The 56,933-nt window shown below is 42.1% G+C and overlaps 6 protein-coding genes across 7 annotated transcripts; 1 reads left to right on the forward strand and 5 right to left on the reverse strand.

Annotated features, from left to right (window-relative positions):
• Nucleotides 1-1,954: 1,954 nt before the first annotated feature.
• On the reverse strand, nucleotides 1,955-9,089 carry LOC112572463 (prostaglandin reductase 1-like). 2 transcript variants are annotated; one of them, XM_025252160.1, is made up of 12 exons: nucleotides 8,789-9,089; nucleotides 8,405-8,472; nucleotides 7,421-7,570; nucleotides 6,909-7,018; nucleotides 6,228-6,273; nucleotides 5,890-5,940; nucleotides 5,385-5,570; nucleotides 4,483-4,600; nucleotides 3,756-3,908; nucleotides 3,149-3,251; nucleotides 2,695-2,813; nucleotides 1,955-2,485 (listed from the first exon to the last, which is right to left on the reverse strand). In XM_025252160.1, the coding sequence occupies exons 3-12, from the start codon at nucleotides 7,519-7,521 to the stop codon at nucleotides 2,321-2,323; spliced, it is 1,152 nt and encodes a 383-aa protein (XP_025107945.1). In that variant the 5' UTR covers nucleotides 7,522-7,570; nucleotides 8,405-8,472; nucleotides 8,789-9,089; the 3' UTR covers nucleotides 1,955-2,320. The 2 variants fall into 2 exon arrangements, with proteins under 2 accessions (XP_025107945.1, XP_025107944.1); XM_025252159.1 differs by having other exon boundaries at nucleotides 7,421-7,578; nucleotides 8,789-9,088.
• A 5,531-nt stretch (nucleotides 9,090-14,620) lies between these two features.
• Nucleotides 14,621-19,429, reverse strand: LOC112572099 (prostaglandin reductase 1-like). The gene is made up of 9 exons (XM_025251630.1): nucleotides 19,011-19,429; nucleotides 18,651-18,696; nucleotides 18,274-18,324; nucleotides 17,820-18,005; nucleotides 17,241-17,358; nucleotides 16,620-16,772; nucleotides 15,886-15,984; nucleotides 15,480-15,608; nucleotides 14,621-15,079 (listed from the first exon to the last, which is right to left on the reverse strand). Exons 1-9 carry the CDS (start codon nucleotides 19,120-19,122, stop codon nucleotides 14,969-14,971), a joined length of 1,005 nt encoding a protein of 334 aa, XP_025107415.1. The 5' UTR covers nucleotides 19,123-19,429; the 3' UTR covers nucleotides 14,621-14,968.
• A 548-nt stretch (nucleotides 19,430-19,977) lies between these two features.
• LOC112572769 (prostaglandin reductase 1-like) lies at nucleotides 19,978-25,154 on the reverse strand. Its single transcript, XM_025252639.1, has 9 exons — nucleotides 24,713-25,154; nucleotides 24,063-24,108; nucleotides 23,293-23,343; nucleotides 22,567-22,752; nucleotides 21,992-22,109; nucleotides 21,566-21,718; nucleotides 21,217-21,322; nucleotides 20,874-20,992; nucleotides 19,978-20,414 (listed from the first exon to the last, which is right to left on the reverse strand). The coding sequence occupies exons 1-9, from the start codon at nucleotides 24,822-24,824 to the stop codon at nucleotides 20,304-20,306; spliced, it is 1,002 nt and encodes a 333-aa protein (XP_025108424.1). The 5' UTR covers nucleotides 24,825-25,154; the 3' UTR covers nucleotides 19,978-20,303.
• A 771-nt stretch (nucleotides 25,155-25,925) lies between these two features.
• On the reverse strand, nucleotides 25,926-31,281 carry LOC112572501 (prostaglandin reductase 1-like). Its single transcript, XM_025252214.1, has 9 exons — nucleotides 30,978-31,281; nucleotides 29,796-29,841; nucleotides 29,356-29,406; nucleotides 28,659-28,844; nucleotides 28,350-28,467; nucleotides 27,900-28,052; nucleotides 27,375-27,486; nucleotides 26,908-27,026; nucleotides 25,926-26,383 (listed from the first exon to the last, which is right to left on the reverse strand). The coding sequence occupies exons 1-9, from the start codon at nucleotides 31,087-31,089 to the stop codon at nucleotides 26,273-26,275; spliced, it is 1,008 nt and encodes a 335-aa protein (XP_025107999.1). The 5' UTR covers nucleotides 31,090-31,281; the 3' UTR covers nucleotides 25,926-26,272.
• Nucleotides 31,282-31,703: 422 nt separating this feature from the next.
• On the reverse strand, nucleotides 31,704-43,489 carry LOC112572100. Its single transcript, XM_025251631.1, has 19 exons — nucleotides 43,266-43,489; nucleotides 42,346-42,602; nucleotides 42,139-42,184; nucleotides 40,857-40,907; nucleotides 40,249-40,434; nucleotides 39,973-40,090; nucleotides 39,548-39,700; nucleotides 38,946-39,051; nucleotides 38,617-38,735; nucleotides 38,216-38,324; nucleotides 36,535-36,750; nucleotides 36,320-36,365; nucleotides 35,869-35,919; nucleotides 33,872-34,057; nucleotides 33,596-33,713; nucleotides 33,171-33,323; nucleotides 32,552-32,657; nucleotides 32,288-32,406; nucleotides 31,704-31,995 (listed from the first exon to the last, which is right to left on the reverse strand). The coding sequence occupies exons 2-19, from the start codon at nucleotides 42,455-42,457 to the stop codon at nucleotides 31,885-31,887; spliced, it is 2,106 nt and encodes a 701-aa protein (XP_025107416.1). The 5' UTR covers nucleotides 42,458-42,602; nucleotides 43,266-43,489; the 3' UTR covers nucleotides 31,704-31,884.
• A 4,747-nt stretch (nucleotides 43,490-48,236) lies between these two features.
• LOC112572406 lies at nucleotides 48,237-56,589 on the forward strand. Its single transcript, XM_025252078.1, has 9 exons — nucleotides 48,237-50,235; nucleotides 50,510-50,737; nucleotides 50,878-51,068; nucleotides 51,236-51,439; nucleotides 51,783-51,930; nucleotides 52,444-52,674; nucleotides 52,941-53,116; nucleotides 53,520-54,017; nucleotides 55,633-56,589. The coding sequence occupies exons 1-9, from the start codon at nucleotides 49,450-49,452 to the stop codon at nucleotides 56,075-56,077; spliced, it is 2,907 nt and encodes a 968-aa protein (XP_025107863.1). The 5' UTR covers nucleotides 48,237-49,449; the 3' UTR covers nucleotides 56,078-56,589.
• Nucleotides 56,590-56,933: the final 344 nt, after the last annotated feature.

Here is a 56,933-nt window from a genome sequence, read left to right on the forward strand (position 1 = left end):
GGAAGTTCGTAAATCTGTTCATGTTTCATGCTGGTCTGTGTGAGACTACGAGTGGCAAGATGGCTGCGTGGTGTCTTCAGTTCTGTTACAGAGCGCTGTGAGAGTCAGTTCAGTAGTTTTTTATCATTGAAATGCTGCCATGATCAGAGAACGAAGTAGTAACAGTACAATGGGGAGGGGTGTGGTGGTGAAGGAGTGAAGAAGCTGAGAGTGAAGAGGGTGTTGAGCACGTGGCATGGGTGCGGAAGAGGTGAGGCTGCAAACTATCAGCAGATCCTTCTCCATTCCATTTTTCTGCGACTATTTGCAGTGTGTGGTGTGTATGTGGGCGCGGCAACTTTATGCACGAGTGCAAATATTTGCACGTGGAATTATCTCTTAATGATTGTTGGCAAGAGATAACAATGGGATGGACGTTGCATTTCACCCTGAGTGTGCATGCGCATATCCTTGTGGCTATGTGCATTTTGTGTGTGTGACAGAGAGAGAAAGAGAGACTAAATTAGGAGGAGACAGGAGGCAAGAAGATGAAATCGGCTGCAGAATTTTTGCACTAATTAGTTCGGAAGCATATTACCTCACAGGTAATTACTAAAAGTGAAAGCTGCAGCCTACTCCAGCGCAACCTCAACAACAAATATGAAGATACGGAGTCCATGTCTGTAAACTGTACAGATTATCAGTGGGTGTTATTTTTATTATACAAACTGTCCAAAGTCTCCACCATCATGTGACATTTCTGAAAGCTATTTTTAGGTGAACATGTCCTTTTCCTGAGAATTAGCTGGACTTCAGTCTGTACAAGAATGTTATCGGGAGACATCGACTCTAGATGACCTACTCTTGGAGCGACCAGCCCATCACTGGGTTTTCCCACCATCGATTCTGTGGGAGGATACGTGTTGGGGGGGAGAGGTTTCTGACTTGATTACCTCAGTCTGGATCGCTGCGGCAGCAGACATTCAAGGGAAAAATCTTTTTTCAAGTCCACATTGCGGGACTGGACTTTTTAAATGATTGGACCGGAAGGGAGGTCTTCTAGTTCTAAGATTTCTTTGGCAGATTTCCGTGCATTTCTCTCAGTCGTCTGTCAATTTAAAAAAAATCTCAAGAGAAGTTTAACAGACATTTAAGCAAAAATGTGATGTGAGGGTCAGGACTGAAACAAACCACAGGCTGTATACAACTTCATGGCTTGCATGCGCACACACACAAACACACACACACACATGTGCAAACATACACAAGCACGCACGATGGTATAAATCATTCACCCAAGAACATACACGCGCGTGCATGAATACATGCTTTCGCTTATCGGCTGGTTTACACATTCACTCACAGACATATCGAAGTATTAGTTTTATTGTTACAGAGATACATCTTATATCTCATCTAAGCAACAGTGCTAATAAGATGTGAAATTTTATTATACAACTCCATCAGTGCCTGTGGATGAACTCCCAGGACGCATCTTGGCAGGTGAGTGGAGGCAAGTACAATAACATTTCTTGTTCAACAAAGGCTATGACTAAATGGTGCCACTAAATATTTATCTTCAGCAAACTTGAAGTTTAGCCGTTTCTGCTTATAAACCGTTACCGAGGGCTTGCACAATGCCGACTTCATTTGTCAACTAAAGAAACCCTTAAAAAAAGAAATCCTTGTGCCAAGCAGTCTCGCCCTCGAGTGACTCACGTGTCGTCGGCCGCCGGCAGGTCACATGGCAGATGAGAGAAAACAAAGGAGACGACAAAATAATACTTGTTTGCTTAATTAATATCGTCGATAAAGCTGCCACGCTCCGTGCTTTAATGAGACTTTTTCTCGCGAGCAAAAGGCAGGAAATGCTTGCACGATGGAGTGCATATCACACGTGCACAGCATTAACATGAAAGAGAGCTTTCATTCCTTCCTTCATACATTCAAAGAAGTACACTTGAGGATCCAGTGGGTGCAAGTTGGTTTTTACTAACCTTTGATGAGTGTATAAACTCTGAGTAAGATACCTTTCTATTTCCCAAAATCTGAGATGAACACCGCTCTTTCGATTTCAAGATACATGCTTTACATTCTATATAAAAACTGGAACAGCCAGTCTTTTGTACAATAAGTTAGTCTTTCTCTCTCTCTCACTCACTCGCACACGCGTACATACATATGTAAGCAAACAGGTTTTTGAATCATTTGAGTGAGAGATCGATAAAACAGAGAAAAACCAATCAACTAAACGCACATCGAAGATTTAGAATGAATTGTACTTTTCCAGCTTTACAGACTTTGGACGCCTGATGACTCACTACAATGATGAACTGGAAGATTAAACAAATGCCATCTGCGAGTTCAGTGTAGTTCTGAGAGTTCTAGTCGGGTTTGGTAACCCTGACAATAGCCTTCCCGATATTCGATCCTCGGAAAAGCGACACAAAAGCGTGCGGCATGTTCTCAAATCCATCGGTGATTGTTTCTTTGTACTTAGCTTCCCCTGCAATCAATCAATCAATAAAGATTACGATTATAAAGGTGTGTCATTAAAATTTTGATATTTAAGTACAAAGTATGAATGGGATTATAAGAATATATTATGAAAGACAGTGTAAGAATGCAGGTTACGACTTCCAATGCCCGGTGTGTGGAGCTGGTAGGATGTGAAAAGTTCACGAATGAATTACTGGTAATGCTTAAGCTTCTTACCTCTCGTATCCACTGCGACATCTGGGCAACAAACTCATAGTAACGATTGTTGTAGGCAGGAACATAAACACCTTTAATGTTTAGCTGCTTGTCAATGATAAACATCGTAGTGCTTCGCTCTGCGACATAAACACAACTCTTTGACTTTTTGTCTTGCAGTGCCAGCAAACTGTTATTTCTTACAAACAAATCGCACTACATGTGAAAACTTTCACATTGTCTCCCTTCTCGTAAACATCTTTTCTTTTATTTATTTTATGATTTATTTTTTATTTGCTTTTTTAAGTAAATTTCAGTTCGGCGGGTCATCGGCTTAGGGACAAGGTATGTACAAATAAACAAAGTCACGCTCTTCATTTAATAGCACCTAAGACCCACTCACAAAGACCAACTGAAGTATATTCTACTCTGTTCTAGAATATACTTCCGTACAAAGATTTGCTGGATTCCGCACCTCTTTCCCAGGCGTTGTACTGGGCAATGGCACCGCAGATGGCGATACGACCGTTAAACTTCATGTGACTCTTCATGACGTCATACGTAAAGTCGCCGCCCACCTGGATGATCCGTAAAGATCAGTGTTTCAAAAATCTATATATATAAATATTATATACATCTAAGTCTGATTGCCCACTGGGATTAATAAAGTTGGTCATTTGTCACTTTTTTCATTAGCCTTGAGTGAATAGAGATCAAGCCAATGAGACAGGGTTAGCTTAATAATAATAATAACTGTAATACAAAAACAAGATGAGAAAACAGTTTCATCAATGCTATTCAAATACAAACAAGCCTCATAACAACTTTGGACACAAAGTAGCCCAGGTTCCCTTTTCATCACATCTTTGCTTGTTTCAAATTTTAGGATAACTGAGTTTAATAAGAAGATAACCGATCATCATAAAAGGCATACACTTTAACGAACAAGTCGACAGTAATTAATCAAAAGTAAAACACTGTTAAAACATCATCAGCATGTAAAACATTGTTTCACAATTTATCGCTCCTCATCAGCTTATATCCTCTAAAGATAACTGCTAAGGGAAGATGTCTTTACTGACATTGTCAAAGTAGATATCAACTCCATCTGGCGCCATCTCTGTCAGCGCTTCGTCTACTGATTTCTCCTTGTAATTGAACACGTGATCAAACCCAAGCTCCTGTAGCCAATCACATTTTTCTTTTGATCCAGCTGATCCAATGACTGTACAGCCCTGAGAAAACGATTTCCTTCAATAAAAATGACCTGCTCAACAAAATCAGTCCTGCGAACTGATATTAAAATTGATTCCACTAACACTACCACTATATACCCACTATACCACTCACCTTAATGCTACTAACACCTCTACTCTTTCCCTAATTAATCTTCCTGTTGGCTCTCTCATGACTATCTCACTTATCTTCACTGATGTCGCAACTACCAGTATTTCTACAGCTACTACTAAAAACAACACTATCATTAATTAATAACTTGCAAAATAAAACTAATTAATAAATACACTTTTAATCATTTAGGACATTTAGCAAGTAATATTCACACTGAATTGCACCCAGGGACAGTGCGTCTGGTATTTAAACTGTTTCACTCAGTATGGACAGTGAGGGGGAAAGATGAGCCAGTCATCAGCTTTTATTCCACATCTTCCGGTGGTCCGCTGACCACCATGCACTAACTCTCCAGCTTTGGGAGTGAGAGACATTGTGTGTGTGAGGAGGTGTGTGTGTGCCAGAGAGAGACTATCGATGACTGGTGTCCATGGTAACCAGGGGGAAGCACACTCTAACCTGCACTTTGGCCACTTGTCCCACTATGCTGCCCACGGCTCCTGCTGCCCCGCTGACCAGCACCGTCTCCCCAGCTTGGGGCTGGCAACGGTCCAAAAGCCCAAAATAGCCTGTCATGCTGGTCCCACCAGCCAGGCGAGAAAACATAGTCGTAAGCCGACAACAACAACAACAACTGCCTTAAAACAGTTAGCTATCCATGTCACATGTCACGTGTCACATGTCCTGCTGTACACAAGGATCCTCGGTGAAATCCAAACCTTTTCTTTTCAAATAAATTGCGTGACAGTTGTGTGTACCATCCCCCATGATTTAGACAGCAAAAGATTACATACAAACAATTATTTTAAAAACGAAAGAAAGAAAGACAAAAGACCCTGCATTTTTGATCATCTTTTCTTTAGATGAGAATTCAGAACCGATTGAAGAAAAATTAAGACAAATATTTACTAAAGCTCGCACATCATTTTACAGGAAGCGGAGAATGAGGAGATAAGACATGTTAAGGTCTAATCACACGGGTTGAAAAGCCGACTGAAACAGGTGGGCAAGAAGGTTCTACAAAAAACGAACAATCATGGCTGCAGACAAGTTTTTGTCCCCTCCCCAATACTGCAGTTTGGAAAGCTTCGTGTGAAGAATCTCTTGAATGCACGTTACAAAGCCGTATCTGTCTAGACCAGATGTTTTGATACACTCCGATGGCGAGAGGCTGGATTTTTCGACTGTGACCTTTTGCAGATAAACATAAGTGTGCGTTTCTGTAACCTTTAACCCTGTAGTAATCTGACATTTCCTCCTAATTCACCCCGCGCGTGCATGAACTTTCGGGAGACTGAAACGCACTTTGATAGAAAGACTTCAGCCGCGAGTGGATAAAAGGAAGAAATGACGATTGTTACCCCGGCATCCCGAGGCAGCCTATGGCCAGCGATGGTGACAGTCCCCCAAAGTCCGGCAGAGGTCTGACCACTGGACCGAAGAGCTCCTCCTTGTCAGGGTCAGGCACCGCCGTGTGTGTCCGCCATCCGACATTCGCCAGCACCAGTCCGCCTGTGGGGAACCTCGGGGTGTTGCTGGCTTTTATCCTGTGGATGGAAGACACAGTGTTGATGGATTTTATTTAATTAGCCACAGCTTGATATAAATTTTTATTTTGGTGGGCTAAGCACGATGTGACAATGTTTTAAGTTAGGATTGTGCTGAAAATGGACAGGACATGTCAGAGTTTTTTTTTTATTTTAAACAACACGTGTAACTGTTGCATTGTGGGACTTAGCAGATCAAGCCAAGAGAATGGAAAAAAATAAGAGGTGGGCTACAAAAAGAAAAATTAAAAGTTTGCAAGCGTACACTAAAAGACAATTTTGAGGAAAATACTCAAGGGCAGAAAAGAGCACCACAAACCTTGCTACCTGTTCACCCATGATAGTTGCACCCATATCAATATTCTCTATTCTGAAATTTTAAAGAAAAATGACAAAGTATGCAACACCATTCAATGTTTAAGTGCGCTATACCGGTGTGCAAGCAGTGTGTTATGTGTATTATCGTTTAGTAGATATCAGGGGCAGATCAACTGGTAATTTGATATCATCCCATCAGTCCCAAAATGTTCAAATCACCTTCACATACTTTTTCAAATGTTGTTTAATAAGGTACAAGCTGATTTAGAGCCGTAAAACTAATCAAAGGAAATGTAAGTATCAGGACATAATTTTTAAAAAATTAAAATAATCTCTTACCTCATGTATGGGTCGACAGACAGGTAGATGGCTTCAATCAGTATCTCTAAGAACAGAATGTGAAATGCTCAGATGACTGCAGGCTCTTGCTTTCGCAAAGCGATTTGAGAAAGAACTTTTCTTAACTCTCTCTTTGGCTGGGACAATGTTGTCCAGCGTTTGGCCAGGTTTGTAAATAATGTTGTTCGAAGATGACATGAAAGCAACAGTTCTTGGGCAAACTGTCGGATCTTAAGTCAACATAAAATGAGCTAACACCATGCTGGACAGTAAGTACATGTCCAGTTCAGCTGGACTTGGCCTGATGTGGATGTTTGACCATTGGACGTTTTGCACGGTTAAAAAGAACGGGAAAATTATTTCATTGTGCATGACCAGATGATTACGGTAATGATGATGACGATGATGATGATGATGAGGATAAGGGTGATTCATGTGATATGTTGCTATAATTAGCCACAGAATATAATGATTATCCTCTAAAACCTGTTGAAGTTCTTTTTAATGACAAGTAGTCAAGGGACGTAACTCAGCAGGTTTTACCTAACTAACCATAGAGGCTACAATCTACAAGGTCGTCTACCCTTTCCTCAAGCCTGTAAAGGTACAGATGAGCGACAGATGAGTGGCCAGGTATACATACAGGTAATTTATTACTTATGCCGTGTCTACCCTGCGTACCCTTAGCATTGGAGGACAGGGTCACCGGCTCTTCAATGACCCGGAAGTCCGACAGTTGAGGTTCGCCCTCCCACTGCTTTGCCAGCGTCCATTTTCTGGCCACAGTTGTCCTATCAGTAAACAAAGAAAAAAGTGGAAGCTTCACATCCGCTGGTTAGAAAATTTATATGTAAGATGAGGCAGAGTTGTTATCTGTTTCAGCAAAATTGAAGTTTGAGTGTCAACTGATCTTTTATGCTATGTCATCAGTGTCAAAGATTGTGTCATGTCGCCATGATTTATCAGTGCCACGAGCCTTCCTTGTCAGCAAAAATATCAAAGACAAAATATAGATTATTGTTCGTGTTTCATTATTGGATTTTTGCCGTCCCATTCTAATTTCATGACATGAGGCTAGTCCTGCCACTGAAAGCTCTACTTGCATGCGCCCTGACTTCACAAGAATCACAGCTGATGGCAAAGGTCAATAATCTAATGATTACAGGAGATGACCATGTTGTCGAGGGACTTACTCGTAACGTCTGCCGCTTTCTCCAAACACACAAACTGAACTCCACCGAAATCCCACAAAGGCCTTGGAGCCCAGCAAACATAGAATAGGTCTCGCCGCCATTACTTCCCAGACCGTCTGCCTGCACTCATGGCGATTGAAGGCTCTCCACCTGCGTACCTGCCACAAGTTTTGGGTGATTATTTGGCATAAATTCTAGGTCCATGCGGCTCCAGGTATATTTCACACCTGCCATCTAACCCTTGACCTGAATTTAGATATTGCACAAGAGCAGTTGTAAGCTTTTTCATTCTAAAGTGGTGGTTGTTATAAAAGAATATATATTTAAACTGTGGGCTTTGAGTATCTACATAACTCAGTAAAGATTCACTATTCACATTCTCTTAGAATGTTTCTTTTAAGAACGAGCATTATTAAACGTAGGTTGAAGATCAATAAATAGGTAAACAGTTAAAGTTTTGAGAATCAATTGAAGAAAAAAATTCTCTGAGTGACACGGTATGTCGGGAAGCTGGTGCTGTCTGAGCGAGATTGAGAAATTGAAAAATACATCTTTATTGACTTAAATTATTATGAGATATGGTCTAAAATATAATGTATTTAAATGTGTGGCTCGAGTGGAAGGCGATCTTTTCTAATTAGTGTGTTTATTTTAGTAATTTCCGTTCCTTGAGTATTTTACCTGCACTTAACCAACTTTCATCGTCGCCGTCTATGATCACAGCACCACCGGACCAGACACCTTAAAAATTGTGTATTTATGTTGCTGGATTCGCATCCCGTAGTTCCAAGATTAAACCATTTTTACGTGCATTCTCTGGCTGTCTCCAGCAATCAACACACAACACTAATTTACTCATCAGTGCAAAAGTTCCAGTGAGGCGGACAGACATATAGAGAGATCCCTGCCTGCATGACAAGTAAAGTATGTCGCCAAAGTATAACAAACGTGGATCTTGGTGCTGGGAAAAGGTCGCGAACTCACCTGGGTTTGTGTCACCTGTCCACAGTTCCAAACTCCCACTGACCAGACTCCAGCAGCCTGCCTTCAACCTGTAGAGAGGAAGGTGCGAGACACAGTTTGGAGAATGTGAGATGTTCACTGTATAGAGATGGCTGTCAGTAATGATTTACACAATTCCGTGATGGCTGTTGAGGTGATAAATATAACCACTCCAAAAAGATTACTCTCGCTAAAAAAACATTAGAGAAATATTGAGAAATGAACGCACAAGAATGAGATTTCGAATCCACACACACACAAAAACACAAACAACATATAACTCCACGGACGTTTATAAATACGTGATACCTCTTATCCGATTGTTTACTCATACTCTCAAGAGACTCGAACCCGCGCCATACTCACTCTCTGTCTCTTGCCGCTGTCTGTTAGCAGACGACACCAACTTCATGCCAGTGCTCGACTTTGTGTTATTCTACAGAGACGTTTCCCTAGCAACAACCTAAACGTCTATTTCCACTTCTGGCTGCGAGGTCAAATAGCTGAGCTCAAGAAATTAGTCGCTCGCGCGAACTGACCTACATTGTCGCTGCACGGTCAAGGACGCCGCCGCGCGTGGCTGAGGTAAGTGCTCGTGACCTTTGGCGGCACCGCTTAAAGTACTAGAGTACCCATCTGCCTGCAAAGGTTCTTCGCGCAGATGCGTAAATACATCACTTCCGGTGTCACGAGCTCACGAATTGCCGAGCGCAGGCGCAGAGGGGTCAACAGGTCATGTTTACCACTGACGGGTCATTTCCGCCAATTGCCTTGAGCCCAGGAATTGCCATCTCATAGCGCGCACTGAACAGTGTTGGTTTATTCGGATGTTTGAACTTTGCGAATTACGATACTGATCTAAGAATTTTTTTTGTTGTTGTTGTTGTTGCTAACCATCGTTAAATTCTGGTTAACTATAATCTAGTTTTAGCGATGGACGAAGGTAAAATGGCTCAGTTGCGCACACAGATGGAAAGATTACGCACTTTAATTCATCGCTACAAAAAAATTCTGGGTTGGTGCGAATAGAAGTGAGAAGAATACCATAAGGCATCAAGCAAAGCACTATGTGCTGGAAGGCAAGTATTCTATTTATGATCTAATCTGTCACAATTATAGTATACGAAATATTATTACATGTCAGTTCTTAATGAACCAAGCATAGGAAGTCTAATATTTCATCATTGCTTTTTCATTGCATGACATCAAAATGATTACTGATCATTACCCATAATTTGTCACCAAGAGGCTAGCCGGGTGGGAGTACGGAAAAGAAGGTAATAAAAAAAAAAAAGGTGTGTTGGGGACGGGATCTGATCTCACGGCTACCGACAACTTATAACTTCAAAGAAAGTCCTTTCCTTGTTGTCCTAACGATGGCGCTGTCAAAGAGGTACTTGGTTTAGAAAAAATCCCGAGACTAAGCTAAACATTTGTGTTTGTCTCACCTACTGGTTGCTAAAGAAAGGAAAGGGTGCTGTACTTTGAAACATTGTCTGACGGGAAAACAGTTCCAGTCTTGACCCTGGCAGTTCCCCTTCTTCTCAGATTTTATCTCATCGAATGTCTCGCTTCAACAAAGGCTTCATGACCAATTTCCGGTAAGTGGATTATGACAGTGCTATCTTAGGAAATAACGATGATGATACATTGAGTGTGCTAACTGTGAGTGGTTTACTGGCTCTAGACTCCTAGAAGAGCTTTTTCTTGTCACTGGGCCAAGCGAACGTGGAACTGAGAGCTGCTATGAAGTAGTAACCACAAGACTTTATATCAGTTTCATAAGGCTTGATGCAATTTATATCAGCTGCAGTTAATTCTTTTCCGAACTGAAAAGGACAAAATGAATGTCTCTGCCCTGTGACTTATATGTCCTGCATGTCTCCTTTACAAACATTTCGGAACTTTTGACTGCAAAGGTTCGACAGCCACAAACAAATCGCAAACGTCTCACTTTCGAGGAGGCCAACCATCTGTGATATCATTTGTTTTAAATCGGAGAGGGAATCAACACCACGATGCCCAAACAATAAGAAAAGTGGAGAAGAGAATACCGAAGAAGAGGAAAGATACAGGGAGGAGGATACATGGAAAGTGTGGACAGCGCTGGTGTGATTAACTCCCCATGGGGCTTTGAGGAACCGTGAAAAATGGACAGAACTGGTGGCGAGGTCACCGTTGGTCAACGAGCATGAAAGCTGGGGGTCACATGACAGTGATTTGTCACTGGCCACCTTACAAACTCAGCTTCATCTCCATGTTCCGGTGAGATGGTCGAGGAACTCGGGAAAATGTGCTTCTGGGAAGAGATGGAGATGAGAAATGATGTTACAAAACCAGATGGTAGGTAGAAATAGTAGGTTGCCATGAGAACGCTGCGGTAGGTAGAAGTGGTATTCGAATATTAACGTCTCTGTGGTAGGCCTGTAAGTCCAGATGTAACTGTGCTTTCAACATGATCATAGACTTACAAAATGGTGGAAAGCAGCACACACACACACACACAAACCCACTTATCTTTTTAGTCTTCTTTGTCCTCCTAGTGCCGCAACCATACCACCCCAGCGGATCCGGTTCTGGGCCGAGGATCGATCTCCTGGTCTGTCTCCGAACCCTGCGTTTCATCTGTGGGTTGAAGTCCAGAACTTGTCTCGTTAAACTCGGTGTCAAATTGCAATAAAATCAAATTGTCAACCGTACACTGCAGTCTATGCAAAAACTTATGAAATACATTTTTTACTAAAACAAGGATATCGGCCGACAGCTCTTCCTTGCGATGTAAGTGTAGAAGCAGGACTGAAGTATCGTTGGAAGTCAGAGAAACATTGCAGTGTACTGCTGACGTCAACAATGTCTGTAAGACACAATAACAAACACGTTAATGCTTTGTACAAAGCCAGGATAGTGTGTTTTCACGAGCAAACCGTCGATGTCGCAGTTGAAGATGTGAAATATTTTCACGGGTGAGTCCCGTGCTGTGTCCTGGTGACCGTTAGCACGGACACCTCGTGTCGCGTAGTCACTGGGTCAGTGGAACTTATTCTCTCCCTTGTCTTGCTTGTGTCTTGCCGTCCACACAAAGTCCTCGACATTATGGGATAGCAATTGTCATGAACTGTGGAGGACCGGCCATCTTGTCACTTATTTCTTGTTGGTGTTCTTTGTAGGGTACTGTTGTCCGTTTTCGATGTCCTCCATTGACTGGACAGACAACTCTGACCACGCGTACAATGATGTCTGGAGGGGAGAGGATCGTGTAGGTTGTTGCCGTCTGTCACTCCGATCTTGTTCACTCCATTAAGTATGACGTGTGTGTTTCTGGCAGTTGGAGGTACCTAGGGGGACAGTAGCAGAGTGTTTGTGGTCCGTCGTGCACTAGTCATCTTCGTTAACAGCAGCCTCATTGTCGATGACGTCACCGGTTCTGGGGCGTGTGCGTCTCGGTTCAGCGGATATGTTAATTGTTGTACACGGCGAACTTGACTTCTTCACGAACTTTAGAGACGTTAGTTGGTAACGGCTGAATAGCCTGGTGGCTACCGACGAGGTCTGAAGACTGAAAGTCTGAGTGGTGAGTGAGTGAGTGAGTGAGTGAGTGAGTGAGTGAGTGAGTGAGTGACAAATAAAAAAGTCTGAGTGAGTGAGTGAGTGAGTGAGTGAGTGAGTGAGTGAGTGAGTGAGAAGTCTCCTGTTACACTTACAAGGTCTCTAACTTGGATAATATTCTCATTAACCCATTGATATGCATAACATAATCTAACATTAACTGTTCAGAAGTTTTTGAAAAACATTAAATATTTTTTAATATTGCTTATCCACATCTTCCCAAAAGAGATTTTGAACTATGCATAATACTATTTGCATACTTGGCCCAAAATGTTTGTTATGTTTTTAAGTATGGAATGAATAGTCAGGAGAATCTTTGCTGAGATGTTGTCTTGCTCGATTTTTTTTAACCACCTAGGTTTCATTGTTGATAGAAAGGAGTAAATGTCACACATTTTAAGCCCATTTATAGGGTTTACAGACTACTGATTTCTTGATTCTGTTACGTGCATTTGCAAGGTACTCTTGTACTAAGGCTTTTATTGCATGTGCACATTACTTTCAAACATGACTGTCCACTGCAAAGGATTTTATTATAATTAGAAGTCAATGGTTTCTTGCCCCTTTTTATGTAGAAAGTCTTCTTTGTTATAATTTTTCATTACATTGGACCATGTGTGCAATTTTTAAATTCGTGAATATACACCTTTCATATTATACCAATTGAAATGTTTTTGTCGTTTACGGTCAGTTTGTGGAGCACTTTTACTAAGTTAGGTTTTATTTCAACTGATAAGATAGCATAGTATTATGTGGAAATAGTAATCACGGTCTTGTAATCAGTGCGTTGAGGCGTGATGTCTCATTTGCACTGGGGCATTTTATTACATACAATCCAACACATGCAGACATAAATTATTAATGTATTGCATACTAATGGGGAATAAACATTCAACACTCATTGGTAAATTATTGCACTCTGTGCTACACTTGTACATGATACAAAAAACAGCATTTCACTTCCATTTCTTTATTGAACAAACTCACACATAACATTGTGCTTAAATTGCCAAATAATCACTTTGCTTGATTCAGTCACGGACTTCTATAAACGATCGGTCGTTCATCATCGCTAAACGTCAAAGCACATTACACGTTTCGTTCACATGAATTAAAAATAAGCCTGTGTGCACTATATTAATTAGCACGCTATAATACTATATAACGCCACGAATACAATCCTAGAAAAACAAATAACAGACGGAACACTACGAAGAAACCGACTAAGCGACGAGTACAAAATAAACCGGGGACACAAGTTCGTGATGATACCTAAAAAAATAGCAGACGAACATTTACAAAGAAACCGATCGACTAAGCCACGAATAAAAATTAAAATGTAACTTACCTTCTTATTTTTGTAGGGGTGATTTGTTATTGAGCTGCATCACAACACGTCCTCGATCCGCGAGTCTACCACACTTGACAATGTTGTTAAATTCAAGACATATTCTGTCCTAACACATGGGCAATTCCTCAGCTCGGACACGTTCTCATCTCACGGAATATCAAGCCCACAAATTGCATTGTCTGCGCATGCGCATCTGTTGACCCCTGCGCCTGCGCACTGTGAGAAGGCAATTCCTGGGCTCGGGCAATTCCTGAGCTTACGACACCGGGACTATAAATAGTATATGACTTCATTAGGACTTTTTTAAATGTCAGTTATGCATTTCAACTAAGGATGAACTCTAACAGCCGTCATTCTATATCTAGTTGTATATTTTTGGTAACTTGAGCAATGTTTTTAGTGAGATACAAGATATTGTGTTTATGTCACCGTCCATCAACACATGCCATAGAAGAAGACAAAACATTAACAAAACCTACACGCCATACTACCTCCACACACAGTTCACGCCAATTCTTTATCCACTTTCTCTATATTTGCCCGTTTTTCCCATCCTCTTCGCCCCATGAGTGTGTATGATAGTAGGGTAGAGAGTCGGAGAAAAGAAAAAGCTAATGGACGATTGTGTTATCGGACATGTACAAACTGATTATATGAGACTTATATTCACATATATTGTAGCCGGACAGATCCATTTTTTTCTGCAAGGCTGGAGTAGGTCGCTCCTAATATTTTTTTTGATTTAGATTTTTGTGTATGTGAGCCACTTGACAGCGGACCATACCACTTACAGTCTGTAATGATGCTTCCCCCGCACTCAGAATAGGGGAAGATGAAGGGACAGAAAATTTCGAAGCACGTGAGCCACTTGACAGCAGACCATAACACCACGCGGTGCACACGTACTGCTCCCGCACTCCAAACAGGGAAAAAAGGTAAGAATGACCCTGTGCGGCGAACAGGGTTCAAGTAAGGCACTGCATGTTGCCCGCTGTTGATGCACAAAATTGGTCCGAAGTCACCCACTCCAGGGTCACGTGACTGGATAGGTGGAGGGACCAAAGCAGTGGTACACGCTGCGCCAGTAAATGTTCTCGATCATATCTATATATCAGCTTGCCTGCATGCGTGTGTTGGTATTGGTGAATTTTTAATGCATTTTTCAGTCTGTGTTCTTTGTTAAGGCCTTGCAATACATCTCTTCATATCACTGCCACGTCACTCTGACTGAAGATGAGACATGAAACTTTAACTTTTATTCCGCTCATAACAAAAGCACACTCATCAACACTGATGACAAGCATGCCAGGGCATCCAAGCCAGGATGACAGGAGGAATTTCACCCTAGCTGTGAACCTTTCCCTACGACAATTAAGCCTATAGCCCGGTGTAGGAAACACCTGTGGTGCTGACAACAGTCTCTCTACACTGTCGGTCCACTCACGATACATACGGGTACTTTCGCTGACACTAACTCCTGTGTACGGAATCTTTTCACACTTTGCACCATACTTGTTTCAGTTTTTAAAGGTACAAAATCAGCAAAGAGTCACAATAAAACATAATTCGAAGGTAGAGTCGCTCTGTTCTCAAACTTTGACCACAGCCTTGCCGGTGTTACCGCCCCTGAACAGCGAGATGAAGGCGCTGGGCATGTTGTCAAAGCCTTCAGTGATGGACTCTTTGTATTTCAGCTTGCCCTGTGTGACAACCATAACACAAGGCACCTTAAAGTTCCCTGGAGGCTTGCAAGCAGGACTTTGAGCGAAATAGGCCAGTAAAATGTTTTGATATGATCGAGAAAATAAGCTGCACCAAAACCGTAATAAACATTTGAGTATGTTCTGCCTCTTTTATGTTCGCATGTTTCAACACCCAAACAAAATTTATTTCGCGCTTTTTTTTACACTTGCGCGTGTTTCAATGTGTTTGACACAAAAATGCAGTAAACCTAATATTTACTTTGGAGTGTGTTTTGTCAAAGCGATTACTAAGTGCAGAAGACATTAGAGTGAACCTAGAAAGGTCGTATCTTGTGGGAACAAAAACACACACACACGCGCGCGAACAGAAATTATCGCCTACAGGCACGAGACTTACCTCCCTCACCCACTGCAACATCTTGGTCAGGGCTTCGGGGAAGCGGTCGACGAAAGCACCGACGATGACCCCCCGGATGGTTAACTGCTTGTAGATGGTGAACATGGCGGTGCTTCGCTCTGTCAACAACAATCAGCAACCAGTAACAGAGCGAGGCCAGTGTCCGCAGCAGGACACAAGTCTAGGATCGTGTCTCGTGAAATCGACAAAGAGAAAATATGTCAGGTAAATCCCCGATCCATGGGACATGTTTTCATCAATTTGGCAATTATGCATGTCCCATCCAATGTTTTCAACACTGCGCATTGCACAATCTTTTTCAGCGTAAATTTATTTACAATATCAAGTATCGATGGGAAATTCTGTCCCATCCATCCCATCCCATGTCCCATTCCTATGTTTTCCGTTGTGCGTCGTTGTAGATCGAGATGGCGCCACATATCACAATGCGCCCGGCAAACTTCATGTGACTTTTCATGACATCATAAGAAAAGTCTCCACCCACCTGTAGACCAGTATGTGCTTACCTGAGCTTTAACATCTCTCGTATATATAAGTAATTAGTAACAAAATTGTGTCAACATTCGTTTATGCTCATCTACATGCTCCATACAAGTAACAATGAGGGTAAGAGGATGAGCTAATGCCGTGAACTCAGATGATATCATTCATGTTCTGAACTTCTCCCCTTGTCTTTCGCTCTTCCCACTCCAATTCCTCCCCCTTCCCTCTTAGTAATATTTTTTCTTCTTCCTCTTCTCCATACTCACTACCCTATGCTACACATGAAAAGGTGAAATGAAAGAATATATAAATGGGTGGAAAGTGCTATGTCCGTTACACTTTTCAGAAATGCAATGTAATGTGAATGTAATGGATTTCAAACAAGAATGGAGGAAATGCTTTGTCTCTATATATACTTTTAGTAAACGTATTGTTAAACAAAAGCTTATAAAATAAAAAATGAAGGTAAATATTTACGTTTATTGATTTTAAAATGCTTTATCTATGGCCACATCCTGCTGTTTTCCTACAATGACTCTACGTATAGACTATATTATAAGATTCAAGCAAATCATGAACACAAACACAATTCCCTTCCTATGGAAAAATTTTGTTTTTAAACTCCGGATGACCTACGTTGTCAAAATACAAGTCCACTCCCTCTGGGGCGAATTCCTTCAGTGCATCGTCGACTGATCTCTTCTTATAGTTGAACACATGATCAAAGCCAATCTCTTTCAACCAATCACATTTATCGTCGCTTCCAGCTGAGCCAATCACTTTGCAGCCCTGAAAAATACCAACCAGGCCTTGCAATTCTCGTGCACTTCGAACTATAAACGTTCTCACTTGGAAAAAAGTTGCAATAAAATATTCTGAGGTCAGATGCACACAGGCTGGCTTGTTGGTTAGCTCAAAGCACACAGCGAAATAAACTAAGTAAAAGCCACTTTTCGTTTAGTGTAAAATAATTTTTTCTCTAGGTCTCTGGATATTCTTAAATATAGATATAACTTTACAATATTGAAGTATGAGCGGCCCGAAGTATTCCAGGTTCCAGTGTACTCCTCACACTTTTTTTTTTTTTTAATATATATTAAAGAAAGTCTGAACTGTGGTTTATTTATTGCATTAAATATTGATTATACTTTCAGTAAAATTGTTAGCTTCTTTATAGTCATGTGTTCGTTAGATATACATACTTTACACCTTGCTCATCTAATGAAATTCCTTTTACAAAAAAACACATGAACTGACTTTGATCTTGGCGATCTGTCCCACGACGCTGCCCACAGCTCCAGCTGCTGCGTTGACCAGCACCGTATCCTCCGCCTTCACCTCCCCTTGCACCAGCAGTCCGAAATAGGCCGTCAGCCTGCGTGGTGGTGAAAGTAAAATCATTCAGACACAATGATTAATTGACGACATGACTCGGACATAACCGGAACGACGACAGGAAAAGAAGATAAATGAGGACCAGATGAAACATCATTCTACAATAAAAAGCATGCTGTATATTTAGTATGTGATGATATGTCCTTGCACCATGTACTTCGATAATAACTGGGTAATCCAAAACTGAAAATAATTTTCAAGCATTCAATCTCTTGACAGCCACAAACTACAGTTGCTTCAGATTTCAGTAGCAGACACCAGTTTCCTCACCCTTTCATTACAGGATCACACGGCAATCTCATGATGACCATTTATTCAGGAGATATAACGATAATGTCACTCACCAAGGCATTTTCACAGAAACACTCTCTCATACAAGCATTTCCTAGCAGAGAATACGTCACTTCCTCCGCATTTCCAGTCACACAAAGCATCGCTCACCCAGGCATTCCCAAGCAACCGATTCCCAAAGACGGAGGCAGGTCACCAAAATCCGGAAGTCGCTTGACCAACGTCCCGAAAACAGCTTTTTCGTCAGGATTTGACACAAGGGTGAGAGTACGCCATCCCGTGTAGGCCAACACCAGGGTACCTTTCGGGTAGCTGGGATTTTTGCTCTCTTTTATTCTGTAGAAACATTGGCAAAAACCCCAGTAGAAACAGTTATTACTCCTTTTTACCTTGTACCTTGTAGAGTGACTATTCATTGTGATGTTAGTAAGTTGTTGACATTTCTGAGAGATGTTCACTTCAAAACAGTAATCAGCTCCCACACACAACATTCAATATGGTACCTCTGTATTAACCAGTGCTCAAAGTAAATGTATCAACAGGTGACAAATGGCTAAGTAAAAGTTTCGACAGAGGCAAGTCAGGAAAAAATACAAAGTCTCACCTTCCCACCTGTTCGCCGATCAAAGTGTCACCGACTTTGTAAGGTCTCCCTCTAAATAAATAAACAAATTTATTAAATCATAATTTACAGGTTAATCTATTTATTTTTAAACAAATGCACGTTAGAGTCCATTAAGGTTAAATTCTGCAGTCGCAGGTTGACCTTCCACCGCTGAGAGTTCCTCCTGATTTACCATTTCCAAGTCCGAGAAAAAGAATCTCTTTAATTGCTTCGAAGCAAGAACAAACCAACTGACTGCAAAGGATCATTGCAGGCACTATTATGCACAGCAATCTCAAATGGTCTGGTCACCAAGAGGCTAAAGTGCATGCATGTGGATGTTTAAAGAGTTAGACCATCTGATGACCTTTGCTCACCTCATGTAAGGGTCAACTGTCAGGTACAACGCCTCCACCAGAACCTCTGCAACATATACAAACCGTCATATGAACCACGTCAACATTTTATCCCTTTGCCATTCATCTTCACTGTCACGAGATGCAACTAGTCCCCAAGTGTGTGGTCTTAGGAATTCTGGGTTAGTGTGGCAGCTCCTACACATACACACTCATCCACTCACTACAGAGAGACTGTACTGTGCTTCATTGTGCACTTTTTTCCAAACATTTTAATTTCCTGTAATAATGTCACTACAAGAGCATTGTTCGTGCCGCACTTATTGCCAGTTTTTACTCTACTGATACACAAACATTCATTCACTAGGGCGCAGTACTCACCTCCTTCCTTCAAATCAGTAGAAATTTCTTCCTCCACAATTTGAAAGTCCGACAGTTTGGGTTCTTCCTCAAACAGTTTTGCAAGGATCCACTTCTTCCCTTTGACCGCCATGTGTGGATGAGATGGTCTTCAAGTTTCAGCCAAAGAATGTTAAGAATCACAAAGCAGACGAACAGACCGATGTCCACGGTACAGACGATATGGCGAGCACAACGACTGCAAACTGCCGACTACAGCAGACTACCAGCTTGATAGCTTTGTGTAGACGTGTCCTCAGTGACGGCAGGTCACAACTGTAACCTGTGACCTCTTCTACACCGATGTGTCCCTACCACCTCGAACACTCGATTTGTTGGCCTCGCTTCTGTTCAGCAAGTCACTTGCTACTGATAACGCACACACTCGTCTGTCGTCTTTCCTCCCTCGTAAATAATTATATATATGTAAACCGGTCGACCTTGACACGTGATACGCGACCTGTTGATAAACGAGTTCACAGCTATGTCCTCATGTGTACCTATTTAGGGCTGATAGGGAGTAATGTGAACAAGCACATCACATCTCCCCCTTCGTCATGTCGCTCCTCTTGAAAAGTATAACTGGAGAAAAAAAAATTATAGTTGTTTCTTGTTCGTAAAACACGAAGATAGCGCGACTTGTCTTCACATGCGTTTACTTGCTGCACTCAGATGTTGTCAGTAGTGCGGTGTGAGCGAGAAACAATGTTTTAGATAGCAAGCAGAGAGTGCAGACGAAGCTGGTTCAATTCTCGTGATAGCGTGAGAAGCGGTAGACGATGAAATGGGATGTGATGTTTCTTTAGTTAATGTATATTTTACTTTGTTTTAATTTCTGTACAGCGCACCCAGCCTATGTTTAAGTGAGGGAAACGCTATCAAACTGTACTTATTATTAGTGTTCTATGCCTTGAAGACATTCACATAAATCAACTATTTGTAAACAGTTAACGCAGCACGCTTTAATGTTACATCAGTAGATAGACACTTAAATACATTTAATATACTGTACATTTCTGAGCCTGCGATCTAACCCTTCAACCAGTATCTCCGCAGTTTTTAGACATCAGTGTCCCACATTGTCTCAATGTTTGTGGTATGTAGCGAATGTTCTCGCGCGTACCTACACACACACAACACGGAGTTTTATATATGTAACTCCGTGCACACACACAAACACAAATCACTCACGAGCCCTACATTCACACGTGCGCATTCAGACATTCACGACCCGTGCAGTCAGCATCACGAGGACAGCAGCCAGCTCCTGTGTTCTCAAACTCTGACCACAGCCTTGCCGATATTTCCGCCTCGGAACAGCGAGATGAAGGCGTTGGGCATGTGTTCGAACCCCTCAGTGATAGTTTCTTTATACTTGAGCTTGCCCTGTAGAACAATTGTTGAACAAGCATCTATAAAATACAGATAAACTTTCTTGTGAAGATGATGCCTAACAAATGTTTAGCTGGGTTGTGTGTTGGTGTGTTGTGCGTGCGGGGGGGATGGCCAGCTTACAATACACACTACCCAATGAAAAAAACGATGTAATACAGTTTCATCGTCTACCGCTTCTCACGCCATCATGACAACTAAACCAGCTTCCTCTGAAAGCTCTTTTTGCTAAAGTTTTTCTCTGACACTGCCATACTAACGACAGCTAAGTCTCTGTGCCTTCACTGTAGCACAAAACTGTGCACTAACCGTGAGTTCTTACACTACAGCCCTCACTGTCTTCAGAATTTCAAATATGATCATGTCTTAACAATTTGGAGCAAGAATCACTTATTAATATCTCTGATTTTTGCATTGTAATGTAAGAACTAGTACTCTTTGCACAGGCCTCACCTCTCTGATCCACTTCAGCAGTTCAGCCAGAGCTTGCGGGTACCGGTCCACATACCTGCTGACACTCATTCCCCGAATACTAAGGTGTTTGTCAGCAACGAACTTCGAGATGCTGCGCTCTGAAAACAGTAACTAAATATTGTTATGAGTCTCCTCAACAACACACCTCTACCGGTACTAAACTTCACCTGTAAAAGCAATGGGAGTCACTGACATGACTGTCCTGGACTATAAGCAAATAGTATCTTCCTGATTTAAGTGTGGGATCTCTAGCTTTTGCCGTTGTACATTTCATACGTTCAATATACCATTCAGTTCATCCTTCCTTTCTTTATTTCTTTACCTTTGCTTTCCGTGTCATTATATTCTGAGATTGATCCGACCTCGACAACTCTTCCACCTGCTTTCATGTGGTTTCTCATGACATCTGAGGAGAAATCTCCTCCAACCTGCACACATAACTTTATTGATTATCAGTGTTCGATGACTAGGTTCTACACAATTTGTGTGCGATCGCTCGTGTGTGTGTGTGTGTGCTGATTAAATATGAAAAATATTCTCTCATTCCGGTGTTTTTTTGTTGTTGTTGGTTTGTTTTTTTTGGGGGGGGACGGACTTAATAAAGTCTGTAGCAACAAAATCTTGATGTGAAAAGCCTTCGTTATCGTTAAAAATACTAAGCAATGACCTACGTTATCAAAATATACGTCCACTCCCTGTGGTGCAAATTCCTTTAGTGCATCATCGACTCTTTTCGTCTTATAGTTGAACACGTGATCAAAGCCAATCTCTCTCAACCAGTCGCATTTAGTGTCAGTTCCAGTCGAGCCAATCACTTTGCATCCCTGAAGCAATAAAGGACGAGTCAAATAGTATGACATGTTTACGTTATTACATATCCACACCTCAGTTTTTTTTTTTTGCTCTCAGGTAGTCCATTCCTCATGGTTGTCTAGTGGAAAATAGTAGCCAAGAAAATGTGGAAGACGCAAATGTGTCCCCTTACATTTTTCTGGCCCACAAAGCGTTTATCCCCACATCTTTCCATGATTCGCTAACGTCACAAGAGGTTTACTGTCACCGAAAAAAACATGAGTAGGAAACTATAAAGGACTGACTTTGATCTTCACGATCTGTCCCGCCACACTGCCCACAGCTCCTGCTGCTGCGTTCACCAGCACCGTCTCCCCGCACTTCACCTGACCTTTGTCCAGCACTCCGAAGTAGGCTGTCAACCTGCGAATGTTGCCGGCACAAAAGTCACGTGGATACAAAGACTAAGCAATAGGTTGTTTTATGGGTGGTGAGGAAAAGCAACAAGACATATATAAAAACATCTCTTTCTGAGTTAACAGTAGAAAGACCATTGTAGGATCACACAGTTGACAAGTGTAGGAGCGCACAGGGCGGATCACACCAGTGGTATTAAAGTAAAATAAGTAAATGTGATGATAATATGTCAAGAATAAACAAACGGTTGATCATGGAAGTAACTGGAAACATTGAGCTTATGGTTTATCCATAATACCAAAAGTGTTACTCAAAATATATCATTGCCTGCTTACACCAAGCACCACAATGCCTTGACTGACTTTTCCAACATTAGAAGACATACCTTTTACAGCTGCATCTAAAGTGACGAGAGATGATTTTTTTTTGTTTTGAGGCACAAAACAATCGATGAGCAGCTCACCCAGGCATTCCCAAGCAGCCGAGGGCTAACGAGAGTGGCAGATCACCAAGATCTGGAAGAGGCTTGATCAGAGTTCCGAAAGGGGCTTTTTTCTTGGGGTTGGACACCACTGTGTGTGTTCGCCACCCTGTGTAGGCCAGGACTAGGCTACCTTCCGGGTAGTCGAGGTTCTTGCTCAGTTTTATTCTGCCAATAACAGTTTTGTTTTGTCAGTGACAGTTGCAACAAACAATGGAAAAAGTAAATATGAAATCAGTCACTGTATTAAGTGACAAAATATACGTATTTCTAGATGGTTCTATAAAAATAAAAAACACCTGAAGAGTGGATAGAAGACATGCTCATTCATGATATGCCATAATCTCCAAATGGCTAAAAATTAAAATGTTCATCAAATTGAAGGGGAGGTGTGTGGCCTTAAATACAATGGTTGCTGCTTCTTAATCAGTAGACAGAGAATTCGCTTGAATATCATGGTAAGTAAAAGGTAATACATGGTCAATTTATATTTTAAACCTGCTTTTAAACTGATGCATAACAGCGATCTGAAATGCCAGATGTATAGCCGACAAACCTCTAAATCAACAGTTATCAACAATCTCCTAAGTTTGTGTTTACAATCAGTTAGCCGAATTTCATGTAAAAGTGTGTGAATTTAGCCTACAAGAAGAAATGTATACAGTTACCGGCACGTCTGAATAATACTACTTCGAAGAAAATTCTTGCCTTCCAACTTGTTCGCCGATCAAAGTGTCTCCGACTTTGTAAGACCTAACCCTGCAGTAAAAAAAAACACACACAGCGTCACCAAACTAGCCACCTATTATAGGATGATATTCCATTATATATGACATATAATACATGACATTACATTTTATTATATATCACATAGTATGCCAGTTTCCATGGATAATAGGCAGAACACAAGCAACTCAGTGAACTGGTCAGCTTTTAAGGACACTCCCGGTGTATCAGCTTTTTTAAAAATATGACAGGCTTAAGATATTTTTTAACAACAATAAACATTGGCTGGTATTGCTGAAGCACAAACTAGGTAGCTTGACCAAGCTGGGTAAATCTGTCATGGGTAGCTAACGGCATCACGTAAATTCAACAGACCGATAGACTACTTTAAGTTGTCTGAGACAGGTTCAGTCGCTACTGAAGCGAGTACGGCTTCAATAAAGTTCTGTCTCAGGAGCTTTTCTTCCATACCAGAGTACCTGAAATCCAGTCCATGCATATGCCTGCATTCATTAAAGACTACATGCAATCATCGGCATTCTGTCGCACGTGACGTATGCTCAAACTGGTTGAATACTCCGAGACTGTACAATCATTACGTAGCATGAAAAATTATCTTGCGCGGCATGACCTTAACCTTGACAATTCATGCACACCTTCGTGGATGTTGAATCAAGCATGCATGTTTACTAGATGTATTTGTGACAAACGTGCTAAGGAATAAATTGGGAAAAAAATCACCTTTTGCTCACCTCATGTAAGGGTCCACTGTAAGGTACAGCGCTTCCACCAGAACCTCTGACAATGAGACAATATGAGACAATTACTTTAAAAAAACATAAAATTAACTACTAATAAATTTGTGCGTTTCATTTTTCGTGCTGAAGCATGTCTAGCTTGCCTGATTATTATTGTTTGTTTTATTTGATTACTTCTGGTCCTCTTGTTTAATTTTAATTCAATTGTTTAATTTATATGATTATTTAATTTTTGTCAAGTTGCTAAAGTCTGATATAGCTTTTTATTTGCTTTTAATTCTGTCTAATTTATGTCTATATTTATCTGTGTCTAATTTATAAAATTAATTCTAATTCTAATCCTTGTGAGGTTTGTTTCAATAATGTAGCTATTAAAGGAGAACATTGTACATACTAATTTTACCTTAACTATCGTCTACTCATCATAGTAAATACACAGCACTATGCAAATATTGTATTTTTTACCTAGTTCTCCTTCAGAAAACACAAACATACACACAAGACCCTTTAAAAATGTTTCGTGCAGAGCTATTCAACTGATGCTCTCACTGTATTTGCTTCTGTGTGTCTATACATGCTTTGTACACCTGGTTGATTTGTCGACTGCATGACTGGTTAGTTGGCTGCGTTAATTTAGTTCTCACCTCCGGGCTGCAGCTCTGCGGAAATTTCCTCTTCCACGAGTTGAAAGTCCGACAGTTTCGGTTCGCCATGAAACGTCCTGGCCAGCGTCCACTTTTTGCACCGCAGCCCCATGTGTCTAGGCAGCGAAAACAAACAACAGCCAAAGCCTGACAAAGCAGTAAAACAAGTCTACTTCGTAGATCTCCACACCAGCGGCTGGTGATCTTTAAAAAAGTTGTTTGTTGCGAGCGCCGCTGTCGCCATTCTGCAGCCTGCGCGGCACTTAACTGCACAGTGAGTGCTCCCCGAGAAGTAGTTCGTAGCAATTTAGAGCACAGGCGATCTTTGTAGGCTTATCTGTACAAATCATCTGCTAATAGGGACGAGGCCAGCCTCCAAATACCTACAAACAATCGATGAATACTGCTAGAGCCGAGAGTAAATGCGTGGTTGTGACCAAGGTCAAGGCTGAAGACGCTCAAGCCAACAAATGAATTCCGAATATTTCAGTTGTTGACTGTGAACATTTAAGAATACAGTCGTATACGTGAGTGAATGCTTTGTTTTATTCTTTTATCACTCGACAAATAAGGCTGTGTGTGAGGGGAGGGGGATATTTCATTATCAAATATCACAAATGTTTGTCAAGGATAAACTGCCGAGTATCTGTATTCAGAAGTAAGGGAGTTAAGCACAAACTGAGACCAAAGAATGACGCTGCAGTTGCGTCCCTTGGTTCTCCTTGTGACACGTGAAGCCGCTCTTAGGGCCTGTACTCATTCCTTCGTCTTTCTCTTTAAAATAATGCCGCGAACTCTGTTTTCGAGTGCTCGGAAACTGTGTTTGTTTTCCCAATCTAATTGAAGGGGTGACATTCTAATGAAGGCACGTGTTTGAATGCTTGATTATACTTGTGTAGAGTAGTTGGAACAAGCCTATTATACATTAGTTATTTAGCTACGGAATACTCCTCCCCCGCCAGCCACCCATATCTCAGGGCGAAACTGCCATTACACTTATTCATTATCACAAAATGTTTGTCTTTCACTAGCTTGCCGCCATCAATATCTACTAAAGATGGACAGATGTACATTCATGCATGCGCGCACACACACACACACAGAGGCACGTTTACATTTACTTTTCTTGTGCAACAATTTACACAGATCCGGCACATTTAGACAGCTCAGAAACATTCACTCAGACGATAGATATAAAGAATTAACTCAGGAGAAAAATAAAGGACGTGTATTTCTTTCTGGGTGGTCGAGATTCAACGCCATCTCAATAAACCAAATACCCAAAGTTTCATTTCATTCACTGCATCATTAAACTTTCACAAAATACATTTCCGGATGAGTCCTTATGCTTTTGTCAGTGTATGCTGCTCAAAATTGTTCCTGTTGATAAAGTCGATGAAACAAACTGATACACCTAACCCTTAATTACTAGCATAAAACTCCTCTGGGTGTCACGTGTCGATAACAGCGTGAAGAAGGAACTTGACGATAGTTTGCACACCGTGACGACGGCGTCACTTGAGCACGTGACAAAACGTGGATCCCGTCTTCATTATACTCTCAGACTTTGACAAGGGCTTTGCCAATGTTTCCGCCCCGTAAGAGCGAGATGAAGGCGTTGGGCATGTTTTCAAATCCTTCCGTGACGGTTTCTTTGTATTTAATCTTCCCCTGTAATACAAAACAAAAAACAAAAAAAAAACAATAGAATAAAAGGTCAGAAAACTCACAGGTTTCATATTACTTAACTATAGTCACCCGACCGTAGTTCACAATGTTTGTCGTGGGGGAGAGAAATGACACAGCGTTTTCAGGAACAAAAGTGGGTCAGTCATTGTGTGTTCGTTTTGCTGAGGTACGTGAGGACTAGCTGTGAGGGTTCAAGTGACCTCATCATGACAAGTAGGTGAATGTACTTTTCTAACCCATGACGAAACCTACAGAGTTTACCTGTCTGAACTGCTCTTCACTTTAGTCATGTCAGAGTGTGACATACTCTGTGACTTACTCTTAATAATCTTGGTCAGGCTGATACATTTACGATCTTTCTGGAACATTTACCTCTGACTTAACGGTAATATCTCGATCATGTCGATATACTTACCTCTCCTACTCAACAGCAATATGTCGGTCATATATATATATACTTATTTCTCTGATTCACCAGCACATCTCGGTCATATCGATACACTTACCTCTCTGACCCACCGCAGCATCTCACTCAGGCCTTCCGCAAAGCGCTTGACGTGAGCGCCGATGATGAATCCGCGGATGTTCAGCTCCTTGTAGATGACAAACTTTGCGATGCTTCGCTCTGAGAACAGAAATGAGTGGCGATGATACAATAAACTACCTTTTATCACTATTAGTCACAAATTGTCTGCACAAGTAGATCATTAGCTGAAATTAGTTTGCTTCCTGCAACTGTCAATCTCCGTCTAAATCTTCTGCTACTGATAATCCTTGGCGTTTTCTCTCAGCTCACCTGTTGAAACTGTTACTACCTGTTGTATTACACACGATCAGTCTCATTACATCTTTCGGCTGTCTCTGTGAGTTTTAATCTCACTTGTATTATTGGTCTCCGCTCACCTGCTGTCACTGTTAATCTCATCAGTCCCTGAAAATTTCTGTTCACCTGTAATAGGCATCAATATCTCACCTGTTCTTTCGTCCTCCGATTTATTGTAAGAAGAAACAGATCCGCATGCGACAATTCGTCCGCCAAACTTGATGTGACTTTTCAGGACATCATAGGTGAAGTCTCCACCCACCTGTACAAAACGCTTTTCTGTTATATTTTTGACTAAGATGCAACTGTTCAGTCTGCACCCTCCTCATCCCCTGCTTCCCACACAAACTGGTTTTCTTTTTCCAAATGTGCATGCATGCATGGAGCGATCGTGCATGCATCTGTGTGAACATTCGCACCTTCATCACTCTGTGTGTCCGCCGTGTCAGTGAGTGCTTGAGGAAGAGTGAGAGGAAAAGTGCATTTCTATTTTTCTTTTTACAACTTCATGACATAATCAGCCATGTTTCCTCAGAGTTCATACTCTGGGTTCAATCAAAAACAGAAAAGGTCTCTCACTTTTCTATTTCTCGCTTCGTCACTACCGCCCCTGGGAGACTGACTGACTGACCGACAGAGACAGAGACAGATAGCTAGGTAGATGGAGTTACCTACGTTGTCAAAATACACATCCACTCCCTCAGGTGCAAACTCTGTCAGCGCGTCGTCGACTGTTTGTGTCTTGTAGTTGAACACGTGATCAAAGCCGATCTCTTTCAGCCAATCGCATTTCTCGTCGCTTCCAGCGGAGCCGATGACTTTGCAGCCCTGAAAAATAGAAATCAGAAACGATGTATTTCTATCTGAATATCCTATAAAATAAAGCCTCCACACGTGTGATTTTTGTTTTAGTATAATTGAGGAGCAGAGTTTTTTTTTTGTTTTTTTTTTTGGGGTGTTTGTACGTTTGGTTCTGATGTGCTGACTTTTTTCCAGTGAACAAAGCAGATTCCTTACATTATCTCCCTTGATGTATTAATTAAGGTATTACAGACATTTACAGGTGTTTCTAAGGTGTCTGCTGTAAACAAAAAAAAAACACTGAGGAGAAAGTGGAGAACTGACTTTGATCTTGGCGATCTGTCCAACCACACTGCCCACAGCTCCTGCTGCTGCGCTGACCAGCACCGTCTCGCCGGCCTTGACTTCACCTCGCTCCAGCAATCCGAAATAAGCTGTCAGTCTAAATAAGTAGACACAATGAAATAAGGTCGGAAAGTATGAGCTTCATGGTGATAGTCTTGTCTCCAGCCTAGTTCATACAACCAAATATTGAATCAGATTATTGTCACACCTTGATAACTAATTAACTCAAGCATTCCTAACTCACAAACAAATAAAACACAAAAAGCAAACATATAAATCCTGACTCACCCTGGCATTCCCAAGCAGCCAATGGCCAAAGAAGGTGACAGTTCACCAAAGTCCGGAAGGGATTTTACAATTGGACCGAGGAAAGTGTTCTCCTCGGTGTTGGACACCAAAGAATGTGTTCTCCACCCGGTGTACGCCAGCACAAGAGTGCCTTCCGGGAAGTTGGAGTTGTTGCTTACTTTGATTCTTTCGACAAAAAAGATCGAAACAAATTGGCATGTGGCAAAAATGTGTCACAACACTAAAGACGATTTTGAGAGAATTCACCCAACATTGTGTTTACTCGTTCTATCTGTAATATGTTAAATTAATATTAGAGAAAACAGAGTAAGATATTTATTTTTATAGGAAACGTTCCGAATGTATTATATATCGACCTCCGGTAAGAGCGGTACTGTTTCACCAAAATCATGAGGTAATATGTAAAATCTTGAAAACATTACTTCCCTTGGAAACATTGAATAAATGTTTTGAATAACTAGGATGTCAGAGGTCATTTTGTAAATAATAACTGCGCAAATGTCACGAAAAGTGCCGTATTCTGATAGTTACAAAACACTTTTACATCAGTTTGAATGCTTACACCTCGCATATCTGTGGCTCAAAATGGGTTCAAAGGTTAACATAAGCTACAGACTACAGTTACACCAGCGCTACATAGATAAACCACATATATCTATATCTAATATTTCCTTGCCTTCCGACTTGCTCGCCAATGAGGGTCTCTCCAGCTTCGTATGACCTCCATCTGAGAGGAAAACATACTGACAGTAGACAGGTGTAGACGACACTGGTTTTATAAAAAAAAAGTTTCTAAATATTCGCCCTTCTTTGGTTGAGCCTTTAATATAAACGTGCCACGTACACCTCTGACATCTGTGGATGTTTGTAAAGTTGTATTTCGAGAAAGGAATGGAGTTATTCCCTCAGTTTGGGAAATAATATTGTACCAAGGATTCCAAAACAATGCACCCACCTAGATGTATGCTTCTGATTACAGTCACCAAAGAATTTAATTGTAATAAATCCTGACATGTTTTCTAACAGATTGGTGTGCAGCTGTACATCCAGAGGCCATGATGGTGTGATCACATGCATCTAAAATCACACTGAAACATTTCAGCAGTTTCCACTCACCTCATGTAGGGATCCACGGTCAGATACAGCGCTTCCACCAAAACCTCTGAAAAAAGAGACATCCGTTGGTTATTTTGTTTCAGACACATTAGCTTATCATCACTAAACCCCTCCCCACATTACCTTACCACGAACCTGTGGTTGCTGCTTTGACAGAAGTCGTGGTCGCTGGAAGAGGTTCAGACAGGGGAGGAAGCCTATCGTCGCCCGTAGCATGCGCGAATCCTTGGGTTCAGATCTCATCTCGGGCATGCTGTTTTGGTGGGGGTTTTTTTCTCCATGTAGCATCAGTTTACAGTGCTGGATGCTTTGCCGAATATAACCTTCGTTGATGGTTTAGCGGGAAAACAAGTCTCCCCCACCCAACTCTCTAAAGTCTTTCTTTCTCTGGTGGCAGTGATCCTATTGTTGACCGTTCAGCTCGTGACATCAACTAACTTGGCTCGTGTTTCTTAGTTGGAAATGTTTGTTTGTACGAGATGTTCTCTCGTTCACTTACCACACAAGACTTGCACGTGAATACGAAATTCTCGAGCATTCGTTCAGCAGGGAAGGAAGCGGACAGCGGAAAGTTCTCATCCGTGCTAGGATGGTGCATGTAATCCTACTGTGCTGATGAGCCGGTAAAGCGACACCCACCGAGGATACAATGGAGATCCACTTGCCAGGCCTCACCCGTGGGGAGAGCTCACGACCTTACAGACAAGAGACCCCCTGTTGACCTCCGTGTCGGCTGTCATGATCTTAGGAGGAAGGGTGTGTGTGTTGGTTTGGCCTTAGTGATAGCGTATGCTCACAGTATTTCTTCACAGAGAGAAAGATGGGTGCAGTCACGGTTGAGAAAGTCAGTCTTGCATGCAAAGTACATTTATGCGCCTCTGTGTTCATGAAACTGAAGATATTAAATATCCACGATCTGTACGATACTGAAACACCTGCCACATGCCTGCATTGTGTGTGTTTACATGGCTGTATTCTTTGATTGTCTGGCTGTTCGTTTATTCGGAGGTAAAAAAAATTAAGAATTATAAAGAGAAGCAGTCAGCACCCTGTCAATGGCGACTTGTCCGATTTGTCGCACAATCTCTAACGCACAACACTCTGTCTGTGTGCTAGGCTTCAACTGCGGTTTGACCTTTTTTTCGTTTGAAAAATACCTGCCCCAGTAATTACAGTACTCACCTCCTGGCTTCAGAGCTGTGGGAATTTCCTCTTCCACAAGTTGGAAGTCAGACATCTTGGGTTCTCCTTCGAACATTTTCGCAACGGTCCATCGCTTACTTTTGACCGACATCTTTCTACAAGTAGAGGAGAGGGGTGAGACCGGTGCAACGGACAACAGACGAGTTCGCTGGAAGCACCACTGCCAGGTGCAACTACACGCTTGCAAGGCAGACGTGAAATAGGTTAGTGCGCATGACTGTACACCCGACCGGAAGTAAGAGGCATGCGCAACCACCACCGAGCGTTACGCATAAGTGCTCTTCCCTTTACACGCCGATTACCGCCCTTGGGGAGGGGGGTTGAGCCCAAACCGCGTCGGTATATCAAAACCCGGGGTGTCCAGCTGGAAACTTGGGGTGTCCTGTCTGTTGTGGGGTGTAGTGCAATGTGGGAATGTCAGGTGAGTGCAGCCTCGCCCATGTTTGTTTCCATGACTTCGCACTGACGCTAACAGAGAATCCTTGCTGACCTCTCCCTGATAGTGAGGTAGTGACATTGCAATTGTTATCAACACCTTGGCGAAGTGCATGTCATGTTAAGCTGTTTTTCTTATCATAGTGTGAGCTTTTTTCGTTTTTTATTTGTTTGTTGTTGTTTTTGGCTTTGCTTTGGTTTTGTTTTGTTTTGTTTTTCTGGCTTTTTTTAAAGAACTGCACTCTGTAAATCATTGTTAATAAAAATAACTTTTTGCTTTCATTTTATATTTATTGTAATCTACATATTTTCATTTTTTGAATAACATGTTCTTTCGTCAAACTTTATCGTCAACAGGTTTGATAACTAAGTGCTCTAAGGGACGTCACTTGACAGGCAAATGTCATCAATTGTGGGTGTCAGGGGAAGACAAATGGAGGATGATGACTTCTCAGGCTTTGACGACAGCTTTGCCAGTGTTACCTCCCCTGAACAGCGAGATGAAGGCGCTGGGCATGTTCTCGAACCCATCCGTGATGGTTTCTTTGTACTGCAGCTTGCCCTGTGTAACACATTGCATCAGGAACTCAGACAGAACCAGAGGGCAGTGGCTGGATCTGATACACAAACTTTGAGTCTTTGTGTGAGTACATGTTTGTGTGAGTGTACGTGTGTTTGTTTGTGCCTGTGTGTGTGTGCGCGCGCGCGTGCACGTGCATGTTTGTGTCTGTGCATTCTTTGGTGTTCTGAACACTATTATCGTGGTTTTACAAAGATCGTCAGACACCCTACATCAGACAAGTTCTCTCTCGCATTTCAGTCAGCTTACAATAGTTCTAACTTTCGTAACTCACTTCTTTAACCCACTGCAGCAGTTCTGTCACACCTTCGGTAAAACGCTTGGTGTAAGCGATGACCATGATACCGAGGATAGTCAGCTGCTTGTAGATGATGAACCCCTTAGTGCTGCGTTCTGAAAAAGGGAAGGAAATTACGACCTGACTGTATGCGCAGCCAACCGTTTGACGAAAAAAGAAGAGAAAAGCTAAGATGATGATGATGACGATGAGGAGGAGGAGGAGGAGGAGGAGGAGGATAATTGTTATTGTTTGTGATACCTATTCTCTCTTTATCGTTGTAATTAGATATCGAGCCACAGGCGATAATCCTCCCTCCGAACTTCATGTGACTTTTCATGACATCATAGGCGAAGTCTCCGCCCACCTGAACAAATTGTAGAAACACCAAATACAGACTTGGCTAACCCCAGCTGATTTACAAGGAACACCCTTTGCAACAACAACAACAACAACAACAACAACAACAACAACAACAACAACAAACACAGACATTTCCACATACTACATATGCACACAGTCATCAGCAAACACAACCCAGAACTTGTATTGTCAGTAATATTACAGTCGTTCTATCTGTGGTGAAGGAAAACATATATAACATATATAAGATATATGCTTGAACCGTTCTGTGTAAATAGTAGACAACTATAGAGCTGAAGTGAGTGCGCATGTTGTCAAGTTAGTATTGGTTTAACGATTAATGTTGCTAAATGTATTTTTAACGTATATGAGCGTCGACTGATGCTAGTGAAAAGTAATTTGTCTCAGAAGAATTAAAAAAAAAAGTCAAAGTCAGTGTTTGTGGTTCGTCGAAATACTGTGCACTTGTCACGAGTGTGTGTGTGTGTGAGGAGGACGTGACAAAGACGTTAGTTACGTTGTCAAAGTACAAGTCCACTCCCTCCGGGGCAAACTCCTTCAGAGCTTCGTCTACCGTCCTCTCCTTGTAGTTGAACACGTGATCAAAGCCCACCTCCTTCAGCCACTCGCATTTATCCCGGCTGCCAGCAGACCCGATCACTTTCAGTCCCTGAAACATTATTTTTAAAGAATTAACAACGGTTTGTAAATTCTGCTCAGGGCGATGCAAAAGCGCATGATGAAAGTAGAAACGAAGTAACGATGACAATATCTGTTCATTACAGAATAATTCCCCAAATGATGTGTGTTTGATTTTAGATAAAAAGCGTGTGAACACGTTCAGAAGAAATGGGATACAACTATTTACAGAATATGCAATGGAATTTAGGAACGCGATTTTTGATAGAAAATTATTGTTGTTGTTGTCATAAAAGCACTGACTTTGATCTTGCCGATCTGTCCCACAATGCTGCCCACAGCTCCAGCCGCCCCACTGACCAGCAGAGTCTCCCCAGGTTTGGGGTTGCCGCGGTCCAGCAGCCCGAAGTAGGCTGTAAGCCTGCAGCCAGCAACACCACCTTCTTCAGACATCATTCATTCACCAAAACCCATCCATGGATCTTATCTTAACATACGATGTCAAGGCCTCTCATGTGAGCGCATCCAAGGCAAACAAAAAAATAAATAATTAATTGAAAAGCAGATAAACGGACCTACCCTGTCAATCCCAGGCATCCAATTCCCAGGGAAGGCGACAGGTCTCCAAAATCTGGCAGCAAACGCACCCCCAAACCAAAGACAATCTCTTCCTCGGGGTGAGGCACTAGGGTGTGGGAGCGCCACCCTAGAAACGCCAGAACAAGCGCTCCCTCTGGGAAGTTTGGGTTGTTGCTGACTTTGACTCTGTCGACACGAATAACAAAAGCCGGGTAGGGAGCTGGAAAACGATGAAGTTCCTTTATTTGCCACGACTTTCAAATCAAATTTAAATGCTGATGATGAAGGTGATCAACGTTTACAGGATTGACTCAATGAAAATGCAATGTTGTGCAATGTTATGCAATGTCATTGCCCTCCTCTCTTTCTACATGCCGTTCGGTCTTAGAAGGTCGGCAACAGAAGAGGACTCGTGGTCAGCCAGATGTCTGGACGTTTCGCTTCAATCATGGCTATTTCTAACCCCTTAACAAACTGGCCGTTCGCTTTCGCCTGCAAATTCTGGATCCTCGCGGCGTATTCGTCGACCACCTCATCACGTCGCTGTCGGCAATTGTAGAAACTGGCGAGTATTGTCGACATCTTTCCGTTCGCCTACGCCTCCACTAGGACACCCAAGATCTTTCTAGGCGTATCTATTGCGACATGCGGGAGCATCATAACTCGACGTCTGGCAGGTCCCTCCAGCACGCTCAAGATGTAACCACGAGCCGCATTCTGACACATCGGGTTTATGGCGAGAGCTAACTCGACCTCTCTTTCAATCTCGTCGACACTCGTTGGCCCACCGGCAAACTACTGAAAGCGGACTAACTAGTATGCTCGTAGAGCCTCTGCTGTGTTGTCGTCCTCTGCAAACATTGTGCACCTCTCTGCTGACACTCATCCTGCTCTCAGCGCCAAAGATGGAACCGAGAGTTGGTGTGTGTGTGGGGGGGGGGGTAGCGTATGTGACGACAACAAACGTCCAGCACTCAAACAAGGCAGAAACAGTCAGCAGGTGTGCGCCAACACTAGTCCCGCCAAAACTAGCAACAACTCCGGTCTACCCGCCCTCTACAAATCCATAGAGCACTGAAACAGATGTTGACAAATATTTGGTGTGCACAGGAACGTAATGTTCTGCCACAAATACCATCCGGACTGGAGGCCTTGCGAATATTCACTCGCTGAAACAGCTCCACAAACTACTCATGACAAATCTCAACCTTCTGTACAGGGTGAAGAGAGCTACGCACATCTTTCATTTGCACTGAGAAGTCATGAGACTCGAAACGAGCAAAGAAATCATTCCGAGCATTAGGCAGGGCCGTACTCTCAACGCCTCAGATCGAGATTTTGGCTTTCGACCACTTACTCCGATCGTCAATATTGGCCATGTTATTGAGTCCCTGCCAAGCTACTCGGATGTCACCTGTAGCAAACTGAGACTTGACCCAACGGATAGCATCACTGACCTCTCTATGGACCAATTTTCTGTCGTGGGCAGAACCCGTGAAGAACACATGTTTCTTTTTGTTAAGCAGTGCTTTTAGGCCTTTGGTCACCCAAGGTTTGTTGTTAGGATAAACATAAACTGCTTTGATGGATCGGTGCAATCTACACTTTTTTACTCCTAACTTTTACTCCTAACTGTGTGTTAAATGTCTGTATGAGTATGTGAGCAAAGACAAATTTCTGTCCTGGGTGTCCTGCACAGACAATAAAGTCTGTTTTGATTTGATTTTGATTTTGATGTTGTGTATCACAGATTGGACATTTCTGGCTAGCATTTATATTTTTCTTTATTAATGAAACTGACAGATAATTACCCTTAACAAAGTTATTGCCACAGCAGTTAAAATGACGAACATTATCTCAACAAGTATAATTAACACGAAAACCAATATACAAGGCTGATAATACATGGATATAATAATTTATGAAATAACATATCGTCAGTTTCACATCGTTATCTACATGATAAAGATAACAAAACTATAGCTTAAATAGCATACCTGGCAATTTGTTCGCCAAACAGTGTATCGCCAATTTTATATTCTCTGATTCTGTAGTTGGACAGACAATATACAATACACTGTATGAGCCACGGACAGCAACATCCAGACTAAAAGCTTTAATAAATCTGATTGATCTTTTTATTTTAATTACGATATTGAAATACGAAACATTAATTTTATTTTGACTGCTTCTGCTGGTTTGGATTTTTGAACATATACACGAGCTTTGTTATAAGACAGCTAATTATCTACTCTCATATTTATATATGTATGTATATTGTATTTTAATGTAATTCAATTTCTAAAACTGTCCGCGTTTATGATTCTGATGCTGATAAAAAAAAATCAGCCTAGGTCCATTCACTTTATACAATTAACGTAGCGTGTACATGTACCCTTGAGTACACGGGTACCTAGGAACGTCCTTTAAAGTAACAGGGTGACTCACCTCATGTAGGGGTCGACTGTCAGGTACAGAGCCTCTAGAAGGATTGCTGCAATAAAACAACTCCCAGTATTTTAGTGAATACCAATAACTGAATTTTAATTTAAAAATCATCGCAGATTGTTTGTGTGTGTGTGTTTTTTTTTTTAAGGCAGATATTAAAATAACATAGGAAACGATCGAAAAGGTCGAAGGATAATTATAACTTAGCTACTTACCTCCAGGTGTTAAAGCGGTGGACAGCTCTTCATCCACCAACTTAAAGTCGGATACTTTGGGTTCGCCATCAAACTGTTTAGCAAGTGTCCACTTCTTGGCGATGGTGGTCATGGTGGCAAGTTTCTGGCTGACAGGGTGGCCGGTGCAGCAGAAACTGACGGTGAACTCGGGTGGGGGCAAAGACCAAACCCGATAAATTGCGACACTCCAGGAGGGTTAGATATCGACGTTGATATGCAGCGAATAGCCCCGAGTACTGTTCAAAAGTTATTAGTCATTATTTTGGTGGGTACATATAACGACTGTGATAAACGTTAATCATAAGCTGATAATATAAATCAAGTCCTGTTGTTTCATGGGGTCATATTTTTGTTCATGAAAGGCATGACACTTACCAGGAAAATAAACCAAAGCTTACGACTACAGTGTTTTTGTTTAATCTTTTCTTTTTGCGAGTAGTATAGCTCGCGGCGTACCCCAATGAAGTGTTTCAGCGCCTGTGTGACGTATGACGCTTGCGAGGCAGACGTGAAATAGGTTGGTGCGCATGACTGTACACCCGACCGGAAGTACAAGGCATGCGCAACCACCACCGAGCGTTACGCATTAGTGCTCTTCCCTTTACACGCCGATTACCGCCCTTGGGGAGGGGATTGAGCCCAAACCGCGTCGGTATATCAAAACCCGGGGTGTCCAGCTGGAAACTTGGGGTGTCCTGACTGTTGTGGGGTGTAGTGCAATGTGGGAATGTCAGGTGAGTGCAGCCTCGCCCATGTTTGTTTCCATGACTTCACACTGACCGCTAATAGAGAATCTTTGCTGACCTCTCCCTGATACAGGATCGACCCTGACAGAGCAAAATTGTGAAAACAATAACTTACCTGTAAAAGTGTCTGTAGATGCAAACATTGTACAACTGAGTGAAGAGAGGGGACTTTTTTTGTTGAAGTGTATAGTTAACATTACCTTTATTTTTAGGTTTTTGCAGCCTCTTTAACTGATATCCAATTTATTTGTGGTTTTTGCTTCCCAGGTAAGCAGCAACATCCCGTCACCAGTCTCGCATGTCGAGACTGTGTATATCAACCCCCAGTCTTTTTAATATCATGACGGGGGACATTCTGATGATGACGGACACCTGGCGACATGTTCAGGATGTTGATGCGCACATCGCTGAACTGAGGCCTGTTGGTTACACCAGAGAGAATAGATATATATATTTTTTTTCTCTGGTTACACCTTCCACTCGAATTCTACTGTTGACTCGATCGCGAGGTAGTGACATCACAATTTTTATCAACAACACCTAGTCGAACTGCATGTCATGTTAAGCTGGGTTTTTTTTTTTTTAATCATAGTGTGGGCTTTTTTCGTTTTTTATTTGTTTGTTTGTTTTTTTACTTTGCCTTGTTTTTTGTTTTGTTTTGTTTTTGTTTTTTTAAAGAATTGCACTATGTAAATCATTATTAATAAAAATATCTTTTTGCTTTCATTGTACTGTAAATTTATTGTGATCTACACAAGATAACACTTATTTTCATTTTTTGAATAACATGTTCTTTCGTCAAACTTTATCGTCAACAGGTTTGACAACTAAGTGCTCTAAGGGACGTCACTTGACAGGCAAATGTCATCAATTGTGGGTGTCAAGGGAAGACAAATGGAGGATGATGACTTCTCAGGCTTTGACGACAGCTTTGCCAGTGTTACCTCCCCTGAAAAGCGAGATGAAGGCGCTGGGCATGTTCTCGAACCCATCCGTGATGGTTTCTTTGTACTGCAGCTTGCCCTGTGTAACATTGCATCAGGAACTCAGACAGAACCAGACGGCAGTGGCTGGATCTGATACACAAACTTTGAGTCTTTGTGTGAGTACATGTTTGTGTGAGTGTACGTGTGTTTGTTTGTGCCTGTGTGTGTGTGAGCGCGCGCGCCTGCAAGTGCATGTTTGTGTCTGTGCATTCTTTTGTGTTCTGAACACTATTATCGTGGTTTTACAAAGATCGTCAGACACCCTACATCAGACAAGTTCTCGCTCGCATTTCAATCAGCTTACAATCGTTCTAACTTTCGTAACTCACTTCTTTAACCCACTGCAGCAGTTCTGTCACTCCTTCGGTAAAACGCTTGGTGTAAGCGTTGACGATGATACCGAGGATAGTCAGCTGCTTGTAGATGATGAACGCCTTAGTGCTGCGTTCTGAAAAAGGGAAGAAAATTACGACCTGACTGTACGCACAGCCAATCGTTTGACGAAAAAGAAGAGAAAAGCTGAGATGATGATGACGATGATGACGACGACGATGATGATGATGAGGAGGAGGAGAATGAAGATGAGGAGGAGGAGGAGGAGGATGAAGATGATGATGATGAAGAGGAGGATGCCGATAATTGTTATTGTTTGTGATACCTATTCTCTCTTTATCGTTGTACTGAGATATCGAGCCACAGGCGATAATCCTCCCTCCGAACTTCATGTGACTTTTCATGACATCATAGGCAAAGTCTCCGCCCACCTGAACAAATTGTAGAAACACCAAATACAGACTTGGCTAACCCCAGCTGATTTACAAGGAACACCCTTTGCAACAACAACAACAACAACAACAACAACAACAAACACAGACATTTACACATACTACACATGCACACAGTCATCAGCAAACACAACCCAGAACTTGTATTGTCAGTAATATTACAGTCGTTCTATCTGTGGTAAAGGAAGACATATATAACATATGTAAGATATATGATTGAACCGTTCTGTGTAAATAGTAGACAACTATAGAGCTGAAGTGAGTGCGTATGTTGTAAAGTTAGTATTGGTTTAACGATTAATGTTGCTAAATGTATTTTTAACGTATATGAGCTTCGACTGATGATTGTGAAAAGTAATTTGTCTCAGAAAAAAAAAAAAAAAAAGTCGAAGTCAGTCTTTGTGGTTCTTCGAAATACTGTGCACTTGTCATGAGTGTGTGTGTGTGAGGAGGACGTGACAAAGACGTTAGTTACGTTGTCAAAGTACAAGTCCACTCCCTCCGGGGCAAACTCCTTCAGAGCTTCGTCTACCGTCCTCTCCTTGTAGTTGAACACGTGATCAAAGCCCACCTCCTTCAGCCACTCGCATTTATCCCGGCTGCCAGCAGACCCGATCACTTTCAGTCCCTGAAACATTATTTTTAAAGGATTAATAACGGTTTGTAAATTCTGTTCAGGGAGATGCAAAAGCGCATGATGAAAGTAGAAACGAAGTAACGATGACAATATCTGTTCATTACAGAATAACTCCAAAAATAATATGTGTTGGATTTTAGATAAAAAGCGTGTGAACACGTTCAGAAGAAATGGGATACAACTATTTACAGAATATGCAATGGAATTTAGGAACGCGATTTTTGATAGAAAATTATTATTTTTGTTGTCATAAAAGCACTGACTTTGATCTTGCCGATCTGTCCCACAACGCTGCCCACAGCTCCAGCCGCCCCACTGACCAGCAGAGTCTCCCCAGGCTTGGGGTTGCCGCGGTCCAGCAGCCCGAAGTAGGCTGTAAGCCTGCAGCCAGCAACACCACCTTCTTCAGACATCATTCATTCACAAAAACCCATCCATGGATCTTACCTTAACATACGATGTCAATGCCTCTCATGTGAGTGCACCCAAAGCAAATAAAAAAATAAATAAATAAATAAAAAGCAGATAAACGGACCTACCCTGGCATTCCCAGGCATCCAATTCCCAGGGAAGGCGACAGGTCTCCAAAGTCTGGCAGCAGACGCACCCCCAAACCAGAGACAATCTCTTTCTCGGGGTGAGGCACTAGGGTGTGGGAGCGCCACCCTAGAAACGCCAGAACAAGCGCTCCCTCTGGGAAGTTTGGGTTGTTGCTGACTTTGACTCTGTCGACAAGAAGAACAAAAGTCGGGTAGGGAGCTGGAAGATGACGAAGTTCCTTGTTTGCCACGACTTTCAAATCAAATTTAAATGCTGATGATGCTACTGATGATGAAGGTGATCCACGTTTAAAGGATTGACTCAATGCAAAACAATGTTGTGTATCACAGATTGGACATTTCTGGCTAGCATTTATATTTTTCTTTATTTATGACACTGACAGATTCGGATAATTACCCTTAACAAAGTTATAGCCACAGCAGTTACAACGGCGAACATTTTCTCAACAAGTATAATTAACAAGAAAACCAATATACAAGACAGATTACACATGGCAATAATCATTTATAAAATAGCACATCGTCAACTTGACATCGTTATCTACATGATAAAGATTACAAAACTATATCTAGCTTAAATAGCATACCTGGCAATTTGTTCGCCAACCAGTGTATCGCCAATTTTATATTCTCTCATTCTGTAGTTGGACAGACAATATACAATACACTGTATGAGCCACGGACAGCAACATCCAGACTAAAAGCTTTAATAAATCTCATTGATCTTTTTATTTTAATTGCGATATTGAAATATGAATCATTAATTTTATTTTGACTGCTTCTGCTGGTTTGGATTTTTGAACATATACACGAGCTTTGTTGTAAGACAGCTAATTATCTACTCTCATATATACATGTATATTGTATTTTAATGTACAGTGGAACCTCGGTTAACGAACTTAATCCGTTCTGGAAAGCTGTTCGTTATCCGAAATGTTCGTTATCCGAAACAAGTTTTTCCATAAGAAACAAAGGAAATAGATTTAATTCGTTCCCAGCCCCTGTTGACTCGCTAATATTTGAAAGTTACAGGCTATATAGGTATTTGTTTTAGTGAGAACAGTTATAATACAATATAAATGGAGTTAAATAAACATAAAAACATTAACGAAAGCATTTAAACATCAGAAAACTTGCCGCTTTGACGGCGTGGTAGGAAGCAGGTGTGGGGAGGAAGGGTGGAATTACTGCTTGGATTCCCCCTCCATGAGCACGTGACATTATAAAATCGGGGGTGAATTCCCTTTTCTGTAGCTTTGAGGTTGAAGGACAAAACGTGTCCAGTGTCTGTTGCTTCTGTCTTTTTTTGTAAAACTCTTCGGTAATACGACATCACATATCCGACAGACGCATGCCACCTTCATACTTTGAAATCATTTCCTTTTTCAATTCATTTGTTGGCCGCTTCCTTGTCATTACCTCACTACTATTAATTGCTCTTAATCTTCTTTGTAGCCATTATTGAGGATTATCTTATTAAAATAAAGCAAAACAATCACTAAATACGAAGGAAGCGCATAGATAAGGAACGACCGATCGTAACTGTGTCTCGAGCGCGAATGATGACATGCTGGTCGGTCACGTGTGGTTCACGCGGCTGTTCGTTATCCAAAATTTTGTTCGCTATCCGAGACAAACTTTTAAAGAAATTTTTGTTCGTTATCCGAAATATTCGCTATCCGAGGCGTTCGCTAACCGAGGTTCCACTGTAATTCAATTTCTAAAACTGTCCGCGTTTATGATTCTGATGCTGATAAAAAAATCAACCTAGGTCCATTCACTTTATACAAATAACGTAGCGTGTACATGTACCCTTGAGTACACGGGTACCTAGGAATGTCCTGTCTTTAAAGTAACAGGGTGACTCACCTCATGTAGGGGTCGACTGTCAGGTACAGAGCCTCTAGAAGGATTGCTGCAATAAAACAACTCCCAGTATTTTAGTGAATACCCATGACTGAATTTTAATTTTGAAAAACATCGCGGATTGTTTGTGTGTTTTTTTAAAGGCAGACATTAAAATAACATAAGAAAAGATCTAGAAAGTCGAAGGATAATAATAACTTCACTACTTACCTCCAGGTGGTAAAGCCGTGGACAGCTCTTCCTCCACCAACTTAAAGTCGGATACTTTGGGTTCGCCATCAAACTGTTTAGCAAGTGTCCACTTCTTGGCGATGGTGGTCATGGTGGCAAGTTACTGGCTGACAGGGTGGCCGGTGCAGCAGAAACTGACGGTGAACTCGGGTGGGTGCAAAGACCAAACCTGATAAATTGCGACACTCCAGGAGGGTTAGATATCCACGTTGATATGCAGCGACTAGCCCCGAGTACTGTTCAAAATTTATTAGTCATTATTTTGGTGGGTGCGTTTAACGACTGTGATAAGTGTTAATCATAAGCTGATAATTTAAATCAAGTCCTGTTGTTTCATGGGGTCATATTTTTGTTCATGAAAGGCATGACACTTACCAGGAAACCAAACCAAAGCTTACGACTACAGTGTTTTTGTTTAATCTTTTCTTTTTGCGAGTAGTATAGCTCGCGGCGTACCCCAATGAAGTGTTTCAGCGCCTGTGTGACGTATGATACCTCAACCTACCCTGGGTATATTTAACCGCTCCAGATGGAACCTGTGCAGTTCACAAATGAGGATGTCTCTCGTTTCATTATCCTGCATTGTTTTCTGAGCAGTGCACTTAATGGCTTTCTTTTTATAATGTAGTTGTTCAACTTCTTGTGTAATGTATACGAGGCTCATTCAGAAAATTCTAAACCTCACCCAGAAGGAAGGTGATAGGTGAATATTTTTGTTGTAGTAACACCAACTATAAAAAGTAATATAGACCTGTTTTAATGTGTGTGCGGGTGAGGTCCATACAAAGGTGAAGGGTAGTGCGACACATCTAAAAATAAAACAGAGGCACGAGCAGTCATAAAGTGTCTGCAAGAGAAGGTACGACACCCACGAAAATCCACGAGGACATGGTACGTACACTTGCTGACGATCCCCTTCCTGTGCAACTGTGAAGAAGTGGGCTGATTGATGAAGTCGAGCGGGGCGGGGTCAGCACAGATGACCCTCGGTCAGATCGTCGGAAAACCTCAACTACCGATGATCAAGCTGATGCCATTCAAAATGTGGTTTTGGATGACAGACTTCTTGCTGTCTGTTAGGAATAGGAAGGCAGGGATTATCGCCCTTACCCGTGTGTGAGTGACGTTGCTGCGTCGCGGTTTGACGTCATAGCCCGACGTCATCATATGACGCAATTCTAGATTCTTCATGCGGAGAAAAGAATTTGGAAGAGGGAGACAATGACAGTGACAATTCTTTATTTACGAGGGTAAAATAAGCAACTGAGCGCTCTTTTCATTTAGCCCTCGCCCTTTACAGGGAAGGAAACTAACAACATAAATGAAGTAATTAAGCATTGTAGAAAAAAATTGAAGTAAACATAAAGAAGGGTGGATAAGTACAAGGTGATGGATTGTTTTAGAAGTGATTGGAGGGCTCAGAATGAGATATATGGTTGTTATACTGGTTAATCTTATATTCACATAAAGATACCTGTGCAATAAAACGAAATGCACTCACTAGATGGCCCAGAAATGTCGTCTGCACACCTCGGCACGAATCACCATGACACAGCAAAAAAAAAAAAAAATTGTAGGTCAAATTGTTATACTCGACAGGTTAAGTGGAATGTTTTCCTGGTTATATTTACAGTTTATAGGCCAAACGACCAGATAACTCACCTTTCCCTTCCGTCGTATTCTGTGCAGGGGGAGCTCCGCTAGATAACGAGCGATTCATCAAGATGACGACTGAGAAATGTCACGTGTCTGTACTTCAGACCAGGGGTGGGGAACGTCCGTCCGTGTAAATAATGTAAATTCTGGGGACAAGCGGCAACCATTAGGGATAGAAAACAAGACAGACGGGTACACGATGAGACAGACACGTCTGCTGCCTGCGACTCGTATATTTGAGGACAGTGAGTACTAGACACTCGCTGGGAGGATAGCCGTTACAAATATGTTAGACTGAGGCAAACTACTGCGATCCCGTGATGGTGAGACGAGCTGCTGTGAGATCATGTGACATCCTAGAAACGCCACTGCAAAGTTCATATACAGAGTGTCCATCTGTCCTCGATATATAAACAAATTATTTTTTGTTGTTGTTGTTGTTGTTGTTGTTGTTGTTGTCAAAGGCAATCCTGTGCCTAGTTTGCGATGAGTCGAGCAAAATAATGAGCATCATTGCAACTCAAAACATGTAGTGTCTTAGGAGGCCAAATAAATCAGTGATCTTCAGAGGAGTTTAGTAATCACAAGTCGCTGTGACCGAGACAATATTATTGAGACGAGTTAGTGAGCGAGTTAATCGCAAAGAACCTGAAGTCTCTTGTAGAGGGGGAGCTTGTGAAAGAGTGCATGGTGGCTGCTGTGAACTTGTTAGCACCAAAGTAAAATTAATAGCAAGTGGCTGTGTGATTTCTCGGTGGACATCACCTCTCAGCCAACGTCAAGCTGCAGGGTCTAAGCCATTCAGCTTCTCAGCTCCCTGCTTTCAAATATAAAATAATTTTAAATGACTTGCTTAATTAAGGCTGTGGAAAGAGCACATCGAAAGTGGCAAAAAATAAAATAAAATAAAAGAAAGGTTCCCCTCCCTGTTTTAGACAGTCGTAACAACTGAACACGGCTGTGGTGTTCACTGCAATCTCAAGGGAAGTAAGTACAACTGGAACAACATGAAATGTCTCGAGTTACTCGCCTTTGGTCGTGCAGCTTTCTCTCAACCTGAACCAGTTGACATGTAGCAGTAAGCCTCTTATTCTGATCTTAAGCTACTACACCTGGTTACACTGGATGCAAACAATAAATAAATAAAATTTTTTAAAAAATCACTTCATATCTCTGCATACTTTTAGTTTAGATATCTCTGAAATCCCTATTATTGACTAATATAAATGTTTCCAGGTAAGTGCAACGCCGGGGGCTGAACAGATCCAAGCCTACCTGGTAAAATCACCTTCCACCTTTTGGGGCATGATTGTATTTTTTATTTTTTTTTTTATTTTTTTTTTTTGCTGGGGGGGGGCTGGAGTTGTAGGTTTTTTTTTTGTTTGTTTGTTTGTTTTGTTTTTTTCATGGGGGTTGAGTGTTTGTTTGTTTGCACATACACTAATTACTTCATAAAGCGGATGCACGACTCGCAATGCCGTGTGAAAGTAGAGTTTCGTTCAGCGCTTAAGTAACGCACCCCAAAGTCGAGGGCGTCGCCACGGACACGCTCCACTTGTCGGACACCTGGCGGGTTGTTGCGCAGTGGATTATAGCAACGGCTCTTACCTGACTGGCGGGCTCATTTCCTTGGAACATGCGTCCATTCAGTCGACATTTTTTTTCACGGGAACGTAATACAAGTCCTTGCATATTTCATACAAGAGCGGGATGGGACTGAGGGGAGTGATATTTAGCAATAAAAAGGTGAATGTGCTTCATTGAGGCCCCACAGCTTTTGACTACTATTATTAATCATTATTAATCATTAATTTAGACCTGTCAGGGACACTCAATGCGGACAATACACACCAGCAAACAATGAGTCCCATACGTGGTCTTCCTCACACATCACAAAGATCTGTCCATGGGCTTCACGTTTCCTATTGTCTGTTGTTGTTGTTGTTGTTGTTGTTGTTGTTGTTGTTGTTGTTGTAATAAGTGTACACATTATGAATGACGTGTCTGCTTAGAAGGACTGAAAATTTTTCTTTCCTTATAAAGAAGCATAACTATACTATCTAACTAATGTTTAACCTTTTCTTTTATTTGTCATTTATATTTTCGTGTATTTTGCTTGTTTTTTTCTTATTTTGGGGTCCTTTATGGTGTGAAATCCCTTCTTTACGCAGTTACATCTTCCTCAAATCTGTGGAGTCAGGTACCCATGTCACAGGTAGATAACCCGGGGAAGGGGAGTATGTTGCGCCACAGTGGTTTCGATCACGTGGACTCCGTTTGTGTAACCACCAGCAGGCTATTCCTTTCCCTTAACACACTGGAGTTCTTCAGGGAATGGGAGGAAAACCCTGACGGCCGATTCTGTGAACAGATGTGACACATAGAGATTCGTGGCGTGATATGAGATACGATCGCAGTATCTTCTAACCCTCAGCGTATTTGTGACACGAGAAGGATGTTGTACCGCCCCCGCGGGTTGCCCCTTGATTTTAAAAAAAGAAAATTTCTCGTAGAGACTCGAGAAGGTTTTAAATTTAACCTCGATACGGATCGGTAGTTTGCATGATTCATTCTCGCAGGAGTGTGGATCAGATGTCAGATATTGCTCAAGCATGAATACATCCTAGCAACACGAACTCTATTTTCTGCGTATCGGAACAGCCCAACATTTACAGTTTCCTCCTGCACGAAATCCATGAATACTCTCTGCCCACCCCACCACCTACCCTCCTCGCTTCTGTCTCTTTTGCTCACTCTCTCTCTCTTTCCAACCCCTCTCTCTTTCTTTTTTTCTCTATCTCTTCTCTTGCCACTCAGTCTCATGGGTATTAGAAGGTGTGCTTCATACGCCTTTCAGATATTATTTGCTATGTGACAGAGATACTACGAGATATGATTCAGTCGCCCTTCAGATATTATTTGCTGAGTGCCAGTCCCCAGGTTCAGTTGGTGAGCAAGGGCAGGGAGCAACACAAGGGGCTGCAAGAAAAAGCATGGGGTCTCTCTCTATAAATCTCCAATTGGTCATATATCAACATCCATGCTTGTCAAACACTTTTTAGCCATACAGTTTGTATGCCACAACATGATGTTATCATGAAGTCTACTTCATTCGAAACAGACACAGGTAAAGCACTTTTGTTTCCCTCTAGCAATAGTTCACAGACCTACTCCCTTCATCACCAAACCGGCATAAAAAACAAACATTTCACTGAAAAAAGTATGTCATCATCTTGCCATTCTTCTCAAAGCAAATATTTTTGTCACTGAGCTGGCCTGACATTTAAAAGATCTTAGCAAATGCTTGTTGGTTGGGTTACACCTCCAAAAAAACAACATTTTTTAACACAAAAAATTACAATTTTACGTGCAAGCAAACAGTAATTTCCAACAATAATTCACGATGTCAAAGATAATTTTTAATTAACATCCTCAGTATCATTATTATCATTAATAAGACACAAATGTGGGTATACTGTAATGTAGAACTTTGTGTGTGTGTGTATATAAGAGAGACATTCTGGTGTTATGTATTGTGCATGCCTATGGTTATTCAACTCAGTATATTTGACCTCGTGGTCAACCCGGGTCTCGACTCCTCTGCCAGCGATCCCGAGGACTCCCTGACAACACCTGCTTCTCGATTTCTCACTATCCACCTGGCAGTTAGATACCAGGTGAACTTTGTAATGACAATACAGATGAATATGAAACGATGTCTGCCAACCGACATCTTCACTAACGCCTTCTGAGTGTCGTCATCAGAGACTGTTTTCACGACCTTTGACCAGGAGTGTGTCTATGTCTTGTCTCAATGCTCTCAATCCCTTAATCCTTGTTATACTTATGTAGGTTTACTATAAATGTCAGACGAGCATTTGTTCATTACTGTTTATGTTTTTGAAGTTTATAGTTAGACTAGCTGCTATGCAGCAGTAGTTTGAACTCAGTTATGACAAGGTATCATTATCATTTTATTTTAGGAGTTTATTTTTGTAACTTCCTTCTTCACTTGCCACTCCCTTGTCGCCACAGTTTGTGAAGGGTTAAAGGCATATGACTAGTTTAAATTTGAAAAGAAATAAAAATGTCTTCGCGTTGGACTGCTGCACACGTCGCTAAGTACAGCGCAGGTGTCACTGTTGCCTCAGGTGTGTCGCTCCTTGGGTTACATTTTTACACCTCAACCTAACTTAATTTACAGCCGAGTCAACTAACGGTGACAATGAATTACTGCAAACATAATCTGAAATCAGCTGCGTATGGTGTGTGTTCAAGAACATGCATGCGTGCGTACGTGCGTGCGTACGAATGCACTTATGCCAGCCGGTTCGAGTCGATTCAGCGGTCGAATGACTGTCACCGACAGAGGTCATCGTCCCGGAAATGCACCAAGTTTCGAATCCTTTGTGCTCTTGCCACTGCTAATCACGTGACAGTCCTTTAGAAGTCGTCACGCTGACAAAGACTTTCCTTCAGTCTAGTCATTAACTTCCTAATGACTGTAACCTTCGCAAGCCCTGCGGCAACCGGCTTTTATCCTTTCGAACCCAAGCTCTTACATTCGCTGAAGGCTTCTCCGTGAAACTTGATCGAAACATGTTTTATCTAGCAATGACATGACAAAGGAGAAAGCGGTGGACGAGGAATAAAAACAACCCGCCGATGACCAGGCGAGATCTGAACCCACGGACCATACGACTGTGACTGTTGTGAGCGGTGTAACCTCCAGGCTACCACACCTCCCAGTGAGCATACACAGTTCAGTGAACAGAGCTATTAAAAGAAACAGCAGTGGTAGTGGAACTGGTTGGTGGTGGCAACGATCGAGAAGGCAGGAGCACTGCACCACGCACGAGGACGAGACGGCAGCGGAGGGTAGAAGGCAGGTTTGCGTCAATAAACTGTTGTTTCTTTCCCTGGCAGGCGACGAGGCTCGAGTGGGAAGACATGGCTGTCGAGCGGGACTAGCGTTCAAACCCCTTTGTTACAAGGAGTGCAAATACGGATTTTTACCTGTGACGAAAAGTTCATGTTTGACTGCACCTGATCTTTGACCTGCGTCAGTGATGTCACGTGTTTCACCTGCGACTTGTCAGTGAAGCGACTACCTGGACGAAACAAAGGAAAATCTCAGGTGCAGGCTGTCAACTCGTCGGCTCGTATTCAAACAGAAAACCCGTTTGAGGTACGGAGGGGATGTACCGTCGTTTAGCCGGGTGTGTAATGAGCTACACCAACTGCGACACGACAAAAGCAAACAATCTTCATCTGTTATTTATTGCCTGGTGTTTCTATTTGATCTCATCGATCAAGTTTTCGACATTGTGGCCATTCTGACGACAGTAGAGGCAGGGTGTGTCTTGCAAGTAAGTGGTCTTTTCGGATTTCCTTCTTTGTGTGTCTTCTCTTCAAAGTGTCACCTCAATGGGTTTCATATTCCTGTCTCTACTTCAGACGGTCCAGGTCACCCTGCTGCTAACCACAGCTTCGGTCAAATGTTTCCTCATTTCATCGTCACCTTCATCTTCACCGAACAGTTCCGTTGGGACTGACAGCGCATGCGTGTTAAGGCCGGTAGGTGATGTGCAAGAGACGTTGCAGGAGTTGGTTTCGGGTGGAGTGTATCTCGTCAACATCCACCTGGACGTTCAACCACCTGACGCTGCCGAGAGCTTCAACAGGATATCACGTGACCTCGGCATCTTTCAGCCTCTGGACTGGCGCCGCACGACCTCTCGTCAGGGTCAGAGCATGCTGATGCTGAGCGACATCTACGACGTGTTGTCGTTGTCGCTGCTGAGCATCAAGGTCGAGAGCCTCGACGTCACGCTCAACGTCACGTCCCGGGGCTGCTGGGAGCGGATGACGTCACGAGAGCTCTTGGATAAGCTTCAGTCGCTGTTGCTGGACGACTTCCAGGTGAAAGACCAAACCAGCTCCAGCACCCACACCAAGGATTTGAACATCTGCAACCAGGAGCTTCGTCGCGTCCAGAACCGTGCAGCCCAGTTTGTCCACGTGTGCTGCCACAGGACACACGACGATGGGAAGGTGGTGTGCAACGACGTCACTAGCGACCCCTGGCTGGAGGTTCTGTTCGCCGCGGTGTTGATCATCAAGGTGTTGGTGGTGCTGTACAGTCCTAGCTTCCTGCCGGAGAGTGTGTACCACCACCAGACCTCCTACATGCAGTACGTCTACCACGAAGAGGTGAGATTATTTTGTCAGTACTCAACATCCTCATCCTATTTCTACTCTAACTCTGTTGTCGTCATGGAAACATCATCCTCCAAAGTCGAGATCTTGGAGACGATGAATTTTTCATGTGATTTTCTATTCTTCTGATATCGACGGTATCCTCCAGTCACCTCTTCTGACAACCATAGTTTATTTCCGGGTTTGATCTACTAACCCGAGTTGATTCATTCGAGTATCCATCGAAATCTCATTATTTCTTATTAACATTGTTCACTTGTTGTTTTAGATGAAGCTGAAGATGCTGGCAACGGTCAGGCCTCAGGTTTACCAAAGCCAAAAGGAGAAGATGAAGATTGTACGCATGTGCAAGTTGCAGGACATGCCCAGGTTACTAGGGATGGTCAGTCTATGGCAACATGACCGTGTGTATGATGTCCACATCCGGGACGTTCACCTGGCCGTCAAAATACGAAAACTCCTGGGAGAAAATCACGTGCCTGTAAACCTGTTTCGAGTAAGCTTTCAGATTAGTTTCACATTTCTAGGGAAGTTTTTTAATTCTTTAAATTTTATTCTTTCTCTGTCAGTAACATCTTCATCTGTCTTATAGATTCTTCTGCATTTCTAGAAGTTGCTACTACATCTGTTGCACAGGTTCTTTACAACAACCTCTTCCTCTGTCGTCTGCGCCGCCTGACCCCCCTGGATGCTTGCTGCAGGACCCCCTTGTTCGGCACCTTCCGACTGAAGCTCACGTGGTACAGGTGCATGAGGGCCGTTGCCCGATTGTTGCTGATGGCCATCTTGGTGCTGCCCTGGCTCATCCGACTAGCCATCTATTACCAGTAAGATACAATGCAGTTTTTGGCCTGGGTTTTAAAGGCGAACTAAAGTTATACACGAAATTAAGTTTTAAAAAATGCTGGAGTTTCAAGAAATAGAAATTTCCCCAATTATTGTGTCAGAAAGCCTGATCCAAATTCGCCAGAAGTTTTCCATTTTCTGGTTGCAGCTACGAGAAGCCAGTGGAGGAGAAGAAAGCTCAGGCCATATCAGAAGCAGGAATGACCATCCCTTTCACCGGCAGCTTCATCCTCTACCTCTCGCCAGTTCACGCCGCTTTCCTCGTCTGCTACATCATTCTGTGCCTGGATACCATCCTGTACAGTGTGCTGTCTCCAATGACCATAGAGCAGATGAAAGTCATCATACTAAGGTTAATATTTTTGCTAAACTGTTTGCAGTCGATGGGATCCTGATTTTTCCTCAAGTAGGGTAACATGCTTTATATACATCCCTGTATATCAAATGGTTTCCTATATCTTGATTTATCTCTCTTTAATAAATACAATACACGGACATAATAATGGATTATCAATATCTTTATCTCCTATCACGAAGCTTAGTCTGTGAAAATCAACCGACTCACTCCTTTGCTTTCGATTATTTTCGTTCATTTGACTTCCTTTGCGACTTAATTTACACAAAGGTTTTGAAATAAGGAGAACGAATGAATATACTAAATTAAAGAATCTAATATTTACTGACTTTATCTGCAGATGTTTACACGACATGAGAGAAACTTCGAAAACGCCTTTGTTTACATGGCTTCTTGCCTTCATCTGCAAACCATTCACCTACCTTGGTGTGCTATTTCTGCCTCTGTTGCCCATTTTTCTTCTTCTGTCTCTCCCGATTCTGATACCGGTAAGACAAACCTGAGCAGTTGTTTTGTTTTAATAAATAGATAAACACTATTTTCCCTACATCAGCCTCGATCTCAGGCCTCTATCCTACCTCGTGACAGCTACCTGCAGACACTTGAACTTTTTGTAAAATTGTCAGACTAAACATCCTAAAATTATATTTAGAAAAGAGGAAATATAATTGTCGATAAAAGATATGGGGGATAATGCGTTAATACATTCTAGAAAGAATTATTTTCGCGATTTTGGTTTGGACTTCATTCATATTTTGAACTAGGCTGATTTAATGTTGAATGTTATTAAGTTATTAAATCTTTTAAACCATAAATCAGTGTATAGCTGTAAAAAAAGTTTCAAATTCTTATTTTAATTATTGAGCCCTCGACATCGATAACAGCAAACGATTTCTTTCTAATCTTCCCAAGTCTCGTCTATTGCATATTTAATTACACAGGGATTTGAAATATGTCTGTATTTATATTTACATTTATCTGTAGTTTTATTTGTTGGATAGCTGCTCGCGTTCTACATATTCCCAGCTGTCAACCTCACCTGTAGGATTCTCTTTCAAGTCTTCTTCGTCGTCTGCCCCTCGGGGCTAACCGGAGGTGTCCGGCGCCTGTTAGTGCGCATGTCCGGGTGGATCGGCCAGCATCTGCAGCTGCAGAAGGCGGGCAAGGAAGGCACTGACTCCACCGACTCCTTCCCGACAACACGTTTGATAACGAAGGACGGGGTCATGCAAGTGAGATATCGAACTTTACAAGATCAACGGGAAATGAAGGATTTATTTAGTTCTGGGAAACGGATAATTAATGGAGGGGATAACATGGTACTGAAGCTATATATAGATATTGATGATGTCATTGACAAAAACTGTTAAAGTTTTTGTGAGATTGATGTTATAAATGATAGCAATTGCTTGAAATGAAGGATTTAATTATAAAGGCAAGGAGAGATGTGATCACTTATATCGATGACAAATTATCATTGCCAAAATGTTTGTTGCAGATATTGACGGCGATTATCTTCCTCGTAACTTTTTGGTCCTTGACTTTCCTCTTAATGGAGCTGCTTGCCTTTGGGGTGGAGATGGCCGTGTACACTTTCATCGGCCTGATTCTCACGTCTGACGTCACCACACAGTACCTCAGCATCATCTTTTTCCTCGTCCTCTACGGCCATGGGTCAGTAGCGAGAGTTGCTGCTATTGACGATACTTGCCTACAGGACTTGAACCCTGACCTTTAGTCTTGAGCTGCTTTTTTAATTGAATTCACGGCCAATCAATTAAATGGTAGATATAAGTAGTAGTAGTTATTACAATTATATTATTTGATAATTCATCAAGGGTTAAGCAATAGCATGATGACCTATAAACTCAAACACAGATTTATCATTATTTATTTTAGGTAAGGCGAAAAAATAGTAAAAAGTCTCAGACACAAACTTTCCAATGGCTATGAAAGGGAGAAAGAATTTCAATAAAATGGCGGGTAGGTAGAGGGATTTAATCCGATTTTGCGGTTTAAATATTTTCCCTAGCAGCCCCGAATGTCCACACATTGGATCCTTGTTATTTCTTTTAAGATGCATCTCGGAGGTCAACTCCAAGTACCTGGCCTACCACAAGCTGGTCCAGCAGCAGCTTCTGTCGATGGTCCGCACGGAGATCGAGGTGATCGCAAAGAAAGTGGAGCTGGCCCAGGAAAATACCGCCCTGCACGTGCAAGGGGACATGGCGCCCGAACCCAGCGTGCCCACCGTGACCCTTGAGGTGCATAAGGGTTACCCGGTGTGGGAGACCTCAGGCATGCTTCTCTTCTTGGACCAGAAGGATACACCCTTCACGCCCGAGAAGTTCTTCGAGCAGACGATCGACCTGCACTACTGCGGCTGCCCTGGACCGCTGCACGTCAACGCCATCAAGGGGCTGTGGCGCTTCACTCGCATCGTTGTCTTCCTCGCCTTCGTCTTCGTCGTCGTCATGGCATTCGGCAGCGCCTACCGCGTGTCCACCACCAACCAGTTGTTGGCTACGGTCGCTGGTGGCTTCATCCCGTTTGCCTTCACTTATTTCTTTGAAAGGTGATAACAAAGACGACGACGACAAAGATGACGAGGATAGATGCATGGATGGATGAATGGATGCATGGCGGATGCATGGACGGATACATGGATGGATGCATGAATGGATGACTACAACTTCCATTTAAACAAAATTTTTAATACATTTTAGATGCAAAAATACTGCAAACCATCCGTCACATTATTTACAGATATCAATGAACGTACTTCATCAGAGTACTTATACAGCTTTTCAATCCACAAGTTTCTTCCCTTGAGTAGTTGACAATTCTTAAGCAGATTTTTTTTTTTTGCTCAATGACAGTAAGCATAGCTGTTAGCAGCAACTGTTTCCCTGCTTCTAGCATCTCACGTTGGTAATCAGTGAAAAACACTATGAGACCAGTGCAACCAATGAATTCTACCTCAAAACGAACTCCAAATATGATGAGCAAAACACTTTTCTGTTAGTTTGGGATTGTATTGATGAACACATTTTACATTATTGGCCGATGGCTTTTCATCTTTCGGTATTATTTTCTATGGAATATTTCTAGTTATCACGAGAAATCATGTCTGTGACTGGATGATAGACGTGTTCCCTCTGTATCCCGATGTCCAACCCCCTAGGAGGAATCAGAGAGCTTTTTGTTTTAGAAGTAGAACTTTAATCAAGGAAATGGGTTCGTCAGCTGATGCGATGTGAATAACGAGAGGAATGACCACAGACCCTCCCAGAAGCAGCCGATGAGCTGATGAGCATTTCCTACAGAGAAGAGCTGCGAATGGGAGGTCATAGGGCGCATCACACTCGTGGGCAATTTTGAGAAACCGCTGTGCCACTTCTAATTACAATTCTGTCACCAGCAGGCGGCAACATTTTATGATTATTTATGAATGCACAAGCGTTTTATTATCAACATCAGCTAATTACATCACACCTAATCCTGGATTACCCTTTCTTTTCATGATTTAAAAAAAATTGCTCCGTGGACGCACAGCAAAAAATCATTCAATGATAACATGATAATAACAATAATAATAATAATAGTAGTAATAATTAGCAGTGAAATGATGATAATGGTGATGATATTGTAGCACCTATAAAGCCATAAAACTGAGAAAACTAATTTTGCACACAAAAAAGCCACTGCTCGTGTACGTTGCCATAGCGACAGATGAATATTTAATCATCCCGACAGCACTGCGTCTACCTTCAGAGAGCTCCGCCGTTACCATTCACCAGTAAAACACTCGATCGCCAGCAGGAAGCGGAAGTTGCATCGAGCTAAACCACCAATCGCAGCGAGCTAAATTATTCATGAACAGGACAACTCACACAACGAAATGAAGATTTGCTTTCCTTTTTTTTTTTTGTCTTTTTTGTCGCCGACATGAAACCGAGCGGCCGTCCAGGGATTTGTGAACGTCGGGGCGAGGAGGGGAGAGGTCAGGGAGGTGTATATCTACCCTTCCCTCCTATGCTTTCAGCTTTAGCTGTGTCAGGCAACCTGATTTGTTTTTCAATTAGAGTTATGCATTCCTAGAGGATGGATTTAGAAATAGTTTGCGAATTGATTGATTGATTGATTGATTGATTGATTGATTGATTGATTGATTGATTTTTACCTTCCAGCAAAGAAACCGATTCCTCCGTAGACGCAGAAAGCGTGCAATTCCGAACCCAACTGCACACGGCCATCAACGAGTTTCGCCAGACGTGGCCTGTCTTCGACATCGTCCAGTCGACCCAAGAGCCTGACAGCGACTCCGGCAGGTCGTCCACACCAGCAAACCTGCCCGCCATCTCCAACCAGTCATGCTCCACCATCGAGGCTACATCGCAAAAGTCGTCAGAGAGGCTGGACGATGTTGGCTGGGGGGATGGTGAACTCCACATCATCTTTGACCTCTCCAAAGGAGATGACTCCGCGGCCGCGTCTACGGACTGGGATGCAATCGGTTCGCAGTCCATGCTCGGTCATGGGGACATCGAGGAGGGAGAAGACGATGGCCCAGATGGAAATTCCGCTAAAAACCATCGATCGACGATGATTGAGAGTGATGATAGACTTGTTTAACAAGCGTGTAGTGTGAACTTACCTGTGAACCACGCCACGTGACGAGATCGGTTAAGATTTAGAACAATTGCTGTTGTTTAAAATTTGGCCAAAAAAAAAAAGAAAACAAAACTGAATAGCCAGGTGTGTGTGTCACAGGCTCCGTAACCACGTGACTTGCTTCTCTCGCTCCATCATGGCTCCGTCCTTAAACAGCATGACACTGAGACGTCACTAAGGTAAAGGTCGTCCCATGACCTTTTCGGGTCGTTAGGGAGTGAGGTGAGTGCTATAACTACTCGGCTATCCGCTCTCCGAGTCACGAGATGCTAAAACAATATAGTGTAGTCTTTCAAATGAAGCTCAAGAAAGGTACTTTGGCAGCGAAAAAAAAGTTTATGAAGACAGGTATAGCTGTACAGGATTACTATGTGTGTGCTACATAGGCTTATGTGTTTGTAAAAGTAAGATATAGGAGTCAACAAAAACAATTTTCTGGATGTAAACTTATGCAAATAAAGTGTGTTATGTTATGTGTTAGTGCTCCTTGTAATATGTCTTATTGTTTAACAGCAATCCTACTTCACGATCTGAACAAAACATGTTATAGTCAATGACATCGGATGTGTATGTTCTGTACCAAGAAAACTCATTACCTTAGACTCAAAGAGTTCATACCGAATATTTATTTATTTATTGAGTTAGGTTCATGTCATTGATGCCAAACTCAGCAATGCCTTCTTCAGCTCCTCGACTGTATTTGGCTAGACCACAATCATCATGGCATTCAGCTCAATAACATCTTGAGCATCACAATCATTATCAGTTTCATTTTACCATAACCATCTACTATTATTTTAACTGGTATTTTTACTGT

The sequence above is a fragment of the Pomacea canaliculata genome, linkage group LG9 (genome assembly GCF_003073045.1).
Source record: "Pomacea canaliculata isolate SZHN2017 linkage group LG9, ASM307304v1, whole genome shotgun sequence".
Lineage (NCBI taxonomy): Eukaryota > Metazoa > Mollusca > Gastropoda > Architaenioglossa > Ampullariidae > Pomacea > Pomacea canaliculata.

Bases quoted from the DNA above. Each gene is read 5' to 3' on its own strand.
- LOC112572100 (XM_025251631.1), bottom strand. From the start codon at position 42,457: ATGACCACCATCGCCAAGAAGTGGACACTTGCTAAACAGTTTGATGGC. The intron at 40,435-40,856 runs GTATGCTATTTA...TCTTGTCGACAG, and splicing joins GTTGGCGAACAAATTGCCAG to AGTCAAAGTCAGCAACAACC. The intron at 38,325-38,616 runs GTGAGTTACGAA...AATGTTACACAG, and splicing joins TGCTGCAGTGGGTTAAAGAA to GGCAAGCTGCAGTACAAAGA.
- LOC112572501 (XM_025252214.1), bottom strand. From the start codon at position 31,089: ATGTCGGTCAAAAGTAAGCGATGGACCGTTGCGAAAATGTTCGAAGGA. The intron at 28,845-29,355 runs GCAAGGAAATAT...TTTTGTCGAAAG, and splicing joins ATTGGCGAGCAAGTCGGAAG to AATCAAAGTAAGCAACAACT. The intron at 28,053-28,349 runs GTCAGTTCTCCA...TCTATTTTTCAG, and splicing joins GACAGATCGCCAAGATCAAA to GGCTGCAAAGTCATCGGCTC.
- LOC112572769 (XM_025252639.1), bottom strand. From the start codon at position 24,824: ATGGGGCTGCGGTGCAAAAAGTGGACGCTGGCCAGGACGTTTCATGGC. The intron at 21,323-21,565 runs GTAGGTCATTGC...TTATGTGTGCAG, and splicing joins TGGACGTATATTTTGATAAC to GTTGGAGGAGATTTCTCCTC. The intron at 20,415-20,873 runs GTGAGGCCTGTG...ATTGTTCTACAG, and splicing joins TGCTGAAGTGGATCAGAGAG to GGCAAGCTCAAGTATAAAGA.
- LOC112572099 (XM_025251630.1), bottom strand. From the start codon at position 19,122: ATGGCGGTCAAAGGGAAGAAGTGGATCCTTGCAAAACTGTTTGAGGAA. The intron at 18,006-18,273 runs GTGAGACTTTGT...ATGTTTCTACAG, and splicing joins ATCGGCGAACAGGTGGGAAG to AATAAAAGAGAGCAAAAATC. The intron at 17,359-17,819 runs GTGAGCGATGCT...ACCACCACGCAG, and splicing joins GGTTGCTTGGGAATGCCTGG to GCTGACGGCCTATTTCGGAC.
- LOC112572406 (XM_025252078.1), top strand. From the start codon at position 49,450: ATGGGTTTCATATTCCTGTCTCTACTTCAGACGGTCCAGGTCACCCTG. The intron at 50,738-50,877 runs GTAAGCTTTCAG...TCTGTTGCACAG, and splicing joins TGCCTGTAAACCTGTTTCGA to GTTCTTTACAACAACCTCTT. The intron at 53,117-53,519 runs GTCAGTAGCGAG...ATTTCTTTTAAG, and splicing joins CTCGTCCTCTACGGCCATGG to ATGCATCTCGGAGGTCAACT.
- LOC112572463 (XM_025252160.1), bottom strand. From the start codon at position 7,521: ATGGCGGCGAGACCTATTCTATGTTTGCTGGGCTCCAAGGCCTTTGTG. The intron at 2,814-3,148 runs GTGCGGAATCCA...TTTATGTCGCAG, and splicing joins GTACAACGCCTGGGAAAGAG to AGCGAAGCACTACGATGTTT. The intron at 2,486-2,694 runs GTAAGAAGCTTA...GATTGATTGCAG, and splicing joins TGTCGCAGTGGATACGAGAG to GGGAAGCTAAGTACAAAGAA.